Here is a 72,089-nt window from a genome sequence, read left to right as displayed (position 1 = left end):
GCTATTTGTCCCATCGTCTTTGTCCCTCTCTAGCTATCTTTTCTGGACTTCCTGTCGCATACCTTTCAACTTCCCACTCAATTCCATCACATACTTCCTGATTCTATCTCATAATGGTCCTAAGTCGGCTCCTCCTGTCACTATTCCTTCTGGTAACCTCACTGCGCATCCGGTCATTAATTCATGCGGGGTTAATCCCGTGGTTCGGTTTGGGATGGCACGCAACCTCATTAATATTCTCGGTTGGAGTTCAGGCAATGCTTACCCTGTTTCCTGTATTGCCTTGCACAGCGCGGTTTTGAGGGACTGATTCATCTTTCTACCATCCCAGGAATTTAGAGGTGATATGCGATGTAGACTTCATAGAAACATAGAAACAAAGAAACATAGAAAATAGGTGCAGGAGTAGGCCATTCGGCCCGTCGAGTCTGCACCACCATTCAATAAGATCACGGCTGATCAGTACCCCTTTCCTGTTTTCTCTCCTTACCCCTTGATCCCTTTAGCCGCAAGGGCCATATCTAACTCCCTCTTGAATATATCCAATGAACTGGCATCAACAACTCTCTGCGGCAGGGAATTCCACAGGTTAACAACTCTCTGAATGAAGAAGTTTCTCCTCATCTCATTCCTAAATGGCCTACCCCTTATCCTTAGACTATGTCCCCTGATTCTGGACTTCGCCAACATCGGGAACACTCTTCCTGCATCTAACCTGTCCAGTCCCATCAGAATTTTATATGTTTCTATGAGATCTCCTCTCATTCTTCTAAACTCCAATGAATACAGGCCCAGTCGATCCAGTCTCTCCTCATATGTCAGTCCTGCCATCCCGGGAATCAGTCTGGTGAACCTTCGCTGCACTCCCTCAATAGCAAGAATATCCTTCCTCAGATTAGGAGACCAAAACTGAACACAATATTCCAGGTGAGGCATCACTAAGGCCCTGTACAACTGCAGTAAGACCTCGCTGCTCCTATACTCAAATCCCCAAACTATGAAGGGCAACATACCATTTGCCTTATTCACCGCCTGCTGTACCTACATGCCAACTTTCAATGACTGATGTACCATGAAACCCAGGTCTCGTTGCACCTCCCCTTTTCCTAATCTGCCGCCATTCAGATAATATTCTGCCTTCCTGTTTTTGCCACTAAAGTGGATAACCTCATATTTATCCACATTATACTGCACCTGCCATGCGTTTGCCTACTCACCTAACCTGTCCAAGTCACCCTGCAGCCTCTTAGTATTCTCCTCACAGCTCACACCGCCACCCAGCTTAGTGTCTTCTACAAACTTGGAGATATTACACTCAATTCCTTCATCTAAATCATTAATGTACATTGCAAAAAGCTGGGGTCCCAGCACTGAGCCCTGCGGCACTCCACTAGTCACTGCCTGCCATTCTGAAAACGACCCGTTTATCCCGACTCTCTGCTTCCTGTCTGCCAACCAGTTCTCTATCCACGTCAGTACATTACCCCCAATACCATGTGCTTTAATTTTGCACATGAATCTCTCATGTGGTACCTTGTCAAAGCCTTTTGAAAGTCCAAATACACCACATCCATTGGTTCTCCCTTGTTCACTCTACAAGTTACATCCTCAAAAAATTCCAGAAGATTTGTCAAGTATGATTTCCCTTTCATAAATCCATGCTGACTTGGACCGATCCCGTCACTGCTTTCCAAATGCTCTGCTATTCCATCTTTAATAATTGATTCCAACATTTTCCCCACTACTGATGTCAGGCTAACCGGTCTATAATTACCCATTTTCTCTCTTCCACCTTTCTTAAAAAGTGGTGTTACATAAGCTACCCTCCAGTCCATAGGAACTGATCCAGAGTCGATAGACTGTTGGAAAATGATCACCAATGCATCCACTATTTCTAGGGCCACTTCCTTCAGTACTCTGGGATGCAGACTATCAGGCCCCGGGGATTTATCGACCTTCAATGCCATCAATTTCCCTAACACAATTTCCCGCCTAATAAGGATTTCCTTCAATTCCTCCTTCTCACTAGACCCACTGTCCCCTAGTATTTCCAGAAGGTTATTTGTGTCTTCCTTCGTGAAGACAGAACCAAAGTATTTGTTTAACTGGTCCGCCATTTCTTTGTTCCCCATTATAAATTCACCTGAATCTGACTGCAAGGGACCTGCATTTGTCTTCACTAATCTTTTTCTCTTCACATAGCTAGAGAAGCTTTTGCAATCTGTTTTTATGTTCCCAGCAAGCTTCCTCTATTTTCCCCCTCCTAATTAAACCCTTTGTCCTCCTCTGCTGAATTATAAAATTCTTCCAGTCCTCAGGTTTGCTGCTTTTTCTGGCCAATTTATATACCTTTTCCTTGGAATTAACATTATCCTTAATTTCCCTTGTTAGCCATGGTTGAGCCACCTTCCCCGTTTTATTTTTACTCCAGACAGGGATGTACAATTGTTGAAGTTCATCCATGTGACCTTTAAAGGTTTGCCATTGCCTATCCACCGTCAACCCTTTACGTATCACTCGCCAGTTTATCCTCGCCAATTCACGTCTCATACCGTCGATGTTACCTTTCCTTAAGTTCAGGTACCTAGTCTTTGAATTAACCATGTCACTCTCCATCTTAATAAAGAATTCTACCATATTATGGTCACTCTTTCCCAAGGGGCCTCGCACAACAAGATTGCCAATTAGTCCTTTCTCATTACACATCACCCAGTCTAGGATGGCCAGCCCTCCATTTGGTTCCTCGACATATTGGTCTAGAAAACCATCCCTAATACACTCCAGGAAATCCTCCTCCACTGCATTGCTACCAGTTTGGTTAGTCCAATCAATATGTAGATTAAAGTCGCCCATGATAACTGCTGTACCTTTATTGCACGCATCCCTTATTTCTTGTTTGATGCTGTGTTTTGTAATCAATTATTAAGGATGTCATAGCAGTGCATCTGGAAAATGGTGACATGATAGGTCCAAGTCAGCATGGATTTGTGAAAGGGAAATCATGCTTGACAAATCTTCTGGAATTTTTTGAGGATGTTTCCAGTAAAGTGGACAAAGGAGAACCAGTTGATGTGGTATATTTGGACTTTCAGAAGGCTTTCGACAAGGTCCCACACAAGAGATTAATGTGCAAAATTAAAGCACATGGGATTGGGGGTAGTGTGCTGACGTGGATTGAGAACTGGTTGTCAGACAGGAAGCAAAGAGTAGGAGTAAACGGGTACTTTTCAGAATGGCAGGCAGTGACTAGTGGGGTGCCGCAAGGTTCTGTGCTGGGGCCCCAGCTGTTTACATTGTACATTAATGATTTAGACGAGGGGATTAAATGCAGTATCTCCAAATTTGCGGATGATACTAAGTTGGGTGGCAGTGTGAGCTGCGAGGAGGATGCTATTAGGCTGCAGAGTGACTTGGATAGGTTAGGTGAGTGGGCAAATGCATGGCAGATGAAGTATAATGTGGATAAATGTGAGGTTATCCACTTTGGTGGTAAAAACAGAGAGACAGACTATTATCTGAATGGTGACAGATTAGGAAAAGGGAAGGTGCAACGAGACCTGGGTGTCATGGTACATCAGTCATTGAAGGTTGGCATGCAGGTACAGCAGGCGGTTAAGAAAGCAAATGGCATGTTGGCCTTCATAGCGAGGGGATTTGAATACAGGGGCAGGGAGGTGTTGCTACAGTTGTACAGGGCCTTGGTGAGGCCACACCTGGAGTATTGTGTACAGTTTTGGTCTCCTAACTTGAGGAAGGACATTCTTGCTATTGAGGGAGTGCAGCGAAGGTTCACCAGACTGATTCCCGGGATGGCGGGACTGACCTATCAAGAAAGATTGGATCAATTGGGCTTGTATTCACTGGAGTTCAGAAGAATGAGAGGGGACCTCATAGAAACGTTTAAAATTCTGACGGGTTTAGACAGGTTAGATGCAGAAAGAATGTTCCCAATGTTGGGGAAGTCCAGAACCAGGGGTCACAGTCTGAGGATAAGGGGTAAGCCATTTAGGACCGAGATGAGGAGAAACTTCTTCACCCAGAGAGTGGTGAACCTGTGGAATTCTCTACCACAGAAAGTAGTTGAGGCCAATTCACTAAATATATTCAAAAGGGAGTTAGATGAAGTCCTTACTACTCGGGGGATCAAGGGTTATGGCGAGAAAGCAGGAAGGGGGTACTGAAGTTTCATGTTCAGCCATGAACTCATTGAATGGCGGTGCAGGCTAGAAGGGCTGAATGGCCTGCTCCTGCACCTATTTTCTATGTTTCTATGTTTCTATGTTTCTTACTCTACAGCATGAAACCACATGAGGCACATTCTGGGGACAAGGTCACTCTGAGACCTGCTTTCTTTATTTACAGGACTCCAAAAACAATGACCCTGTGAGGGACCTCCCTTTTTATACCTGTGTGACCAGGTAAGGAGTGTCTCCCACAAGTTCACCCCTTGTGGTCAAGGTGTGCATCAAGGTTGAGTGTATACAGTAATACAGTGCTGTTACATACATGACATCACCTTCCCAACCTGCAAAGTCTTATTGGGATCATAGGTTTAGTCTTTCAGGTCTACGCTCCCTCGTGGAGCGCCGCAGTTGGGGCTCTGGTTGTTGGACACTGACGTGAGTGTCTGTCACCTGTGGTGATTCCGGCCTGTCCGGGCTGACCGCAGGGACTGTGCATTCTTCTGATTGCTCTTATTGGTCGTTCACTGGCGGTGTTGTGAAATCCATCTCATGGTCTTCTTCAGGTGTCGGTGTTGAACCTTTTTTTACTTGGTCCAGATGCTTATGGCATATCTGACCATTGTTGAGTTTTACCACGATGACCCTATTCCCCTCTTTGTCAATTACAGTGCCCTCAAGCCATTTGGGCCCCATGGCGTGATTGAGGATGAATACAGGATCATTTATTTCTATACATCTCCCTCTCGAATTACAGTCATGGTACTCGTTTTGTGACTTGCGCTTGCCCTCAACTATGTCGGTCAGGACTGGGTGAATGAGGGACAACCGAGTTTTGAGTGTCCGTTTCATTAGTAGCTCTGCAGGCGGGACCCCCGTGAGCGAGTGCGGGCGGGATCTATAGGCCAGCAGGAGGCGCGACAGGCGGCATTGTAGGGAGGGTCCTTGGATCCTGAGCATCCCTTGCTTAATGATTTGGACCGCATGTTCCGCCTGGCCATTGGAGGCCGGCTTGAACGGCGCAGTCCTGACGTGGTTGATGCCATTGCCTGACATAAACTCTTGGAATTCGTAGCTTGTGAAACATGGGCCGTTATCACTAACCAGGATGTCCGGCAAGCCATGGATTGCAAAGATCGCATGTAGGCTTTCCACGGTGGTGGATGACGTGCATGAATTCAGAATGATGCACTCGATCCATTTCGAGTACGCATCTACCACAATAAGGAACCCATGAACGGGCCTGCGTAGTCAACATGAATGCGTGACCATGGCCTGGTGGGCCAGGGCCACGGGTTGAGCGGAGCCTCCCTTGGGGCATTGCCCAGCTGGGCACAGGTCGTGCACCTGCGAACACCTGTGTTCCAGGTCTGAATCAATCCCAGGCCACCAAACGTGTGACCGGGCAATAGCCTTCATCAGCACAATGCCTAGGTGCTCGCTGTGGAGTTCCCTGATGAATGCCTCCCTGCCCTTCTGGGGCATAACTACCCGGCTGCCCCATAGTAGGCAGTCGGCTTGGATTGAGAGCTCATCCATCCATCTGTGAAACGGTCTGACCTCCTCAGGGCATGCTCCGTGTGCGGGCGCCCAATCCCCAGTCAGGACACATTTCTTAATCAGGGATAGGAGGGGATCTCTGTTTATCCAGATTTTGATCTGGCGGGCTGTGATGGGGGACCCTGCGCTGTCAAAGGCATCGACAGCCATGACCATCTCGGCGCTTTGCTCCGCTGCCCCCTCGGTGGTCGCCAGTGGGAGCCTGCTGACCGCGTCAGCGCAATTTTCAGTGCCGGGCTTGGAGTAGTCATAAGCAGCCAGCGTGAGAGCCCATCACTGTATGCGAGCTGATGCGTTGGCATTGATGGCCTTGCTGTCTGACAACAGGGATGTTAATGGCTTGTGGTCCGTTTCTAATTCAAACTTCCTACAAAAGAGGTACTGATGCTTTTTATTTACACCATAGACACATGCAAGCGCTTCTTTCTCGACCATCCCATATCCCCGTTCTGCTTGAGAGAGCTACCTGGAGGCATAAGCCACAGGTTGTAGTTGACCCTCAGCATTACCCTGCTGCAACACGCACGCAACCCCATAGGACGATGCATCACATGTCAGAACCAACTTTTTACAGGGGTCGTACAGGGTCAACAACTTGTTTGAACAAAGTAGATTTCACGCCTGATTAAAAGCCCGTTCCTGACAGTCCCCCCAAAACCAATCACAACCCTTACACAGGAACACGTGTAGCGGCTCCAACAACGTGCTCAAGTTCGGCAGAAAGTTCCCAAAATAGTTCAACAGTCCCAGGAATGAATGCAATTCCGATGTGTTGCAGGGCCTGGGTGCTCGTCGAATCGCTTCTGTTTTGGATTCGGTGGGCTGAATCCCATCTGCAGCAACCCTCCTGCCTAGAAACTCAACCTCAGGAGCTAAGAACACACATTTAGACTTCTTGAGTCGCAGGCCTACCCGGTCCAGTCGGCGTAGCACCTCCTCCAGGTTGTGGAGATGTTCCTCGGTGTCTCGACCCGTGATGAGGATGTCGTCCTGGAATACGATCGTTCCAAGAATGGATTTAAGCAGGCTTTCCATGTTTCGTTGAAAAATTGCGGCCGCTGATCGAATGCCAAACGGGCACCTGTTATAAATGAACAGTTCCTTGTGCGTGGTGATGGTGGTCAGTAGTTTAGATTCGTCGGCCAGTTCCTGGTTCATATAGGCTGAAGTGAAGACCAATTTGGTAAACAGCTTGCTGCCTGCCAGCGTGGCAAAGAGGTCCTCTGCTCTCGGGAGCGGGTATTGATCTTGTAGGGACACCCGATTGATGGTGGCCTTGTAGTCACCACAAATCCTGACAGAGCCATCGTTTTTTAGGACGGGAACAATGGGGCTCGCCCAGTCGCTGAATTCAACAGGCGAGATGATGCCCTCTCTCAACAGCCGGTCCAATTCGCTCTCGATCTTTTCCCGCATCATATACGGCACTGCTCTGGCTTTGTGGTGCACTGGCCTGGCGTCCGGGGTGATGTGTATCACTACTTTAGCGCCTTTAAAAGTTCCGACACCAGGTTGGAATAGTGAATGGAATTGTTGTTGGACTTGTGAGCACGAACTTCGCTCCACAGATGACATTGCGTGAACATCCCCCCATTTCCAGTTCATCTCGGCTAACCAACTCCTCCCCAACAATGCGGGACCATTGCCCGGGACAATCCAGAGCGGCAGCCATTGTGTGTGATAGCCAACATTGCACTGCCTAGCACCGGAATGATTTCTTTGGTGTAAGTCCGTAATTGTGTCTCGGTACGTGCTAATTTGGGTCTACTGGCTTTAAGTGGCCATAGCTTCTCAAATTGCTGAACTCCCATGAGTGACTGGCTGGCCCCAGTGTCCAGCTCCATGCGTACAGGGATACCGTTTAATAAAACCCTCATCATCATTGGTGGCATTCTGGTAATGAACTGTGAATATTCGTCACATGCTGAACCTCGGCATCCATCGATTTGCCCCAAAAGTCATCCTGTCTCAAAGAATCCTCTTCTGGTCCATCCGCCTCCTATATTAGTCTGGCTGCAGACTTCCTGCACATTCGAGCTAAGTGGCCACTGAGATTGCAGTTCCTGCAGACAAACTGTTGAAATCTGCAAGCTCTAGCTGGGTGTTTTCCCCCACACCTTCAGCATGCGTTAAAGTTTCCATTATTGGGAACAAAGGGACTATGGCCAGGCATTCCGCGCTGACTGACCCTTTCACTGCTCTTAAGTACCCTATTAGTGGGTGTCAATGGCCCCATCCCGGGCCGCATTGTCCACTGTGATAGCGTGAATATCCATTCAGCCTGCCATTGTCTCTGTTGAAGTCCTACTCTGAGGTCTATTGCTGCCTGGGGAATGTCGGACTGTCCCTGCCTGCCTGTGGGGTTCTGAGTCGCATTGATGATGTTGACTCCCTGATCCATCGCCGCGTTAGAGGCAGAATTGCACGCTTATATTATTTTCATCTCTTCCTCCCCTGCCATGAAAGTTTGAGCCATCAACACCGCCGCTTCCAAGGTCAAATTCTTGGTCTCAATTAATTTGCGGAAAATTCCCGATGCCCTCGATAAAAAAGGCCCTTAGCATCTCCCCCCTGCAGGCGTCTGTGAACTTACAGAGGCTGGCCAAACGCCGGAGGTCCGCTACGAAGTCCGGTATGCTCTGTCCTTCATGACGTCGGTGGGTGTAGAATCTGTGTCGGGCCATATGTATGCTACTCGCTGGTTTGAGGTGCTCCCCGATCAATTTGGTAAGTTCTTCAAAGGTTTTGTCTGCCTGCTTTTCGGGTGCCAGTAAGTCCTTCATGAGCGCATAAGTCTTTGGTCCGCAGCTGGTCAAAAGGTGAGCCCTTCGCTTGTCGGCCGCTGCATTCCCCAGCCATTCTTTCGTAACAAAGTTTTGCTGGAGCCTCTCGACAAAATTGTCCCAGTCTTCCCCAACACAGTACCATTCCTCTGTGCTACCGGTGGCCATTCTCGTGGGTCATGAATTCCCGTTTCTCGTCGCCAATGTAAAGTCCTTACTCTACAGCATGAAACTACACAAGGCACATTCTGGGGACAAGGTCACTCTGTGACCTGCTCTCTTTATTTACAGGACTCCAAAAACAATGAACCTGCGAGGGACCTCCCTTTTTATGCCTATGTGACCAGGTAAGGAGTGTCTCCCACAAGTTCACCCCTTGTGGTCAAGGTGTGCATCAAGGTTGAGTGTAAACAGTAATATAGTGGTGTTACATACATGACATCCCCAACCTCACTACTACTGTTTGGTGGTCTGTACACAAATCCCACTGGCATCTTCTGCCCTTTGGTATTCCGTGACTCCACCCATACCAATTCCACATCATTCAAGCTAATGTCCTTCCTTACTATTGCGTTAATTTCCTCTTTAACCAGCAGCGTCATCCCACCTCCTTTTCCTTTCTGTCTATCCTTCCTAAATGTTGAATACCCCTGGATGTTGAGTTCCCAGCCTTGGTCACTCTGGAGCCATGTCTCTGTGATGCCAATTACATCATATCCGTTAACAGCTATCTGCGCAGTTAATTCATCCACCTTATTAAGAATACTCCTCGCATTGAGGCACAGAGCCTTCAGGCTTGTCTTTTTAACACACTTTGCCCCTTTAGAATTTTGCTGTAATGTGGCCCTTTTTGTTTTTTGCCTTGGGTTTTTCTGTCCTCCACTTTTACTTTTCTTCTTTCTATCTTTTGCTTCTGCCCCCATTCTACTTCCCTCTGTCTCCCTGCATGGGTTTCGATCCCCCTGCCATATTAGTTTAACCCCGCCCCAACAGTACTAGCAAACATTCCTCCTGGGACATTGGTTCCGGTCCTGCCCAGGTGCAAACTGTCCGGATTGTACTGGTCCCACCTCCCCTGGGTTCCAATGCTCCAGGAATTTGAATCCCTCCCTGCTGCACCACTCCTCAAGCTATGTATTCATCTGAGCTATCCTGCAATTCCTACTCTGACTAGCACGTGGCACTGGTAGCAATCCTGAGATTACTACTTTTGAGGACCTAATTTTTAATTTAGCTCCTAGCTCCCTAAATTCGTCTTGTAGGACCTCATCCCATGTTTTACCTATATCGTTGGTACCTATATGCACCACGACAACTGGCTGTTCACCCTCCCCCTTCAAACTGTCCAGAAGCCACTCTGATACATCATTGACCCTTGCACCAGGGAGGCAACATACCCTCCTGGAGTCTCGGTTGCAGCCGCAGAAACATCTATCTATTCCCCTTACAATTGAATCCCCCACCACTATAGCTCTCCCACACTTTTTCCTGCCCTCCTGTGCAGCAGGGCCACCCACGGTGCCATGAACTTGGCTGCTCCTCTCCCCTGATGAGTCATCCCCCTCAACAGTACCCAAAGCGGTGTATCGGTTTTGCAGGGGGATGACCACAGGGGACCCCTGCACTACCTTCCTTCCACTGCTCTTCCTGTTGGCCACACATCCCCTATCTGGCATGGTTGATACCGTGATGCAGTTCCATGAGCAGGACGGGGCCAGCACCTTTCCGTCCTTCCTCCATATCAAATCTTTACCTGGTATTCCTCCCTTTCTTTTCCATTCTCTCTTTTCTCTAATATTTACATCTGTATGTAACTTTACTGTGTTTATTTCCTCCTCTGTGGTAAAGCTGCAAACTGGTTCTACTTTGGCAGACGTAGCCGCCTTTCAGGCATCATTGTCTGCAGCTTCATTTCCCCGTTGAACCTCATCCACCACCCGCTGATTGGCCTTTACCTTGATTACGGATGCTTTAACAAGTTTACTAGCAGCTTCCAAGAATTGTTTTATTTGGCTGTTATGTTTGATGGCCTCGCCTCCTGAGGTGACAAATCCTTGTCTTCCCCAGGTGACCATCCCAAAGGCATGTCTACTGTCTGTGTATATGTTCGCTGTTGTTCCTTCAGCTAATAACAGGGCTTCAGTTAATGCGGTTAATTCAGCCACCTGAGCTGAGAGACCTCCATCTAGTGCTCCTTGCATCACTACCTTTAGGTGCTGATCCACCGCTGCCCATCCTGTGTGGGGACGGCCATTTCCATACCATCGAGACCCGTCTACGTGGAGTGTAAGGTCCGAGTCTTTGAAGGCTACTTTGCTCAGATTCCCCGGAGAGTCCTCCCATTCGAGTGTGTCACACTCGTGGGGCTCCCCCCTGACAGAATTCCCTCCATGGGATTCTCCCCAGTGTCCCTAACTATCTTCACTGACTCATCATGTGGTAATAGGACTGCCTGCCATTTTGCCCAGCGGATGTTGGAGACGGCCCAGAGCTTCCCTGTATTTAACATTTCTACCAGTGTGTGTTTTGTGTGCAGTATTATCTCTCCCGTCATAATGACGGGTTCGCTAACCTTGACTGCCCAAGTGGCACAATCCATGCGGCCACGTATCTGGACAGACCGGGAGCCGCTGGTGATTGCTGTGTCGGGTAGTAAGCTACGGGTCTCATCCTATCCCCATGCATTTGTGTCACCACGGCTCCATAGAAGCCTCCCTGGTTCTCACAATATACATGGAACGGGAGATCCATGTGCGGGAGTCCCAGCCCTGGAGCTGACATTAGGGCTTCCTTCAGATTACCGTATGCTGCTGCTTGTTCGGGGCCCCCCTCTATAGTTTGTAAGGATGGTCTTCCCCTTTCACTAGCGGCTGTATTGGGTCTGCGATTGCCGCGAAGTTAGGTACAAAATCCTTGCAATAGTTATGCACCCCTCAGACTTGTTTTGGTCGGGGCATGATCCTAATGGCCTCCTTCCTGTCATTGGACATAGTCCTAGTTCCTTGGGATATTTCGTGTCTCAGATACTGTACTGCGGCTTCTCCGATCTGTGCCTTTTTGGGATTTACTTTGATTCCTGCATCCCGCAGGACTTCCAGGATAAGTGCTTCTGTGTGGCCCCTATCATCGCCGCATTGCAACCAGTGCCACATGCTAGTCAGAGTAGGAATCGCAGGATAGCTCAGACGAATACGTGGCTTGAGGAGTGGTGCAGAAGGGAGGGATTCAAATTCCTGGGACATTGGAACCGGTTCTGCGGGAAGTGGGACCAGTACAAACTGGACAGTCTACACCTGGGCAGACCCGGAACCAATGTCCTAGGGGGAATGTTTGCTGGTGCTGTTGGGGAGGAGTTAAACTAATATGGCAGGGGGATGGGAAACTATGCAGGGAGACAGAGGGAAGTAGAAATGGGGGCAGAAGCAAAAGATAGAAAGAAGAATAGTAAAAGTGGAGGGTAGAGAAACCCAAGGCAAAAAACAAAAAGGCCACATTACAGCAAAATTCTAAAGGGGCAAAGTGTGTTAAAGAAACAAGCCTGAAGGCTCTGTGCCTCAATGCGAGGAGTATTCGGAATAAGGTGGATGAATTAACTGCGCAGATAGCAGTTAATGGATACGATGTGATTGGCATCACGGAGACATGACTCCAGGGTGACCAAGGCTGGGAACTCAACATCCAAGGGTATTCAGCTTTTAGGAAGGATAGACAGAAAGGAAAAGGAGGTGGGGTGGCGTTGCTGGTTAAAGAAGAAATCAATGCAATTGTAAGGAGGGACATTAGCCTGGATGATGTGGAATCGGTATGGGTGGAGCTGCGGAATTCCAAAGGGCAGAAAACGCTAGTGGGAGTTGTGTACAGACCACCAAACGGTAGTAGTGAGGTTGGGGACAGCATCAAACAAGAAATAAGGGATGTGTGCAATAAAGGTACAGCAGTTATCATGGGCGACTTTAATCTACATATTGATTGGACTAACCTAACTGGTAGCAATGCGGTGGAGGAGGATTTCCTGCAGTGTATTAGGGATGGTTTTCTAGACCAATATGTCGAGGAACCAACCAGGGAGCTGGCCATCCTAGACTGGGTGATGTGTAATGAGAAGGGACTAATTAGCAATCTCATTGTGCGAGGCCCCTTGGGGAAGAGTGACCATCACATGGTAGAATTCTTTATTAAGATGGAGAGTGACAAAATTAGTTCGGAATCTAGGGTCCTGAACTTAAGGAAAGGTAACTTCGACGGTATGAGGTGTGAATTGGCTAGAATAGTCTGACAAACGATACTCAAAGGGTTGACGGTGGATAAGCAATGGCAAACATTTAAAGATCACATGGATGAACTTCAGCAATTGTTCATCCCTGTCTGGAGTAAAAATAAAACGGAGAAGGTGGCTCAACCGTGGCTAACAAGGGAAATTAAGGATCGTGTTAAATCCAAGGAACAGGCATATAAATTGGCCAGAAAAAGCAACAAACCTGAGGACTGGGAGAAATTTAAAATTCAACAGAGGAGGACAAAGGGTTTAATTAGGAGGGGGAAATAGAGTATGAGAGGAAGCTTGCAGGAAATATAAAAACTGACTGCAAAAGCTTCTATAGATATGTGAAGAGAAAAAGATTAGTAAAGACAAATGTAGGTCCCTTGCAGTCAGATTCAGGGTGAATTTATAATGGGGAACAAAGAAATGGCAGACCAATACTTTGGTTCTGTCTTCACAAAGGAAGATACAAATAACCTTCCGAAGGTACTAGGGGACAGTGGGTCTAGTGAGAAGAAGGAACTGAAGGATATTCTTATTAGACGGGAAATTGATGGGATTGAAGTCTGATAAATCCCTGGGGCCTGATAGTCTGCATCCCAGAGTACTCAAGGAAGTGGCCCTAGAAATAGTGGATGCATTGGTGATCATTTTCCAACAGTCTATCGACTCTGGATCAGTTCCTATGTACTGGAGGGCAGCTAATGTAACACCACTTTTTTATAAAGGAGGGAGAGAGAAATCGGGTAATTATAGACCGGTTAGCCTGACATCAGTAGTGGGGAAAATGTTGGAATCAATCATTAAGGATGAAATAGCAGCGCATTTGGAAAGCAGTGACAGGATTGGACCAAGTCAGCATGGATTTATGAAAGGGAAATCAAGCTTGACGAATCTTCTGGAATTTTTTGAGGATGTAACTAGCAGAGTGGACAAGGGAGAACCAGTGGATGTGGTGTATTTGGACTTTCAAAAGGCTTTTGACAAGGTCCCACACAAGAGATTGGTGTGCAAAATCAAAGCACATGGTATTGGGGGTAATATACTGACGTGGATAGGGAACTGGTTGGCAGACAGGAAGCAGAGAGTTAGGATAAACTGGTCCTTTTCAGAATGGCAGGCAGTGACTAGTGGAGTGCCGCAGGGCTCAGTGTTGGGACCCCAGCTCTTTACAATGTACATTAACGATTTAGATGAAGGAATAGAGTGTAATATCTCCAAGTTTGCGGATGACACTAAACTGGGTGGCGGTGTGAGCTGTGAGGAGGACGCTAAGAGGCTGCAGGGTGATTTGGACAGGTTAGGTAAGTGGGCAAATACATGGCAGATGCAATATAATGTGGATAAATGTGAGGTTATCCATTTTGGGGGCAAAAACACGAAGGCAGAATATTATCTGAATGGCGGCAGATTAGGAAAAGGGAAGGTGCAACGAGACCTGGGTGTCATGGTTCATCAGTCACTGAAAGTGGGCACGCAGGTACAGCAGGCGGTAAAGAAGGCAAATGGTATGTTGGCCTTCATAGCTAGGGGATTTGAATATAGAAGCAGGGAGGTCTTACTGCAGTTGTACAGGGCCTTGGTGAGGCCTCACCTGGAATATTGTGTTCAGTTTTGGTCTCCTAGTCTGAGGAAGGACGTTCTTGCTATTGAGGGAGTGCAGCGAAGGTTCACCAGACTGATTCCAGGGATGGTTGGGCTGTCATATGAGGAGAGACTGGATCAACTGGGCCTTTATTCACTGGAGTTTTGAAGGATGAGAGGGAATCTCATAGAAACGTATAAGATTCTGACGGGACTGGACAGGATAGATGCGGGAAGAATGTTCCCGATGTTGGGGAAGTCCAGAACCAGGGGACATAGTCTTAGGATAAGGGGTAAGCCATTTAGGACTGAGATGAGGAGAAACTTCTTCACTCAGAGAGTTGTTAACCTGTGGAATTCCATGCCGCAGAGAGTTGTTGATGCCAGTTCACTGGATATATTCAAGAGGAATTAGATATGGCCCTTACGGCTAAGGGGATCAAGGGATATGGAGAGAAAACAGGAAAGGGGTACTGAAGGAATGATCAGTCATGATCTTATTGAATGGCGGTGCAGGCTCGAAGGGCCGAATGACCTACTCCTGCACCTATTTTCTATGTTTCTATGTTTCTATGCTATCAGTAGGTCATCTACTTATTGTAGTATACGGGGTTAAATCCACCTTTTCTATGGCTCGACTCATAATCCGGTGGAATATAGTTGGATTATTGCGGAACCCTTGTGGGACCCATATGCAGGTGTACTGATGGTCGCCAACTGTGAAGGCAAATTTATCTTGCGACGCTTTTGTCAAGGGTATGGACCAGAATCTGTTGGCTATGTCTAATACGGTAAATATCTTGTGTTCTGGTTTTAATCCATTCAATATTGTGGCTGGGCTGGCCACAATAGGATATTAGCGGGGAGTCACCTTATTGAGGGCGGTATAATCAATAGTTACCCGGTATGATCCGTCCAGCTTTCACACGGTCCATACCGGGGAATTCATTGTTCCCTCTACCTCTCGGAGTATATTGCTTTCCAGTAAATCCCCCACTATCTGTCTCACAGCCTATGCGGCTTTTGGTTTTATCGGGTATTGGCGGTGGGAGTATGTTTGGATCCTGGGACCACCACAAGCATGCATTATACCAGCCACCAGTTCTGTTTTGAGGTAGCCCAAACTCCTTTTATACTTTCACAGATAGCTCCCCACTTGTCCAGTGCCCCCCAGTCCCTTTCAAGAAGTTGGGCACTTCTCACGTTAGCATGCCCATCAAAATTACTCCTCTCCCCGAAGGTATGAGTTTTCTGACCATTTGCCTTTTTCTCTGGGGTCTACTAATGCCCCTAGTTGACCCAATAAATCTAACCCTAATATTGTGCCCTCATTGTTGGGCATCACATAAAATTGGGCCAGTAGTAGGATCCCAGCTAATTCTAACAAAATGACCTCATTTAATTTGGCTACTGTGACCGAGACTCCTACGCCCCTCACCGGCATAGTGTGTCGTGTGGTGGGTAGGGGGAGGTCGGTAATACAGACTGATGCCCCTGTGTTAACTAACATATCGCACTGCCGGCCCCCTAATACCGCCGTCACATGGACACGCGGGTCGTCCCTTCCTTGCAGGGGGGCCACTGGATTTCATTTTGCTGCCGGGTCTTTTAAGGCCTGAAGCAGCTGCTCTTTGGTCCTGTCGTTCGCTCTGGTTCTCCCGGTTCCCTTCCCCTCTTGACCCCCGCCCTTTACCCAACACCATTCTTTCGTGTGTCTGGTTTTATGTCAATTCTGACACTGCTGTGTGGCTGACCGACACTCGGACTTTCTATGCCCCTTGTTCCCACATTTGTAGCACTCCAGACCACCTTGTGATGTTCTCATTGCAGCTGCTACTTCAGTCTTAATTTGTTTACCCCCGGTTTAAGTTCCATGATCAATCTCACAGGCCCATCCGACTAGTTCATTCTCGGTATTGGCCGCTATGACCCCCATTTTGAGGATCTTCTGATGTTCGGCAGACAACCCATCCTTAAACATCCTGCAAAAGCGAATATCGTTTCGCTGCGGGTTGGGCTGTCCCGATGATTCCTGATATGCTGTCCACAATATTTCCCCATACTTGCTACTATTCTCACCTTTTCGTTGTTTTACTAACATAATTAATCCCCAATTGGGCTGACTGTCCCCCAAAATGGCCTGGACTGCTGTCTGGAACTGGTCATAGGCTGTTTATCTGATGCCTCAGCCGGCATTTATCTCCGGTAGCCAGCCTCCATCCCTAAAATTAACATGCAGACTGTTCCATTTATCCCGTGGACATTTTTCCCTCACTAGTTGATGCACGTCCCGCTCGTGCATGTCATGTACGTCATACATCTCCTGAAAACACTTCCAAAACTCGACATTTTTATTCCAGGGTTTTAAGGGACCTAAAGAACTCCATAATAGTGAAGCCTTTATACTTATACAAGAGGTTAGTACCCGTTCTAGTTCTGTTTGCTGACACCATCAGCAGGGCTACGGGAACCCCTTCACTGTTGGACCAATCGGTCCAGTCGGGCGCCATGGAGTCTGTCCTCATCCGCTGAGTCTTTTTCTTTATAGCATGCCTTTGTTTCTCCATCATCCTCCGGTCCAAATTGCCCTGTGTTTTTTTTAAACTACTTATTTCTATTTTTAATTTGTGCCATTTCTCCAATTTAGGCCTGGCCTTGGCCTCATACTGTAAACACTGACTAACCACTATCAATCCTTCCTTAGAGTCTTTCTTGTGTTTTTGTTTGTCCCACCATTCTCTTTGCTTAGTGGTCATCTGAAAAATATCTGCTAAAGAAATCTTTCGGTCCGCAGTCCAGCATATCCTTACACACCATACTCAGTTTGGTACGTTGTACCTCTATATCGGTTTCATTGTATCAGATATCACCCGTCCCTCTGCTTGGTTTCTCTTAAACCCAGAATCTACGCCCCCTCCCCTGATATTTTCCTATTGATTTAAACTGTATTCTTAGGTACTGATTGTCCCTCCCTAAAGTCTACTATCCCATCGATACCTTATGATAGTTTCTATCGTGACCTCCCAATTCCCTCAAGTCTTTTGCACCATAACAAACTTTTCACAGATTTAGGTACCCCAGGCAACTGACACGTTTTGCAACAGCTTACCTCGGATTATGAGTTGTAGTTTAAATATACTCACTCGTGATGCTCTGTAAAACGCCCGTCTCTTGTTCCCCGTGGGTACCCTGCTCGGGGCGCCAACTGTTGTGGAGTATTTAAATATAACACGACACAAGTCTGTATATGGAGAAAATAATTGTTTATTTCCACTCGATCGATCAAGGGAGAGATGGCTGGCACCAGTCCCGCACTGGGTACACCCCCACCGCTCTCGCCGAACAAATCGTCGGGTTACTGTCTTTATACAGTCAAAATACATACAAAATCATGAAGTTCTGCAAGGAAGCTTTCCATTTGTTGTTTCCCTGCCGCATCACAAAGTTTCACCTAACTACTATGATTACATTGGTTAATACAATTATACTGACAGCAAGTTTCGTTACCTCCCCTGTGCACCCTTTATCTGATTAGTTACGTGCTACATCATTTTCATGTCTGTGAACTCTTCCACTCCTGGCTGATCTGCCCTCAACCAGCTGCGGGTTCTCAATCATCCAATGATTCCTGTAATCTCTTACCACCCCATGTGACCTAGCCCTGGAGTGTATTTTTCCCAACTATCTGTTTTTATCTGTGATTAAGTGATCTATCTTCCTGAGAGTTCTGGTTTAGCATTTTCCCTGTGTTCCATAGCATGTATCTTTCTTTTTTTTCTTTCAGTCTTGCTTATGGTTTTTAACTTTACTTAATTAGGTTCCCTTTGATTAATTAGCAACCCTCTACTTAATTTTTTTCTCTGCTATGGTGTTCCAGGTTGGGACTATAATGGGGAGGGTTATGATGGTCAGTGTTTGGACTCTATGTGGAGGATGGAGGTCAGTGTTCGGACTGTAATTGGAAGGATGGGGGTCGTTGTTGGGACTGTATTGTAAAGGATTGAGGTAAGGTTTTAGATTGTAATGAGGACAAAGTAGGTCAGTGTTGAGACTTCAATGGGGAGGATGGATGGCACCCTTGGGACAATAATGGAGAGGATGGAGTTCAATGTTGGGACTGTAATTGGCAGGGTGGAGGTCAATGTTGAACTATAGTAACAAGGATGGAGATCACTGTTGGGATTGTAATGGGGAGGATGAAGTTCAGTGTTGGAACATTAATGGAGAGCTTGGAAGTCTGTTGTGCGACTGAAATGGGGAGGGTGCAGGTCAGTAATTGGGAGGATGGTGCTCAGAGTTGGGACTGTTATAGCAAGGCTGGAGGTCTGCGTTGGGACTGTAATGGGGACAATTGAGGTCAGTGTTGGGACTGTAATGGCGAGGATGTAGGTCAATGTTGGGACTGTAATGGGGAGGATGGAAGTCAGTGTTGGTGCTGTAATGTGTGGAATGGAGGTCAATTTGGGGACTGTAATGGGGAAGGTGTTGGTCAGTTGTGGGACTGTAATGGTTAAGGTTAAGGTCAGTGTTAGGAACGTAATTGGGAAGGTGAAGGTTAGTGTTGGAACTGTAATGCAGGGTAGGTGTCGGTGTTGGGACTGTAATGGAGAGGGAGGATTCCGTGTTTGGACTGTAAGTGGGATGTAGTGGTCAGTGTTGGGACTATAATGCAGAGGGAGGAAGTCAGTGTTGGGATGTAATGTGGAAGGTGGAGCGAATGTTGGGACTATAATGGGGAGGAAGGGGGTGGAGTTCTCTGTGGGGACTATAATGAGGAGGATAAAGATCAGTAACAAAGAGGATGGAAGTCAGTGTTGGGTCAGTAATGGGGAGGATGGATATACGTAATTGGGGTCAGTGTTGGGAATATATTGTAGAGGATGGAGGTCATTGTTGTGAATGTAATGAGGAGGATGAAAGGCTGTGTTGTGACTGAAATGGGGAGGAAGGAGGTCAGTGTCGGCACTGTAATGGGAAGGAAGGAGGTCAGTGTCAGCACTGTAATGGGGAGGAAGGATGTCATTGTTCGGACTGTAATGGGGAGGAAGGAGGTCAGTGTTCGGACTGTTATGGAGAGAATGGAGATCATTGTTTGGACTGTAATTAAGAAGATAGGGTTCAGTATGGGGACTGTAATAAAGATGATGGAAGGCAGTGTTGGGATTGTAATGGGGAGGAAGAAATTTAGTGTTGGGACTCAAGGGGAGAATGGAGGTCGGTGTCAGGAATGTATGGGGAGGGTGGAGGGCACTGTTAGGACTGTAATGGGGAGGAAAGAATTTAGCGTTGGGACTCAAGGGGAGGGTGGAAGTCAGTGTGGGGACTGTAATGGGGAGGAAGGAGGTCAGTGTTGCAACTGTAATGGGGAGGATGGAGTTCGTTGTTGGGATTGCATTGGGGATCATGCAGGTCAGTGTTGGGACTGTAATGGTGAGAATGGTGGTCGGTGTAGGAATGTAATGGAGAGGATGGAGGCCAATGTTGGGATGTAACGGAGAGTGTAAAGTCCTGTCCCCGCAGTACAGATTCACATGAGGCACATACTGAAGTCAAGGTCACTCAGGACCTGCACCTTTATTGCACAGCTCTCGAATGCCACACTTGCCTGAGACCTGTCCTTATATACCTGTTTGGGACAGATATCCAGTGTCTCCTGCAAGTGCACCCCTGGTGGCAAGGTAAGCTTGTGGTTACAGATCATCTCTGGTTATAGTCATGTATAGCAAGGTAAGATACGGTTATGTACAGTAGTGTGAGATACATGACATCACCCTCCCCCAAGGTCTTATTGTCTTTATAGGTTCAGTCTCTCAGGTGGTCTACGCTCTCGCGTGGAGCATCTTAGTTGTGGTTCAGTTGTTTGCCTTGGTGCCTGTTTTTTTTCGGGGTGATTGCTGGTATCTCGCCTGGGCTGTCTGTTTCGTTCAGTGTGATTGTTGGTGTCTCGCCTGGGCTGTCTGTTGGGATTGCCCTTTCCTCAGGTTCTTCCCTCTATCTGTCCACCAGGTATGGTGTGAGTTCCACATTGTAGTCTGCCTCTGGTTCCGCAGTGTTGTTGGTAAATCTACTTTTGACTTGGTGTCCATGCTTCCGGCAGGTTTGGCCATTGTCCATTTGTACCACCAGTAGCCTGTTTCCTTCCTTGCCTGTTACTGTCCCTGCAAGCCATTTGGGACCCCGGCCATAGTTTAACACAAACACTTTGTCCCCGATCTCATTCCATCTCCCCCTCGAATTTCGGTCATGGTACTCGGTTAGATTACGGCACTTTGCCTCAACGATTTCATGCATGTCTGGGAGGATTAATGAGAGCCTTGTCTTTAAGGCCCGTTTCATTAATAGTTGAGCGGGGGAACTCCAGTCAATGAATGCGGACGAGATCTGTATGCCAGCAGCAGTCGCGACAGGCGACCCTGCAGTGTGGGACCTTGGATTTTGAGCATGCCTTGTTTAATGATCTGCACTGCTCGCTCTGCCTGGCTGTTGGAGGCTGGCTTGAAAGGTGCCGTCTTAACGTGATTTATGCCGTGGTCACTTATAAAATCTTGGAATTCTGCGCTGGTGAAGCATGGACCATTATCACTGATCAATATGTCAGGAATGCCGTGCATTGCAAACATGATTCCAAGGCTCTCCACAGTGGTGGAGGTAGTGCTCAAGTTTAAAATGGTGCATTCGATCCACTTTGAAAATGCATCTACAACTACGAGGAACATTTTGCCCATGAATGGGCCCGCATAGTCTACGTGCACCCGCGACCACGATTTGGTGGGCAAGGGCCAGGGGCTCAGGGGGGCCTCCCTGGGGGCATTACTGAGTTGGGCACAAATGGTGCACCGTTGGACGCAGAGCTCAAAGTCCGCGTCAATACCAGGCCACCAGACGTGGTATCTCGCCTGGGCTGTCTGTTTCGTTCAGTGTGATTGTTGGTGTCTCGCCTGGGCTGTCTGTTGGGATTGCCCTTTCCTCAGGTTCTTCCCTCTATCTGTCCACCAGGTATGGTGTGAGTTCCACATTGTAGTCTGCCTCTGGTTCCGCAGTGTTGTTGGTAAATCTACTTTTGACTTGGTGTCCATGCTTCCGGCAGGTTTGGCCATTGTCCATTTGTACCACCAGTAGCCTGTTTCCTTCCTTGCCTGTTACTGTCCCTGCAAGCCATTTGGGACCCCGGCCATAGTTTAACACAAACACTTTGTCCCCGATCTCATTCCATCTCCCCCTCGAATTTCGGTCATGGTACTCTGTTAGATTACGGCACTTTGCCTCAACGATTTCATACATGTCTGGGAGGATTAATGAGAGCCTTGTCTTTAAGGCCCGTTTCATTAATAGCTGAGCGGGGGAACTCCAGTCAATGAATGCGGACGAGATCTGTATGCCAGCAGCAGTCGCGACAGGCGACCCTGCAGTGTGGGACCTTGGATTTTGAGCATGCCTTGTTTAATGATCTGCACTGCTCGCTCTGCCTGGCTGTTGGAGGCTGGCTTGAAAGGTGCCGTCTTAACGTGATTTATGCCGTGGTCACTTATAAAATCTTGGAATTCTGCGCTGGTGAAGCATGGACCATTATCACTGATCAATATGTCAGGAATGCCGTGCATTGCAAACATGATTCCAAGGCTCTCCACAGTGGTGGAGGTAGTGCTCGAGTTTAAAATGGTGCATTCGATCCACTTTGAAAATGCATCTACAACTACGAGGAACATTTTGCCCATGAATGGGCCCGCATAGTCTACGTGCACCCGCGACCACGATTTGGTGGGCCAGGGCCAGGGGCTCAGGGGGGCCTCCCTGGGGGCATTACTGAGTTGGGCACAAATGGTGCACCGTTGGACGCAGAGCTCAAAGTCCGCGTCAATACCAGGCCACCAGACGTGGGATCTGGCTATGACCTTCATGAGAACGATCCCCGGGTGCTCGCGGTGGAGCTCTCAGACAAATGCCTCTCTGCCTCGCAGAGGCATGACTACTCGGCTGCCCCACATCAGGCAGTCTGCTTGCAGTGATAGCTCATGCATGCGCCTATGGAAAGGTTTGATCTCCTCGGGGCAGGCATCGCGAGCCTCTGCCTAGTCTCCAGTTAGGCCACATCTTTTTACTAGGGATAACGTGGAGTCGCTGGTCGTCCAGGCTCTGATTTGGCGAGCCGTCATAGGCAAACCTGTGGACTCAAAGACATTGATTGCCATGACTATCTCACAGTCCTGTTCGTCAGACCCTTCCATGGCCAGGGATAGCCTGCTAAGCGCGTCGGCACAGTTGTCTGTGCCTGGTCTGTGCCTTATGGTGTAATCGTAAGACGCCAGCATGAGTGCCCACCGTTGAATGCGTGCCGAGGCGTTGCCGTTTATTGCCTTGCTCTCGGATAGGAGGGACGTGAGAGGCTTGTGGTCGGTTTCTAACGCGAACTTGGCCCCGAATAGGTATTGGTGCATCTTTTTGACACCCGTACACGCATGCGAGCGCCTCCTTCTCCACCATTCCGTACCCGCGCTCCGCCTGTGAAAGTGACCTGGAGGCATAAGCTATGGGTTGTAATTTGCTCGCACTATTGACATGTTGCAAAACGCACCCGACCCCATACACTGACGCATCGCATGTGAGAACTAGCTTTTTACTTGGGTCAAAGAAAGTCAAAACACTGTTGGAACACAGAAGGTTGCGTGCCTTATTGAAGGCGCGTTCCTGGGCGTCCCCCCAAAACCAATCGCACCCCTTCCTGAGTAGCACGTGGAGAGGCTCCAGCAGCGTGCTTAAGTTCTGCATAAAGTTCCCAAAGTAATTGAGTAGCCCGAGAAAGGCGCGCAGTTCTGAGACATTCCGGGACCTGGGTGCCAGGTGAATTGCTTCTGTTTTGGACTCTGTTGGGCGGATTCCATCAGCGGCAATCCTTCTGCCCAAAAATTCAACCTCGGGTGCGAGAAACAGGCACTTGGATTTCTTCACTCTTAGGCCTACCCGATCCAACCGCTTTAGTACTTCCTCCAAATTACGGAGATGGGAGTCGGTGTCCCTGCCCGTGATAAGTATGTCGTCTTGAAATACAACCGTCCCCGTGATGGACTTGAGCAGACTCTCCATGTTGCGCTGGAATATGGCAGCTGCCGACCTGATGCCGAATGGGCATCGATTGTACATGAAAAGGCCTCGATGTGTGTTGATGGTGATGAGTAGCTTGGGCTCATCGGTCAATTCTTGCGTCATATACGCAGATGTGAGATCTAGTTTTGAGAAAAGTTTTCCTCCAGCCAATGTGGCAAATAAATCCTCCGCTCTGGGCAGCGGGTACTGGTCCTGTAGGGAGACTCTGTTTATGGTAGATTTGTAGTCCCCACAGATTCGTACGGATCCATCAGGCTTCATGACTGGGACGATGGGACTTGCCCAGTCGCTAAATTCCACAGGTGATATAATGCCCTCCTGTCTAGTTCGTGTTCAATCTTTTCCCTCATCACATAGGGTACAGCTCTGGCCTTGTGATGGACCGGTCTAGCATCCTGTGTGATGTAGATTTTGACTTCAGCCCCTTTGAAAGTGCCCACACCTGGTTGAAAGAGATGTTCAAATCGCTTTATAGCTGTTGAGCAGGAGGTCCATTCCTCTGACGACATGGCGTGAACATCATCCCATTTCCAGTTTAGTTTTGCCAGTCAGCTTCTCCCCAGCAGTGCTGGGAAATCTTCGGGGACAATCCACAGGGGAAGTCGGTTCACTGTCCCTTTGTGTGTGACGGAGAGCATGGTGCTGCCGAGGACTGGGACGATTTCTTTGGTATAGGTCCTTAGTTTGGTGTCGACTGTTGTGAGTTTTGGTCTGTCTCTTTTGTGCGGCCACAGCTGTTCAAATTGTTGAGCGCTCATGAGAAATTGACTCGCTCCCGTATCCAGCTCCATGTTGACGGGTATCCCATTGAGTAGGACCCTCATCATTATTGGAGGCGTCTTGTTGTAGGAGCAGTGGCCATTGATCGTGTTGACCCGCTGTACATCGGCGACCCTGGTACTGTCCCCACCATCTTCTGGTCCGCTTTCCGACCTTTTCGATTCGTATACCAGCCGGGCTGCCGTTTTTCTGCACATGCGGGCCAGATGCCCTGTATATTCACAGTTCCTGCAAACAGCATGCTGAAATCGACACCCCCTTGATGAGTGCCTTCCCCCACATCTCCAGCACAGACCGCTTCCATTGTTTCCAAAGAATGAGCTGCGTCTGGCTGATCTCTCTTGAGCTTCTCTCAGTTTGTCGTTGATTGCTCGAGGTTGATGTTCGGACTGTAATGAAGATGATGGAAGGCAGTGTTGGGATTGTAATTGGGACAAAAGAAATTAGTGTTGGTACTCAAGGGGAGAATGGAGGTCAGTGTTGGCACAGTAATGGAGAGGATGGAGGTCGGTTTTGTGACTGGATTAGGTATAATGCAGGTGGGTGTTGGGACTGTAATTGTGAGGGTGAAGGTCAGTGTTGAACTGTAGCAAGGAGGATGGAGTGCTCTGGTTGGACTGTAACAAAGCAGATGGAGGTCACTATTGCAATTGTAATGGGGAGAGTGGAATTCAGTGTTGGGACAGTAATGGGGAACTTGGGGGTCCATTGTGTGACTGAAATGGGAAGGGTAGAGGTCAGTGTTGGGACAGTAATTGGGAGGATGCTGCTCATTGTTGGGACTGCAATGAGGATGGAGGTCGGCGGTGGGATTGTAATGGAGAGGGTGGAGACCAGTGTTGGATTGTAACGGGGAGGATGGAAGTCAGTGTTGGTGCTGTAATGTGTGGGATGGAAGTCAGTTTGGGGACTGTAGTGGAGAATGTGTTGGTGAGTTATGGAACTGTAATGCTTACGGTGAAGCTCAGTGATTGGAATGTAATTGGGAGGGTTGAGGTTAGTGTTGGGACTGTAATGTGGAAGGTGGAGCTAATGTTGGGACCGTAATGGGGAGGAAGTAGGTCTGTGCTGGGGCTGTAATGGAGAGAATGGAGATCAGTGTTGGGACTGTAATGAAGAGGATGCTGGGCAGTGTTGGGTCTGTAATGGGGATGATGGATATACATGTTGGGATTGTAATGGAGAGGATGGGGGTCAGTGCTGGGACACTAATGAGGAGTTTGGAGGTCTATCTTGTGACTGAAATGGGGAGCGTGCAGGACAGTAATTGGGAGAATGGTTCTCAGTGTTGGGACTTCAATGAGGATGATGGAGAATGGTGTTGGAACTGTAATGGGGAGGATTGAGCTCAGTCTTAGGAGAGTTATGGGGGGAAGGTGGTCAGTGTTGGTACTGTAATGGAGAGGACGGAGTTCAATGTTGGGACTGTAATTGGCCGGGTGGAGGTCAGTGTTGAACTGTAACAAGGGAGATGGAGGTCTCTAGCAGGACTGTAACAAAGTGGATAGCGTTCAGTGTTGGGACAGTAATGGGGAGGTTGGAGGTCCAATCTGTGACTGAAATGGGGAGGATGCAGGTCAGTGTTGGGACAATAATCGGGATGTTTGAGGTCAGTGTTGGGACTGTAATGGCAAGGCTGGAGGTCAGTGTTGGGACTGTAATGGGGACGATTGAGGTCAGTGTGGAACTATAATGGCGAGGGTGTAGGTCAATGTTGGGACTGCAATGGGGAGGTTGGAAGTTAGTGTAGTAATTAAGAGGATGGAGGTGCATTTTGGGACTGCAATGAAGAGGATGGAGGTCAGTGTTGAATCTGTAATCGGGAGGATGAATATAGATGTTGGGACTGTAATGGATAGAATGGGGGTCAGCGTTGGACTGTAATGTGGAGTGTTGACATCATTGTTGTGACTGTAATGGGGAGGCTGTATGTCAGTGTTGAGTCTGTAATGGGGAGGTTAAGGCTCAGTGTTAGGAATGTAATGAGGAGGAAGGAGCTCAGTGATGGGACTGTAATGGAGAGTGTTGGGACTTTAATGTGAAGGCTGGAGGATGGTCTGGGAACAGTAACAAAGATGATGGAGGTTGGTGTTGGACTTGTATTGGGGAGGAAGGAGCTCGGTTTTGGGACTGTAATGGGGAGGATGGACGTTGATGTGTCGACTGTAATGGAGATGGTGGAGCTCAGTGTTGGGACTGTAATGGGGAGGATTGATGTCAGTCTTGGGCGGGGAGGAGTTCAGTGTTTGTATTGTAATGGAGAGGATGGAGTTCAATGTTGGGACTGCAATTGGGAGGGTTGAGGTCAGTGTTGAACTGTAATGAGGAGGATGGAGGGCTCTGGTAGGATTGTAACAATGCGAATGGACATCACTGTTGCGATTGTAATGGGGAGGATGGAGATCAGTGTTGCTGCTGTAATGGAAAGGATGGATGTCAGAGTCGCGACTGTAATGCGATGGGTAGATGTCGGTGTTGGGTCTGTAATGGAGAGGGAGCAAGTCAGTGTTGGGATGTAATGTGGCAGGTGGATCACCTGTGAACTCATTGAACTCATCCCTTTTTGGCGTGGAAGCAAGTCATCCTCATTCGTAATAAGGTGAATGAATTAACTACGCAGATAGCTGTTAATGGATATGATGTAATTGGGATTACGGAGACGTGGCTCCAGGGTAACCAAGGCTGGGAACTCAACATCCAGGGGTTTTCAATATTCAGGAAGGATAGACAGAAGGGAAAAGGAGGTGGGGTAGCATTACTGGTTAAAGAGGAGATTAACGCAATAGTAAGGAAGGACATTAGCGTGGATGATGTGGAATCTATATGGGTAGAGCTGCGAAACAGCAAAGGGCAGAAAATGTTAGTGGGAGTTGTGTACAGACCACCAAACAGTAGTAGTGAGGTTGGGGATGGCATCAAACAGGAAATTAGGGATGCGTGCGATAAAGGTACAGCAGTTACCATGGGTGACTTTAATATGCATATAGATTGGGCTAACCAAACTGGTAGCACTACTTTGGAGGAGGATTTCCTGGAGTGTACAAGGGATGGTTTTCTAGACCAATATGTCGAGGAACCAACTAGAGATCAGGCCATCCTAGACTGGGTCTTGTGTAATGAGAGAGGATTAATTAGCAATCTTGTCATGCGATGCCCTTGGGGAACTGTGACCATAATATGGTAGAATTCTTCATTAAGATGGAGAGTGACACAGTTAATTCAGAGATTAGGGTCCTGAACTTAAAGAAAGGTAACTTCGATGGTATGAGACGTGAATTGGCTAGGATAGACTGGTGAATGATACTCATAGGGTTCACGGTAGATAGGCAATGGCAGACATTTAAAGATCACATGGATGAACTACAGCAATTGTACATCCCTGTCTGGCATAAAAATAAAATGAGGAAGGTGACTCAACCGTGGCTAACAAGGGAAATTAGGGATAGTGTTAAATCCAAGGAAGAGGCATATAAATTGGCCAGAAAAAGCAGCAAACCTGAGGACTGGGAGAAACCTAGTATTCAGCAGAGGAGGACGAAGGGTTTAATTAGGAGGGGGAAAATAGAGTATGAGAGTAAGCTTGCAGGGAACATAAAAACTGACTGCAAAAGCTTCTATAGATATGTGAAGAGAAAAAGATTAGTGAAGACTAATGTAGATCCCTTGCAGTCAGAATCAGGTAAATTCATAATGGGGAACAAGGAAATGGCAGACCAATTGAACAAATACTTTGGTTCTGTTTTCACTAAGGAAGACACAAATAACCTCCCGAAAATACTAGGGGACCGAGGGTCTAGTGAGAAGGAGGAACTGAGGGAACTGAGGGAAATCCTTATTAGTCAGGAAATGCTGTTAGGGAAATTGATGGGATTGAAGGCCGATAAATCCCCAGGGCCTGATAGTCTGCATCCTAGAGTACTTAAGGAAGTGGCCCTAGAAATAGTAGATGCATTGGTGATCATTTTCCAACATTCCATGGACTCTGGATCAGTTCCTATGGATTGGAGGGTAGCTAATGTAACCCCACTTTTTAAAAAAGGGAGAGAGAAAACAGGGAATTATAGACTGGTTAGCCTGACATCGATAGTGGGGAAAATGCTGGAATCAATTATTATTGAATCACCATGAATTTATGAAAGAGAAATGATGCTTGAAAAATCTTCTAAAATTTTTTTGAGGAGGTAACTAGTAGAGTGGATAAAGGAGAACCAGTGGATGTGGTGTATTTGGACTTTCAAAAGGCTTTTGACGAGATCCCACACAAGAGATTAGTGTGCAAAATTAAGGCACATGGTATTGGAGGTAATGTATTGACATGGATAGAGAACTGGTTGGCAGACAGGAAGCAAAGAGTTTAAATAAAGGGGTCCTTTTCAGAATGGCAGGCAGTGACCAGTGGGGTACCGCAAGGTTCAGTGCTGGGACCCCAGCTATTTACAATATATATTAATGACTTATACGAAGGAATTGAATGTAATATCTCCAAGTTTGCAGATGACACTAAGCTGGGTGGCAGTGTGAGCATGTGAGGAGGATGCTAAGAGGCTGCAGGGTGACTTGGACAGGTTAGGTGAGTGGGCAAATGCATAACAGATACAGTATAATGTGGATAAATGTAAGGTTATACATTTTGGTGACAAAAACAGGAAGGCAGAATGGTGACAGATTAATAAAAGGGGAGGTGCAACGAGACCTGGGTGTCATGGGATATCAGTCATTGAAAGTAGGCATGCAGGTACAGCAGGTAGTACAGAAAGCAAATGGCATGTTGGCCTTCATAGCGAGAGGATTTGAGTATTGGAACAGGGAGGTCTTACTGCAGTTGTACAGGGCCTTGGTGAGACCTCACCTGGAATATGGTGTTCAGTTTTGGTCTCCTAATGTGAAGAAGGACATTCTTGCTATTGAGGGAGTGCAACGAAGGTTCACCAGACTGATTCCCGGGATGGCAGAACTGACATATGAAGAAAGACTGGATCGACTAGGCTTATGTTCACTGGAATTTAAAAGAATGAGAGGGGATCTCATAGAAACATATAAAATTCTGACGAGATTGGACAGGTTAGATGCAGGAAGAATGTTCCCGATGTTGGGGAAGTCCAGAACCAGGGATCATAGTCTAAGGATACGGGGTAAGCCATCTAGGACAGAGATGAGGAGAAACTTTTTCACTCAGAGAATTGTGAACCTGTGGAATTCACTACCACAGAAAGTTGTTGAGTGCAGTTTGTTGGATATATTCAAAAGGGAGTTAGATGTGGCCCTTACGGTTAAAGGGATCAGGGGTTATGGAGAGAAGGCAGGAGTGGGTTACTGAAGTTGCATGTTCAGCCATGATCATATTGAATGGTGGTTCAGGCTCAAATGGCCTGATCTTGCATGTATTTTCTATGTAATATGAGGGGGAAAAGAAGAAAGAAGGAAGAATGAAGAAGGAGGAGGAAGGAGGAAGGAGGAAGGAGGAAGAAGGAAGAAGGAGAAGAAAAAAAATGAGGAGATTAATGGTCAGTGTTGGGCCTGTAACAAAGAGGATGGAGGTCAGTTTTGGGACTGTAAAAGGGAGGGTGGAGGTTAAATGTTGGGCCAGTAATCGGGAGGATGGATACACATGTTGGGACTGTAATGGAGACAATGGGGGTCAGTGTTGCGAATGTAATGGAGAGGATGGAGGTCAGTGTTGAGAACGTAATGAGTAGGATGAAAGTCAGTGTTGCGACTGTAATGGGGAGGGTGGATGTCAGTGTTGGGTCTGTAATGAGGAGGAATTAGGCGAGTGTAGGGATTGCAATAGAGAGGACAGAGGTCAGTGATGGGACTGTAATGGGGGGGATGGAGGTCACTATTGGGACTGTACTGGGGAGTGTGAACATAAGAACATACGAAATAGGAGCAGGAGTCAGCCATTTGACCCCTCGAGCCTGCTCCACCATTCAATAAGATTATGGCTGATCCGATCATGGACTCAGCTCCACTTCCCTGCCCACTCCCCATGACCCCTTATCCCCTTATCACTCAAAAATTTGTCTATCTCTGCCTTTAATATATTCAATGACCAGCGTCCACAGCTCTCTGGGGCAGATAATTCCATAGATTTACAACCCTCTGAGAGGAGAAATTTCTCCTCATCTCAGTTTTAAATGGGCGGCCCCTTGGAGAACATTAAACTGCAGGGACCTAGAGCTGGAAAATGGGATTAGGCTGGATAGCCACTTGTTGGCCGGCATGGACACGATGGGCCGGAATGGTCCCCTTCCGTACTATAAACTTCTATGATTCTGTGATTCTATGAATTGGGAGGGTGGAGGTCAGTATTGGACTGTAATATAGAGTGTGGAGCTCGGCATTGGGAAGGATAGAGGTCAATGTTGGGGCTTTAATGGGGAAGATGGAGGTCAGTAATGAGATTGTAATAGGGAGGATGAAGGTCAGTATTGCGACTGCAATGGGGAGGGTGGAGGTCAGTGGTCGGACTGTAAGGGGAAGGTTAGTGTTGGGACAGATATGGAGAGGGTGGAGTCAGTGTGGGGACTGTAATGGGGAGGAAGGAGGTCAGTGTTGGGAATATAATAGGGAGGATGGAGGTCAGTTTTGGGACTGCAATGGGGAGGATGGAGATCTATGTTGAGACTGTAATCAAATGGATGAAGGTCAATTTTGGGACTGTAACAAAGCGGATGGAGATCAGTGTTGAGACTGTAATGGGGATGGTGGAGGTCAGTTTTGGGACTGTAATGTGGAGGAAGGAGCGCAGTGTTGGGTCTGAAATTGTAATGATGGGCGTCAGTCTTGGAATTGTAATGGGGTGTGTGAAGGTCAGTGTTGGGTCTGTAATTGGGAGGGTGGAGGTCAGTGTTGAGACTGTAAGGTGGAGGATGGAGGTCAGTGTTGGGTCTGTAATTAAGAGGATGGATGTCAGTTTTGGGACTGTAACGGGAGGAAGGAGTTCAGTGTTTGATCTGTAATAGGAAGGGTGGAGGTCACTGTTGGGACTGTAAGGTGGAGGATGGAGAACTATGTTGGGACTGTAATGGTAATGATGGAGGTCAACATTGTGACTGTAATGGGGATGGAAGTCATTGTTGGGACTATAATGTGGAGGATGGAGGACTCTGTTGTGACTGCAATGGAGCGAATGGAAGTAAGTGTTGGGACTGTAATGTGGATGATGGTCAGTGTTAGGAGTGTAACGGGGAGGGTGGAGGTTAAGTTTTGGGACTGTAATGAGGAGGATGGAGGTTAATGTTGGGACTGTAATTGAAAGAATGGAGGTCAGCATTATGACTCGAATTGGGAGGATGGAGGTCCATGTTGGGACTGTAATGACGAGGGTGGAGTGCATTGTTCAGACTATCATTGCGATAGTGGAGGCCAGTCTTGGACTGTAAATGGGAGGATGGATGTCAGTGTGGTGACTGTAATGGGGAGCGTGGAGGTCCGTGTTGGGACAGTAATGGGGAGGATGGAGGTCAGTGTTGGAACTGTAATGAGGAGGATGAAGGTCAACATTGGGACTGAAATGGAGAGAATGGAGGTCAGCATTGGGAATGTAATGGGGAGAGTGGAGTTCAGTTTTGGAACTGTAATGAGGGGTGTTGTGCAGTAATGCAACTGAGTACTATAGACAATGAGTAAGTGTGACCTTAGCTCCTTTATTCAAACTCCAAAGTATTGGTACAGCATGGGAGGCCTGATTATATACAGTGCTCCCAAGGGATGCTGGGATCCTTTGGAACTCCAACAGGTAGGCCCTCTGGTGGCAGTATGATACAGGTTCCCTTGGTTGCATACATAACATCACTCCCTCCCAAAGTCAATGTTACTTATTTACAGGGTGAGACGATCTGGGGCTTTTCGCTCCCTTGTCGATCGTCTCGGTACAAATGCAGTTGTGGGTGAGTTGGTTGGTTCTTCGCTGGGCTGTTGGGCAGCTGACCTTGCCGTGCTGCTGGGGATGATGAGTTCAGCTTCATGGTCAACCATGATGTTGGTTGCCACTTGTGTGTGCGTTGGAGGATCGAAGTTGGTGGTGTCCTGTTCGGGTTGGCCGCAGCTGTTTATGAATCGCAGTTTGGTTTGGTCGAAATGCTTTCTGCAAGTTAGTCCATTGGCAAGTTTGACCTGAAACACCCTACCCACTTCTTTAGCTATGACAGTGCTAGCAAGCCATTTGGGACCACGTCCATAGTTGAGTACAAATACAGGGTCATTGACTTCAATATCGCGTGACAACTTTGCGTGATCATGGTACATGCTTTGTTCATGCCGCCTGCCCTCGACGTGATCATGCAGATCAGGGTGGATGAGAGAGCGTCTTGTTTTGAGCGCCCTTTTCATGAGCAGCTCGGCTGGGGGAACCCCGGTGAGCAAGTGGGGTCTGGTGCAGTAGCTGAGCAGGACTCGGGACAGGCAGGTCTGCAGGGAGCCTTCCGACACACGTTTCAAGCTTTGCTTGATGGTCTGAACTGCCCGTTCTGCCTAGCCTTTGGATGCGGGCTTGAACTGGGCAGATGTGACGTGCTTGATCCCATTGCTGGTCATGAATTCCTTGAATTCAACACTGGTGAAGCACGGCTCATTGTTGCTGACAAGGACATTACGCAGGCCATGCGTGGCGAACATGGCTCGTAGGCTTTCGACGGTGGCAGTGGACGTGCTTACAGACATTATTACACATTCAATTCATTTTGAATAAGCATCCACAACAACCAAAAACATTTTGCCTAGAAACAGGCCAGCAAAGTCAACATGGATTCTAGACCACGGTTTGGAGGGCCATGACCACAAACTTAGCGGTGCCTCTCTGGGTGCATTGCTCAGTTGAGAGCAAGTGTTGCACTGGCTCACGCATGACTCCAAATCTGAGTCAATGCCGGGCCACCACACATGGGATCTGGTTATAGCTTTCATAATTACAATGCCTGGGTGGGTACTGTGTAGGTCACTTATGAACGTTTCCCCTTTCTTAGGCAAAACCACGCGATTGCCCCACAAAAGACAGTCCACCTGTATGGACATTTCGTCTTTGCGCCGCTGGAACGGCTTGATCTCTTCATGCATCCCCGCTGGGATGTTGGACCAGTTCCCATGGAGGACACAGTTCTTTTATAAGGGACAGTAAAGGATCCTGGCTGGTCCATGTCCTGATCTGGCAGGCCGTAACGGGTGACTTTTCATTTTTGAATGCATCCGTCACCAAGAGCAAGTCTGCAGGCTGTGCCATTTCCACCCCGGTGATGGGCAATAGTAACCGACTGAGAGCATCAGCGCAGTTCTCTGTGCCTGGTCTGTGGCGGATTACACAATTGTATGCAGACAGTGTTAGTGCCCATCTTTGGATGCAGGCAGAGGCATTGGAATTAATCCCTTTGCTCCCTGAGAATAGCGATATGAGTTACTTATGGTCAGTTTCTAACTCAAACTTGAGACCAAACAGATACAAGTGCATTTTTTTCACCCCGTAAACACATGCCAGAGCTTCTTTTTCAATCATGCGGTAGGCCCTTTCGGCCTTGGACAAGCTCCTGGACGCATAGGTGACCGGTTGCAACGTTCCCAATTCGTTAGCGTCGTATGAAGCTAGCACTAAACATTTACATGGATTATACAGAACAAGCAGTTTGTTGGAACATAACAGATTTATGGCTTTCTCAAAAGCAGTCTCTTATGATTTCCCCCATACCCAGTCATCTCCCTTGCGTAGCATCACATGTAGGGGTTCTTAACCTGGGTAGGAAATTACCAAAATAGTTGAGGAGCCCCAGGAACGACCACAGCTCCAACACGTTCTGTGGTCTCGGCGCGTTCTTGATCGCCTCCGTCTTGGCGTCGGTGGGTCTGATGCCGTCTGCCGCGATTCTTCTCCCAAAGAACTCGACCTCTGATGCCAAGAAAACACAATTCGAGTGTTTCAACCCGAGTCCCACACAATCTAGCCGACTTAGAACCTCTTCCAGATTCAAGTGTTCGATGGTGTCCTGACCTGTGACCAGTATGTCATCCTGGAAAACCACGGTGCGCAGAACTGACTTTAGCAGGCTCTCCATGTTCCTTTGGAAAATTGCCGCAGTTGATCGAATCCCAAATGGGCATCTATTGTAGATGAACAGACCCTTGTGTGTGTTGATGCAGGTGAGGCCTTTTGAAGATTCCTCCAGCTCCTGCGTCATGTAGGCCGAGGTCAGATCCAGCTTGATGAATGTCTTTCCTCCAGCAAATAGGTCGTCTGTCTTGGGTAGCGGGTACTGGTCCTGTAGCGAAAATGGTTAATCGTTACTTTATAGTCCCCACAAATTCTGACAGTGCCGTCGCCTTTGAGAACCGGAACAATCGGACTGGCCCACTTGTTGAACTGCACCGGCGCGACGATGCCTTCTCGCTGCAGCCTGTCCAGCTCAATTTCCACTTTCGCATCATCTTTGGCACCGCCTGTGCCTTGTGGTGGATGGGTCGTGTACCGGGAACCAAGTGCATCTGCACCTTCGCCCCGAGAAACTTCCAATGTCTGGCTCAAACAACGGCGGGAACTTGCTCAGAACCTGGGCACGAGGCATCATCGATGGACGAAAGCGCTCAGATGTCGTCCCAGTTCCAGCGGATTTTTCCCAGCCAGCTTCTGCCGAACAGTATGGGCCCATCTCCTGGTATTATCCATAGTGGTAGTTCATGCACCGCTCCATCATAGGAGACTTTTACTACTGCGCTGCGAATAACAGGGATCATCTTTTTAGTGCAAGTTCTTAGCTTGGTATGAATGGGGCTAAGCTTGGGCCTGTGCGCCTTGTTGCACCACAGCCTGTTGAAGGCCTTTTTGCTCATAATAGACTGACTCGCACCCGTGTCCAGTTCCATGGATACTGGAATTCCGTCCAGTTCGACTTTTAGCATGATCGGTGGACATTTCGTGGTGAAGTGTGTACCCTGTACCCTTCTGCCTCCTCGGTTCGAGTCTCTAGTTCAGCCTGATCCGCCATGGATCGGTCTTCCTCTGCAACGTGGTGGTTTGCAGGGTTTGCAGCTCATCTGCACATTCGCTGGAGGTGTCCCATTGTTCCACACATAGTGTTTGAAGCGGCATTGATGGGCTCGATGATCACCTCCGCAGCACTAACAAGGTGTTAACTGCCTCGCATTAATGATTGATGGCAGACTCTGGGTCATCTGAGGTCGTGCAGCTGCAGGCGTGTACGTTCTGCCATGTACATTCCTGCCTGAAAATGACGTTACTTTGTGTACATTACTTGCCAAAACCTCTTTATGCTGCAAAATTTGTTTGATGTTATCGTTGGTGGACATAAATGCCTGGGCTATCTTTGTGGCTTTGCTCAGTTTGCAACAGTCAATAGTTTGCGAAGGATAACTTCATGGCCAATGCCAAGCACAAAAAAGTCTCTTAGCATTTGCTCAAGGAATCCATCGAATTCGCAATGTCCTGCAAGGCGCCTTAGTTCAGCAACATAGCTCGCCACTTCCTGGCCTTCCGACCGTTGATATGTGTAGAACCGATACTTCGCCATCAAAACGCTTTCCTTCGGATTTAGGTGCTCCCGGACCAGCATACACAGTTCTTCATAAGATTTGGTTGTTGGTTTCACCGGAGCTAGCAGATTCTTCATGAGGCCAAAGGTTGTTGCCCCACAGACGGTAAGGAGGATCGCCCTTAGTTTGGCAGCATTCTCGTCCCCTTCCAGCTTGTTGGCCACAAAGTATTGGTCAAGTTTCTCCACGAAGGCCTCCCAATCATCCCCTTCTGAGAATTTCTCCAGGATACCTACAGTTCTCTATATTTTCGAGTGGTTGTTCATTATCTCATCGCCAGTTGTTATGCTCATAATTAAATAATGCAACGGAGTACTATAGATAATGAGTAAGTGTGACCTTAGCTCCTTTATTCAAACTCCAGAGTGTTGGTACAGCGTGTGAGGCCTGATTATATACAATGCACCCAAGGGATGCTGGGATCCCTTGGGACTCCCAACAGGTAAGCCCTCTGGTGGCAGTATGATACAGGTTGCCTAGGGTTGCATACAGAACAAGGGGGATGAAGGTCAGTGTTGTGTCTGTAATGGGGAGGGAGGAGCACATTGTTAGGAATATAATCCGATCACTGGAACCCAGTGTTGGACTATAATGGGGTGGATGGTTTTCGGTGTTGGACTGTAATGGCGAGAGTGTAGGTCAGTTTTGACACTTTATTGAGGAGGGTGCAGGCAGCTTGGGGACTATAAGGTGTGAAGGTCGGTGTTGGGACTGTAATGGGGAGGATGGAGGACTGTGTTGGGACTGCAATGGAGAGAATGGAAGTAAGTGTTGAGACTGTAATGTGGGAGGATGAAGGTCAGTGTTCAGATTGGAATTGGAGTGGTGGAAGTCAGTGTTAGGAGTGTAATGGGGAGACTGGGGTTCTGTGTTGGGTATGTAACGAGGAGCATGGATGTAAGTGTTGAGAATATAATGGGGAGCGTGGAGATCAGTGTTGGAACTGTAATTGGAAGGATGGAGGTTAGTGTTAGGACTGTAATGAGGAGGATGAAGGAAAGTGTTGTAACTGTAATAAAGAGAATGGTGGTCAGTATTGGGACTGCAATGGATAGGGAGCAGATCAATTTTGGGCATGTAATGGGGGAAGGAATTCAGTGTTGGGACTGCAATCAAGAGGATGGAGGGCAGTGTTGGGATTGTAATGGGGAGAATGCATATATATTTTGGGCATGTAATGGAAACAATAGGGTCAGTGTTGAATGGTAATTGGGGAGAGTGCGTTCATTGTTGTGACATTAATGGGGATGCTGGAGTCTAGTGTTGTACTGTAATGAGGAGGATGTATGTCAGTGTTGGGACTGTAATGGAGGGGATGGAGGTCAGTGTTGGAAATGTAATGAGGAGGATGAAAGTTACTGTTCGGACTGTAATAAAGAGGATGGAACTCAATGTTGGAACTGTAATGGTGAGGATGGAGGTCAGTCTTGTGACTGTAATAGGGAGCATGGAATTCTGTGTAAGGACTGTAATGGGGAGGATGGATGTCAGTTTTGGGAATGTAATGGACAGGATGGAGGTCAGTTCTACGATATTAATGGGGAGGGTGGAGCACCTTGTTTGGACAATAATTGGAATGGGGAGGCCAGTGTTGGACTGTAATGGGGAGGGTGGAGGTCAGTGTTGGGTTTGTAACAAAGGAGATGGAAGTCAGTGTTGGGACTGTAATAGGGAGCATCGAGGTTAGTGTTAAAACTTTAATGTGGAGGATGGTGGATGGTTTGGGAAAAGTAACAAAGATGGTGGATTTTAGTGTTGGGACTGTAATGGGGATGGTTGAGGTCATTGTTGTGACAATAATAGGCATGGTGGAGGCTAGTGGAAGATTGTAATGGGTAATCCTACCAGTTTGGGGACTGTAATGGAGAAGATGGAGGTCAGTGTTGGGTCTGTAACAAAGAGGATGGAGGTCCGTGTTGGAACTTTAATGAGGAGGATGAAGGTAAGTTTTGGGTCTGTAATGGGAAGGATGGAAGGCAGTGTTGGGACTGTAATGGAGAGAATGAAGGTCCATGTTTGGACTGAAATGGAGAGAATGGAGGTCAGTGTTTGGACTATAATGGTGAGGATTGAGGTCAGTGTTGGGAATGTAATGAGGAGGACGAAAGTCAGTGTTGGGACCATAATGCAGAGGGTGGAGGTCGATTTTTGGACTGTAATGGGGTGGATGAAGGTCAGTATTGGGCTGTATTTGAGAGGGTGATGTTCAGTGTTTGGTCTGTGATGGGGAGGATGGACGTCAGTGTTGGGACTGTGATGAAGACGATGGAGCCAGTGTTGGGATTGTAATCGGGAGGGTGGAGGTCACTGTTGGGACTGTAATGGGGAGGGTGGCCATCAGTGTTGAGGTTGTAATAGGAAGTGTGGAGGCTAGTGCTGGAACTGTAACAAAGAGGATGAAGCTCCGTGTTGGGTCTGTAATGGGGAGGATTGAGGTCAGTGTTGGGGTTGTAATAGGGAGGATGGAGGTCAGTATTGGGACTATAATTGGGATGGTGGAGGCCAGTGTTGTACTGTAATGGGGAAAATGGCTGTTATTGTTGGGACTGTAATGGTGAGGTTTGAGGTCAGTGTTGGGAATGTAACAAAGAGGATGGAGCTCAGTATTGGGACTAAAATGGCGAGGAAGGAGGCCGGTGTTGGGATTGCAATGGGAAGGATAGAGGCCAGTTTTGGAATTTTAATGGAAAGGATAATACGTGTTGTGATTCTAATGGAGAAGATGGGGGTCAGTGCTGGCACTGTAACAAAGTGGATGGAGCTCAGTTTTGAGATTGTAATGGAGAGGTTAGAGTTCTGTGTTGGGACTTTAATGTGGAGGATGGAGAACAGTTTGAGAATGGTAACAAAGATGCTGGAGGTCAGTGTTGGGAATGTAATGGTGAGGATGTGGGTCAGTGTTGGGACTGTAATGGCAAGGTGGAGGTCAGTAGTTGGACTGTAATGGGGTGGATGAAGGTCTATTAAGGCTGTCTTTGGGAGGGTGATGTTTAGTGTTGGGTCTGTAATGGGGAGCATTGAGGTCAGTGTTGGGACTGTAATGCGGAGGATCCAGGCCAGTGTTGGGATTGCAATTGGGAGGATGGAGGTCAGCGTTGGGACTGTAATGCGGAGGATAGGATTCATGTTAGGACTGTAATGGACAGGATGGAGGTCAGTTTTGGTATAGCAATGTCGAAGGTGGAGCTCATTGTTGGGACTATACTTGGGGACGGTGGATGCCAGTGGTGGACTGTGATGGGGAGGAGGCGATCAGTGTTGGGATTGTAATATGGAGCGTGGAGGTCAGTTTTGGGACCGATCCGAGAATTCAGGAGGCGAGAGAGGTCCGAGCATTCAAGAGGTCCGAGGAGCAGGAGGCCCGAAGGCAGTGAGGAGTTCAATTCTGATGAGCATCTCATAGCCCACGTCCGGGCGGGTAAGTGGTTGGCTGTTTGATTGGCAAGTATCTCTCTTCTTCTTTTTAATTAGATTTTAATGAGATAAGTCCAATTAGAGGGATGGCAGGGGAGCTCAGCCCTGTGGCGTGCACATCCTGCGGCATGTGGTAAGTCCTGGACGGTTCGCGTGGCCGAGACAACCATGTGTGCAGGAGGTGTCAACTACTCGAGCTCCGCCGTGCATCGCCGTAAGGCTGAGAGCTATGTGGATAGCACGTTTCAGGGGGTGGTCACCCGCAGCTTAAAAGTGTGCAGGCAGAGGGGAAGTGGGTGACCACCAGACGAAGTAAGAATGCTAGGCAGGTAGTGCAGGATTCCCCCAGTGAGTCCATCTCGCTTTCAAACAGATATTCACTTGAGTACTGGTGAGGGCGATGGTGCCTCTGGGAAGTGCAGCCGGAGCCAAGTCCATGGCACCACGGGTGGCTCAGCTGCACAGGGGGAGGGACGAAGAACAAAGGAGCTCTAGTGATAGGGGATTCTATAGTTAGGAGAACAGAGAGGCGTTTCAGTGGCCGCAGACATGACTCCAGAATGGTATGGTGCCTCCTTGGTGCCAGGGTCAAGGATGTCACAGAGCGGACACAGGGCATTCTAAAAGGAGAGGGTAAACAGCCAGAGGTCGTGATCCACATCGGGACCAATGACATAAGTAGAAAGACGGATGAGGTCCTACAGGCATAATTTAGGGAACTAGGAAGAAAATTAAAGGGTAGGACCTCAAAGGTAGTAATCGCCGGGTTACTCCCGGTGCCACGTGCTAATGAGTACAAGAATAGGAGAGAGAGGATGAATGTGTGGCTGGAAAATTGGTGCACGAGGGAGGGCTTTAAATTCTTGAGGCATTGGGACCGCTTCTGGGGGAGACAGGACGTACAAATCGGATGGGTTGCACCTCAACAGCGCCGGGACCAATATCCTCGCGGGGAGCTTTGCTAGTGCTGTTGGGGAGAGTTTAAACTAGCTTGGCAAGGGGATGGGAACCCGAGAACACATTCAATAGGGAAGGAAGTAAAGCAGAAATTGGATAGCAAGAATTTAGAAAGCGAATCTGTAAGACAGAGAAAACAAGGGTTAGTAAGTAGTAATCAATGAGGTCTTCCTGTGCTAAATGGTATATACTTTAATGCAAGGAGTATAACATAGAAACATAGAAAAATAGGTGCAGGAGTAGGCCATTCGGCCCTTTGAGCCTGCACCGCCATTCAATAAGATCATGGCTGATCATTCCTTCAGTATCCCTTTCCTGCTTTCTCTCCATACCCCTTGATCCCCTTAATCGTAAGAGTCATATCTAACTCCCTCTTGAATATACCCAATGAACTGGCATCAACAACTCTCTGCGGCAGGGAATTCCACAGGTTAACAACTCTCTGCGTGAAGAAGTTTCTCCTCATCTCAGTCCTAAATGGCCTACCCCTTATCCTAAGACTATGTCCCCTGGTTCTGGACTTCCCCAACATCGGGAACATTCTTCCCGCATCTAACCTGTCCTGTCCCGTCAGAATCTTATATGTTTCTATGAGATACCCTCTTATCCTTCTAAACTCCAGTGAATAAAGGCCCAGTTGATCCAGTCTCTCCTCATATGACAACCCAGCCATCCCTGGAATCAGTCTGGTGAACCTTCGCTGCACTCCCTCAATAGCAAGAACATCCTTCCTCAGATTAGGAGACCAAAACTCAACACAATATTCCAGGTGAGGCCTCACCAAGGCCCTGTACAACTGCAGCAAGACCACCCTGCTTCAATATTCAAATCCCCTAGCTATGAAGGCCAACATACCATTTGCCTTCTTCACCGTCTGCTGTACCTGCGAGCCCACTTTCAGTGACGATGAACCATGACACCCAGGTCTCGTTGCACCTCCCCTTTTCCTAGTCTGCCGCCATTCAGATAATATTCTGCCTTCATGTTTTTGCCCCCAAAATGGATAACCTCACATTTATCCACATTATATTGCACTGCCATGCATTTGCCCACTCACTGAGCCTATCCAAGTCACCCTGCAGCCTCTTAGCATCCTCCTCACAGCTCACACCGCCACCCAGTTTAGTGTCATCTGCAAACTTGGAGATATTACACTCTATTCCTTCATCTAAATCATTAATGTATATTGTAAAGAGCTGTGGTCCCAGCACTGAGCCCTGCGGCACTCCACTAGTCACTGCCTGCCATTCTGAAAAGGACCCGTTTATCCCGACTCTCTGCCAACCAGTTCTCTATCCAAGTCAGTACATTACCCCCAATACCATGTGCTTTGATTTTGCACAACAATCTCTTGTGCGGTACCTTGTCAAAAGCCTTCTGAAAGTCCAAATACACCACATCTACTGGTTTCCCCCTTGTCCACTCTGCTAGTTACATCCTCAAAAAATTCCATAGCAAATAATGCCGATGAGCTGAGAGCCCAGGTAGACACTTGGGAGTATGACATTATAGCCATTACAGAGATATGGCTGCAGGTTTGGCAGCTCAATATTCCTGGTTACAGGATTTTCAGACAAGACAGAGAGGGGGGTAAAAATGGGGGCGGTCACTGTATTGATTAAATAAACTATTACAGCGGTAAGGAGGGATGATATGTTAGAAGGATCATCATATGGGTCAAATTGAAAATAAAAAAGGGGCGATCACACAGCTGGGCGTGTATTATAGACCCCCAAACAGTGGGAGGGAGATCGAGGAGCAAATATGTAGGCAAATTGCTGTGAAGTCCAAAAACCATAGGGTAGTAATAGTAGGGGATTTTAACTATCCAAATATTGACTGGGACAAATATAGTGTGAAGGGTATGAGGGTGCAGAATTCTTAAACTGCATCCAAGAGAACTTTTTTAGTCAGAATGTAACAAGCCCAACACGAGAGGGGATTGTTTTGGATTTAGTTTTGGGGAATGAAGCTGGGCAGGTGGAAGGGGTATTAGTGGGAGAGCACTTGGGTGCCAGTGACCATAATTCAGTCAGATTTAAGTTGGTTATGGATAAGGATAGGCCTGGAATAAAAGTCCAAAATTGGGCAAAGCTAACTTTGCAAAGTTGAGGAGTGATTTGGCCACAGCGGACTGGAAACAGCTACTTGAAGATAAATCAGTGTCGGAACATTGGGGGGCATTCAAGGAGGAGATCCGGAAGGCGCAGGCCAAACATGTGTGCTTAAAGAAAAAGGGTGAGAATAACAATTCTAGAGCCCCCTGGATGTCCAGGGACTTACAGGGGTGGATAAAGAAAAAAAGTGAAGCTTGTGTCATATACCGACGGCTAAATACCATATAATCTTTGGAGGAATATAGAATGTTCAGAGGTAAAATTAAAAAGAATATTAGGAATGCTAAGAGAGCATGAAAAATTCTTAGCTATTAAAATTAAAGAAAACCCAAAGATATTCCATAAATATATTAACAGCAAGGGGATAACTAAAGAAAGAGTAGGGCCGATTAGAGACCATGAGAGTCATCATCATCATCATCATAGGCAGTCCCTCGGAATCGAGGAAGACTTGTTTCCACTCTAAAAATGAGTTCTTAGGTGACTGTGCAGTCCAATACGAGAACCACAGTCCCCGTTACAGGGGGGGGATAGACAGCTGTTGAGGGAAAGGGTGGGTGGGACTGGTTTGCCGCACGTTCTTTCCAGATTGTATGGAGGCAGAAGATGTTGGTATGGTTCTTCATCAATACTTTGCGTCTGTTTTCACAAAGGAAAAGGGCAATGCAGATACTGCTATCAAGGGGGAATGTGTTATTCTGGATGAAATAACCTTAGTGAGAGAGGAGGTATTAAGGGATAAGTCCCCAGGCCCGGATGAAATGCATCCCAGGCTGTTTGAACGAAGTAAAAGAGGAAATAGCAGAGGCCTTGAACATCATTTTCCAGTCCTCTGAATTTGGGCATGGTGCCAGAGAACTGCTAATGTGGTACCCTTGTTTAAGAAGGGAGAAAGGGATAGGCCGAGTAATTACAGGCCTGTCAGCCTAAACTCAGTGGTGGGAAAATTATTGGGGAAAATCCTGAAAGACAGGATAAATCTGCATTTGGATAGGCAAGCACTCCAAGGTCCCTTTGTTCATCTACACTATTAAGTGGCTAAATGTGTATACCCTTTCCTTATTAGCCCTCCCAAAGTGCATTACCTCACACTTCTCCGAATTAAATTCCATTTGCCATTGCTCTGCCCACCTGACCAGTAGATTGATATCCTCCTGCAGCCCCTGACTTTCCTCTTCATTATCAACCACACAGTCAATTTTAGTGTCATCTGCAAACTTCTTAATCATACTCCCTATATTCAAATCTAAATCATTGATATTTACCACAAAAAGCAAGGGACCCAGTACTGAGCCCTGCAGAACCCCACTGGAAACATCCTTCCAGTCACAAAAACATCCACTGACCATTACTCTTTGCTTCCTACCTCTAAGCCTATTTTGGATCCAACTAGCCATTTTGCCCTAGATCCCATGGGCTTTAACCTTCGTGATCAGTCTAGCTTTTCTAAAGTCCATATATACTACATCGTACTACTAGGGGGATCAAGGGGTATGGCGAGAAAGCAGGAATGGGGTACTGAAGTTGAATGTTCAGCCATGAACTCATTGAATGGCGGTGCAGGCTAGAAGGGCCGAATGGCCTACTCCTGCACCTATTTTCTATGTTTCTATGTTTCTATGTATGCACTACCCCTCATCGACCCTCTTGGTTATCTCCTCAAAAAATTCAATCAGGTTAGTCAAACACGATCTTCCCTTAACAAATCCATGCTGACTGTCCCTAATTAATCCATGCTTTTCCAAATGTAGATTTATCCTGTCTTTCAGGAATTTTTCCAATAATTTTCCCACCACTGAGGTTAGGCTGGCAGGCCTGTAATTACTCGGCCTATCCCTTTTTCCCTTCTTAAACAAGAGTACGACATTAGCAGTCCTCCAATCCTCTGGCACCATGCCCATATCCAAAGAGGACTGGAAAATGATGGTCAAGGCCTCTGCTATTTCCTCTTTTACTTCATTCAGCAACCTGGGATGCATTTCATGAGCCTGGGGACTTATCTACTTTCAAAGCTGCTAAACCCCTGAATACTTCCTCTCTAACTATATTTATTTCATCCAGAATATCACACTCCTCCTCGATAGCAGTATCTGCATTACCTCTCCTTTGTGAAAACAGATGCAAAGTATTCGTTAAGAACCATACCAACATCTATCGCCTCCACATAAAAGATTACCCTCATGGTCTCGACTAGGCCCTACCCTTTCCTTAGTTACCCTCTTACTCTTAATATATTTATAGAACAGCTTAGGGTTTTCCTTAATTTTACTGGCCAGTTTACGACTGTAATGGAGATGATGGACGTCACTGTTGCGATTTTAATGGGGAGGATGGAGTTCAGTGTTGGGACTGTAATGAGGAGCTTGGAGGTCTGTTGTGTGACTGAAATGGGGAGGGTGGAGGTCAGTAATTGGGAGGATGATGCTCAGTGTTGGGACTGCAATGAGGATGATGGAGGTCAGTGTTGGGACTGTAATGAGGAGGACTGAGGTCACTCTTGGGACTGAAATTGGAAGGGTGGAGGTCATTGTTGAGACTCTATTGCAAAGGATTCAGGTAAATTTTTGGATTGAAATGGAGATGAAGGATGTTGGTGTTGGGCTTGTAATGGGGAGGAAGGAGTTCAGTTTTGGGACTGAAATGGGAGGATGGATGTCGGTGTGTCGACTTTAATGGAGATGGTGGAGGTCAGTGTTGGGTCTGTAATGGGGAGGATTGAGGTCAGTCTTGGGACAGTAATGGGAAGGTGGAGGTCAGTGATCAACTGTAATGAGGAGGATCTGGTAGGACTGTAACAAAGAGGATGGAGTTCAGTGTTGGGACAGTAATGGGGGGCTTGGAGGTCTAATGTGTGACTGAAATGGGGAGGATGCAGGTCAGTGTTGGGAAAGTAATTGGGATGTAATGGCGAGGCTGGAGGACAATGTTGGGACTGCATTGGAGAGGTTGGAAGTCAATGTCGGTGCTTTAATTAAGAGGATGGAGGTACATTTTGGGACTGCAATGAAGAGGATGGAGGTCAGTGTTGTGTCTGTAATTGGAAGGATGGATATACATGTTGGGACTGTAATGGATAGGATGGGGGTCAGTGTTGGACTATAATGTGGAGGATTGAGGTCATTGCTGAGTGTAATGGGGAGGGTGTATGTCAGTGTTGGGACTGTAATGGGGAGGTTAGGGTTCAGTATTGGGAATGTAATGAGGAGGATGAAAAGCAATGTTGGGACTGTAACAAAGAAGTTGGAGCTCAGTGTTGGGACTGTAATGGAGAGTGTGGAGATCTGTGTTGGGACTTTAATGTGAAGGATGGAGGACGGTCTGAGAACGGTAACAAGGATGATGGGCGTCAGTGATGGGTCTGTAATGGTGAGGAAGGAAATCAGGTTTGGGACAGTAATGGGGAGGATGGAACTCAGTGTTGCGACTGTAACGTGGGAGGATGGAGCTTTTGTGTCGGGACTGTAATGGGGAGGGTAGAGGTCAATGTTGGGACTGAAATTGGAAGGCTGGAGGTCATTATTGAAACTGTATTGCAAAGGATTGAGGTAAGTTTTTGGATTGTAACGGAGATGAAGGAGGTCGGTGTTGGGTTTGCAATGGGAAGGATGGACATCGGTGCGTCGACTGTAATGGAGATGGTGGAGGTCAGTGTTGGGACTGTAATGGGAAGGAGTGAGGTCAATGTTGAGACTGTAACTGGGAGGGTGGAGGTCAGTGTTGAACTGTAACGAGGGGAATGGAGGGCTCTGGTAGGACTGTAACAAAGCAGATGGAGGTCACTGTTGCGATTGTAATGGGGAGGATGGAGTTCAGAGTTGGGATAGTAATGGGGAGCTTGGAGGTCTGTTGTCTGACTGAAATGGTGAGGGTGCAGGCCAGTAATTGGGAGGATGGTGCTCAGTGCTGGGACTGCAATGAGGATGATGGAGATCGGTGTTGGGACTATAACGGCGAGGATGGAGGTCAGTGTTGCTGCTGTAATGTGTGGGATGTAGGTCAGTTTGGTGACTGTAATAGGGAAAGTGTTGGTCAGTTATGGGACTGTAATACTTAGGGTGAAGGTCAGTGTTGGGACTGTAATGGAGAGGATGGACATCAGTGTTGCGACTATAATGCGGAGTGTAGATGTCGGTGTTGGGACAGTAATGGAGAGGGAGGATTCAGTATTGGTACTGTAATTGGGATTGTAGTGGTCAGTGTTGGGACTGTAATGGAGAGGGAAGAAGTCAGTGTTGGGATGTAGAAACATAGAAATTAGGTGCAGGAGCAGGCTATTCGGCCCTTCGAGCCTGCACCGTCATTCAATAAGATCATGGTTGATCATTCAATAAGATCATGGCTGATCATTCGACCTCAGTACCCCTTTCCTGCTTTCCCTCCATACCCCTTGATCCCTTTGGCCGCAAGGGCCATATCTAACTCCCTTTTTAATATATCAAACGAACTGGCCTCAACAACTCTCTGCGGTAGAGAATTCCACAGGTTAACCACTCTCTGGGTGAAGAAGTTTCTCCTCATCTCGGTCCTAAATGGCTTACCCCTTACTCTTCAACTGTGACCCCTGGTTCTGGAACTCCCCAGCAATGGGAACATTCTTCCTGCCTCTAACCTGTCCAATCCCATCAGAATTTTATATGTTTCTATGAGATCCCCTCTCATTCTTCTAAATTCCAGTGGATACAAGTCCAGTTGATCCAGTCTCTCCTCATATGTCAATCCTGCCATCCCAGGAATCAATCTGGTGAACCTTCGCTGCACTCCCTCAATAGCAAGAATGTCCTTCCTCAGAGAATTGTGTGCAGTTTTGGTCTCACCAACGCCCTGTACAACTGCAGCAAGACCTCCCTGCTCCTATACTTAAATCCTCTCGCTATGAAGGCCAACATGCCATTTGCTTTCTTTCCTGCCTGCTGTACCTGCATGCCTACTTTCAATGACTGTTGTATCATGACACCCAGGTCTCATTGCACCTCCCCTTTTACTAATCTGTCACCATTCAGAATCTGCTTTCCTGTTTTTGCCACAAAAGTGGATAACCTCACACTTATCCACATTATAATGCATCTGCCATTCATTTGCCCACTCACCTAACCTGTCCAAGTCACCCTGCAGCCTCTTGGCATCCTCCTCACAGCTCACACTGCCACCCAGCTTAGTGTCATCTGCAAACGTGGAGATATTACATTCAATTCCTTCATCTAAATCATTAATATATATTGTAAATAGCTGGGGTCCCAGCACTGAACCTTGCGGTACCCCACTAGTCACTGCCTGCCATTCTGAAACGGACCAGTTTATTCCCACTCTTTGCTTCCTGTCTGCCAACCAGTTCTCTATCCACATCAATACATTACCCCCAATACCTTAATTTTGGACACTAATCTCTTGCGTGGGACCTTGTCAAAAGCCTTTTGAAAGTCTAAATACACCACATCCACTGGTTCTCCCTTGTCCACTCTACTAGTTACATCCTCAAATTCTAGAAGATTTGTCAAGCATGATTTCCCTTTCATAAATCCATGCTGACTTGGACCGATCCTGTCACTGCTTTCCAAATGCAGTGCTGTTACATCTTTAATAATTGATTCCAACATTTACCCCACTACCGATGTCAGGCTAACCGGTCTTTAATTCTCTGTTTTCTCTCTCCCTCCCTTCTTTTTAATAAAAAAAGTGGGGTTACATTAGCTACCCTCCAATCCATAGGAACTGATCCAGAGTCCATAGAATTACCTTCCTTAAATACGGAGACCAAAACTGTACACAGTACTCCAGGTGTGGCCTCATCAATACCCTACACAGTTGTTGCAGGACTTCTCTACTTTTATACTCTATCCCCCTTGCAATAAAGGGCCTTCCTGATTATTTGCTGTACCTGAATACTAACTTTTTGTGTTTCATGCACAAGGACCCCCACTGCAGGCACTTTGCAATTTTTCTCCATTTAAAATTATAATTTGCTTTTCTATTTTTTCTGCCAAAGTGATTAACCTCACATTTTCCCACATTATACTCCATCTGCCAAATTTTTGCCCACTCACTTAGCCTGTCTATACCCTGTTGCAGATTTTGTGTGTCCTTCGCACAATTTGCTTTCCCACCCATCTTTGAATCATCAGGTGGAGGTCGGTGTTGTGACTGTAAAGGGAAGGGTGTATGTCAGTGTTAGGACTGTAATGGGAAGCGTGGGGATTGTAATTGGGACTGTAATGGGGAGGATGGAGGCAAGTGTCGTTGACTGTAATTGAGAGGATGGAGATCAGTATTGGGTCTGTAATGGAGAGGATTAAGGGCAGTGTTGGGATTGTTATGGGGAGGTTGGAGGTCTGTGTTTTAACTGCATTGGTGAAGGTGGAACTCAGTGTTCAGTCTGTAATGGGAAGGACGAAAGTCGGTGTTGGGACTGTAATGTGGAGTATGCAGGCCAGTCTTGGGACTGTGATTGAGAGGATGGAGGTCACTGTTGTGACTATAATGGATGGAGGTTGGTGTTGTTACTGTAATGAGGAGGATGGAGGTCTGTGTTCGGACTGTGATGGGAGGCGTGGATGTCGCAGTTACGACTGTAATGGGGAGGATGGAGGTTGGTGTTGGGACTGTAATGAAGATCACTATTGGGACAGTAATGGGGAGCTTGGAGGTCTGTTGTGGAACTGAAATAGGGAGGGTGGAGGTGATTGTGATTCGGAAAAACAAAAATTGATTGAGAAAAGAAACAGTAACTGATTGATCAACTATGGTTGGTTCGTGTCAATATATCTCACACACCCAGACTGAGCCCGAATTAAGAGCCTTTTTAGGCCACGTAATGGCCAGGAGAAGTGGGCGTAGAGAACTCGTTGACTGAAAGGATTGAGAGATCAGAAACTGTGAAAAATATTAATCATCCAGAATGGGTGCCGGGGCAAGTAAAACACCACCAAAGGGCACACCAGCCTATTTTATGCTCCAGAATTGTGGTCAGTCTTCAATTGACCACCTAATAAAAAAATGGGTAAAGTGGACTAAAGATGAAAACATGCCATTTCCACTCTAAATTAAATTAAATGGTTCATTTAATTTAGAGAGAATAACATGTCCAGAGGAGTGTCTTATAGACAGACACCCAGTTAGAACAAGGTTAAAAAAAAGTCATTAAAAAAAAGTCATAAAAAAAAAAGAGGCCTGGGTTCCAATTCTTTGAGCCCATGTAAAATTAACAGAGGAAGTAAATCAATATGTAAGAAAAGAAAAAAAAAAAGAAGAAAACCTGATAGTGACGTATGGATCCAAAAATAGAGCTGGCCAAACAATAAGCTTTGTTGAATGAAGAGAGACTTTTGTGAATGTCTGTCTTTGAGAGTGCTTGTGTGATTTTGACTGCGGAATTTTTCATGTGTCTGAAAGCCTGTTTGGGAAAGTGGTGGAACTGACTGCTGTTTTAGCTCCACCCATTTTTTCAAACAGAGTGGAGGTTTTTTTAAACCCTTCGTAGTGTTGTCCTGTATGTGGGAAGTTTAAGAAAGTGTGAACCTTATTGAATTACATTTTAAGTTAGAAACGCAGGTGTAGATTTATTCGGATGAGAAGTTATGGAGCTAGGAAATGTATAAGGGATAGGTTTGTTGAGCAAAAGATAAAAATACATGGTCCCGGTGGTTAAAAAAAAAAGAGAGAATTTATTTGACACATTCACTTACTTGTCAAAAGAAAACAAGCAATCATTGATTACATTGGGTTGAAAGACATAAATTGAGCCTAGGAATGAGATAAAGAACGGGGATGGGAAGTTGTAATGCCTTTTCTTTTTAAAAAGCCTGCATGGGTCTCTCGAGGCTACAGGCTGGGGGAGTACGCTCCCACTTTCTTTTGTGTAAAACCTTGACGCGAAAGCTTCTAGCTCAGCAAGAAGATTTTTTAAATAAAAGATTGACAGTACAATATTTGAATTGGGATTTTGAGATATTTCAGGTGATTCTCCTTGATAAACATTTTGGGTGTATTGGAAAAATCTTGGGTTTGGAAGCCTTTTTTTAAATAAAATTACACAACTACTGCGTCAGAAGCTGTAGCTTAAAAGGTTGTAATTTTTAAGACACTATCATAAATTCGAAGTTACAGAGCAAAAGATTGGAGTTTTTGATGTTCAGCTTCTGAAACAGAAGTTGGGCACACAATTATAAAACAAGTACTTTGCATCCTGTGATCTGTGAATCACTATAAGCATAAATGAGAAGTCCAATTAAAAAAAAAAACAACAGTATTACCATATTTGACATTTTGTAATCCAACAATAAATACAAATAATACAAAAAGGGGATGCAGGTGTCATTGTTTCCGCTAAGGGAAAATAATTGCTCACATCCATCACCCACTATTAATGATGTGCGGGCCTTTCAGTCACAAGCCAGTACGGAGGTGTTGTTGACCTGGACGAAGGATCAATGTTATAAAAATCCAGAAGGAATATGGGTTTACCATGACGGCCGCGTGGTGGCGCCCAAATCCTTACTTCCATGGATTGCCCGATGTGTTCATACATTCACATGCGAGAAAAGGGGGGACGGCAGATTATATTCTGGCAACTTGGTATGCACCAGGTATTTCGGCAGTTGCAAAACAAATCTGTGAAAATTGCGTTACCTGTCAGACAATGAATCCAGGTAAAACGGAAAAAGTAGAATCTGCCTCCCACCCAAATCCAATGGTGCCTTTTGTAAATTTACAAATGGATTCTATTGAATTACCTATGTGTATGGGATTTAAGCATGTATGAGTTATTGTAGATGTGTTCTCTAGATGGATTGAAGCCTTTCCATGTAAAAAGGCCGATGCCACTACTGTCGCTAAATTTTTGTTAAAAGAAATCGTACCGCGCTTTGGAATTCCAGCTAAGCTTTCTAGTGATAATGGGCCACATTTCACAGGAACTATTATAAAAGAAATGTGTAAAGCATTACAGATCAACCAACGTTTTCATTGCAGTTATCATCCACAATCAGCCGGACTTGTTGAAAGATATAATGGAATGCTTAAAAATAAGCTGACAAAATTATGCAATGACACTGCATAAACATACTAACCTTGACTGATAGCCAACTAATTTAGAAAAGCAGGAGCCATCTGTGTGAGCGAGGGAACCTTGAATTTACCCTCTCTAACAAAGAATGTCCTGTTAGAATTATACTCCCTAATAATAACTGTTGCTATGCTAAACCTTAGCAGTACTAGATAAAGGTTGTGTAGATATAGAATAAAACAAGGATGTGGTGTTAATTAAGTGATTGAAGAACTCCTTATCTGTATTTGCTGACCGCAAGGGCAGAACTGATACACGTGATGGAACCATAATTTCTTTGTTTGTTCTTCTGTATAAAGATAATGTGATTTTGTACCACTGTAGAAGTCTTCGCTGAGCCTTTGACTTAGTGAGACTTTTCCTTGCAGCAAGTAAAACTATTAAAGGGACATCTACCTGAGCTGTTTGTGTCAGAGATTCATATTTTTAGTTAAATTGAGAGTCGAGATTTCAACACAGGCTATCTTAGATCTGGTCCTGTGTAATGAGACAGGATTAATAAACAATCTCTTAGTAAAGGATCCCCTTGGAGTGAGTGATCATAGCATGATTGAATTTCAAATTCAGATGGAGGGCGAGAAACTTGGATCTCAAACCAGCGTACTAAGCTTAAATAAAGGAGACTATAAAAGTATTTGAGGGCAGAGTTGGCTAAATGGACTGGGAAAATAGATTAAAGTGTAGGACGGTTGATGAACAGTGGTGTACATTTAAGGAGATATTTCATAACTCTGAAGAAAAATATATTCCAGTGAGGAGGAAAGGGTGTAAAAGAAAAGATAGCCATCCGTGGCTAACTAAAGAAATAAAGAACGGTATCCAATTAAAAATAAGGGCATGCAAAGTGGCCAAAACTAGTGGAAGGACAGAAGACTGGGAAGCTTTTAAAAGCCAGCAAAAAAATGACTTTAAAAATTAAGAAAGGGAAGATAAGACTATGAAAGTAAACTAGCATGAAATATAAAAACAGATAGCAAGAGTTTCTATAGGTATATAAAAAGGAAAAGAGTGGCTAAAGTAAATGTTGCTCCCTTAGAGGACGAGACCGGGGAATTAATGGGGAACATGGAGATGGCAGAATATTTTGTATCAGTCTTTCCGGTAAAGGACACTAAAATTATCCCAACAGTGGATAGACAAGGGGCAATTGGGGGGGGGGGGGGGGATGGGAGGAACTTAACACAGTCACAATCACCAAGGAGGTGGTACTCAGTAAGATAATGGGACTAAAGGCGGATAAATCCCCTGGACCTGATGGCTTGCATCTTAGGGTCAAGAGAAGTAGCAGTAGGGATAGTGGATGCATTGGTTGTAATTTACCAAAATTCCCTGGATTCTGGAGAGGTCCCAGCAGATTGGAAAACTGCAAATGTAACGCCCCTATTTAAAAAAGGAGGCAGACAAAAAGTTGGAAACTATACACCAGTTAGCCTAACATCTGTCGTTGGGAAAATGTTGAAGTCCATTATTAGCAGGACATTTGGAAAAGCATAATTCGGTCAGGCAGAGTCAGCATGGATTTATGAAGGGGAAGTCATGTTTGACAAATTTGCTGGAATCCTTTGAGGATGTAACGAACAGGGTGGATAAAGGGGAACCAGTGGATGTGGTGTATTTGGACTTCCAGAAGGCATTTGACAAGGTGCCACATAAAAGGTTACTGCACAAGATAAAAGTTCACGGGGTTGGGGGTAATATATTAGCATGGATAGAGGATTGGCTAACTGACAGAAAACAGAGAGTTGGGATAAATGCTTCATTCTCAGGTTGGCAATCAGTAACTAGTGGGGTACCACAGGGATCAGTGCTGGGACCCCAACTATTTACAATCTATATTAACAACTTGGATGAAGGGACCAAGTGTAAAGTAGCCAAGTTTGCTGAGGATACAAAGATGGGAAGAAAAGCAATGTGTGAGGACACAAAAAACCTGCAAAAGGGCATATGCTAAGTGAGTGGGCAAAAATTTGGCAGGTGGAGTATAATGTCAGAAAGTGTGAGGTCATGCACTTTGGCAGAAAAATCAAACAGCAAGTTATTATTTAAATGGAGAAAGATTGCAAAGTGCTGCAGTACAGCGGGGCCTGGGGGTTCTGGTGCATGCAACACAAAAGGTTAGTATGCAGGTACAGCAAGTGATCAGGAAGGCCAATGGAATCTTGGCCTTTATTGCAAAGGGGATGGAGTATAAAAGCAGGGAAGTCTTGCTACAATTATACAGGGTATTGGTGAAGCCACACCTGGAATACTATGTGCAGTTTTGGTTTCCATATTTAAGAAAGGATATACTTGCTTTAGAGGCAGTTCAGAGGTTTACTAGATTGATTCTGGAGATGAGGGGGTTGACTTATGAGCAAAGGTTGACTAGGTTGGGCCTCTACTCATTGGAATTCAGAAGAACGAGGGGTGATCTTATCGCAACGTACGAGATTATAAGGGGGCTTGACAAGGTGGATGCAGAGAGGATGTTTCCACTGATAGGGGAGACTAGAACTAGGGGGCATAATCTTAGTCTAAGGGGCCGCCATTTAAAACTGGGATGAGGAGGAATTTCTTCTGAGGGTTGTTAATCTGTGGAATTCGCTGCCTCAGAGAGCTGTGGAAGCTGGGTCATTGAATAAATTTAAGACAGAGATAGACAGTATCTTAACTGATAAGGGGTTATGGGGAGCAGGCAGGGAAGTGGATCTGAGTCCATGATCGGATCAGCCATGATTGTATTAAATGGCGGAGCAGGCTCGAGGGGCCCTATAGTCTACTCCTCCTCCTATTTAAAAAAAATAAATTTTAAAAAATGGGAAGGGGTGTATGTCAGTGTTAGGACTGTAATGGGAAGCGTTGAGGTTAGTGTTAGGACTGTAATGGGGAGGATGGAAGTCACTATTGGGACTGTACTGGGAAGGATGGAGCTCACTGTTGTAATTGAGAGGATGGAGATCAGTCTGTAATGGGAAGGACGGAAGTCAGTGTTGGGACTGTAGTGTGGAGTATGTAGGTCGGTCTTGTGACTATGATTGAGAGGATGGAGGTCTCTATTTTGACTATTATTCAGAGGGTGGAAGTTGATGATGTGACTGTGATGAGCAGGATGGAGGTCTGTGTTAGGATTGTAATGGAGAGGATGGAGATCACTGTTGGGACTGTAATGGGGAGCTTGGAGGTCTGTTGTGGCACTGAAATAGGGAGGGTGGAGGTCAGTGTTGGGACAGAAATGGGGGGGGTGGTGGTCAGTTTTTGAACTGTAATGATGAGGGTGGTTGGCTGTGTTGGGACTTTAATGGGGAGGATGAAGGTTGGTTTTTTGACTGTGTTGGTACGGTGGTGGTAGATGTTGGGACTGTAATGGGAAGGGAGGAGATCAGTGTTGGGACTGTAATGGAAGGTGGGGTTGGGGAGGTCAGTGTTGGGACTGTAATGGGGAGGATGGACTTGTATGTTGGGACTGTAATGTGGAGAGTGGAGGTCAGTATTGGGACCTTTGTATCATTAGCAAACTTGGCTACATTACACTCGGTCCCTTCATCCAAGTCATTAATATAGATTGTAAATAGTTGAGGCCCCAGCATTGATCCCTGCGGCACTCTACTAGTTACAGTTTGCCAGCCTAAAAATGACCCATTTATCCCGACTCTCTGTTTTCTGTTAGTTAGCCAATCCTCTATCCACGACAATATATTGGGGGGGGAAATTGTGGTCAGAGGCTTATTTCGTACGAACGCCTCCAATCCGAAAAAAATCTATGAAAGTACCTGGTGGTCCTGGAGGAACGTAGGATCCCGGTCGGAGGCCTAGATTCACTGCGCAGCACATGGGGAGATGCCTTTTAGGTACATATGGACATACATACGTACATGCTGGAGTCACTTGGGCCTGGACCACCAATCACTATGCAGTATTCTCATTGGTAAAAATGGGAGCGGTTTGTACGGACTCCCATTGCTATCATTGAGAAAAAACCCTAAAACACCAAAAACACAACATAAGTAAATAAATAAAACTCATTTTAAATTAATTGAAATTAAATGTAATTAAATGTTTCAGAATAAAATATATTTTGGGGAATTTTTTTAATGTAAAAATAAACTTACCTTAATGGACAGGGTTTTTAATATAAAAATGAGTGTTTAAATTAAATGTGTATGTTTTAAAACTCTTATGCTAGTAAAAGTTTGAAGGACATTCGCTGGGCACGAGTTGGGCAAATAGCCCGATCTCTCCCGTGCGGATGTCCTTATCCCGGGGATGCGGAGGATCTGTCAAGAATTGACAGATCAGAAAAGCCAGATTTCGGCGAATGCGCATTGCACCCTGAAAACTGGCGCTTGCGAGACCTCGCTGGGTCCGTGCGTACTCCGTACACACCCGCAAGGCTGGAATTTTTGGTCCATTACCCCCAACCCCGTGAGCTCTTATCTTGTGCAATAACCTTTTATGTGGCATCTTATCGAATGCCTTCTAAAAATCAAAATACACCACATCCACTGGTTCCCCTTTATCCACCCTGCTGGTTACAAATTTGTCAAACCCTTTCATAAAACCATGCTTCCTCTGCTTCGTTGTATGATGATTTTTTTTATGTGTCCTGCTACTACTTCCTTAATAATGGACTCCAGCATTTTCCCAATGACAGATGTTAGGCTAACTGGTCTATAGTTTTATGCTTTCTGTCAACTTTCTGTATCGATGTCGGGACTGTAATGGGGAGGGTGGAGGTCAGTGTTGGGACAGTAATGGGGAGGGTGGATTTATATATTGGGACTGTTGTAATGAAAGTAGCGGAGGTCGGTCGTGGTACTGTAATGTGGAGGATGGAGGTCGGTGTTGGAACTTTAAAACGAAGGATTTAGGTCGATGTAGGGACTGTAATGGGCAGGTTAGACATCAGGGTAGAGGAAGGAATGGTGTCCCATGCGGCTTAAGGTACTGTTGACACCAAATTGTTATGGATGTGCAGGAATTCAACAGGATCTCAGGTGCTCATTCTGCAGGCAGAGAAGTGGCAGCTCCAGTTTAATAAAGGAAACATTTTGCGATCAGGCAGATGGGATGATAGTGTTGGCTCTGCTGCAGTCACAGGGATAATCAACAAGTTCTTATTAGCAAACAGGATTATTCAATTTACAAATGCAGAACTGCGGACGGAGGGGGCGGGGGTGGGGGGGGGGCGGTTGAGGGAGAGAAATGCTGCACACGTGGGCAGAGGGGGGTACAGGCAGCACATGTGGGCAGAGGAGTACAGGCAGCATCATCAACAGGAAGAAGGGGCACAGATGGTGTGAGTGGTACAAACACCACACATGGGCACAGGGGTGTTACGGACAGCACAAGTAGGCAGACAGGGTGCAGGCGACTGGTTTGTACAGGGCATGTGTGGGTAGATGTCATCAAGGCAGTACCCTGCAACAGAGGTGGCCATATAGAGGGGGAACGATACAGATGGCACACATGGGCAGTACAGGTGTCATATGTGGGCAGATGTGTACAGGCAGCATTCTCAGGCAGAGGGGCATTTCAGTCAGCACTCGTGGGCAGTAGGGTTACAGATGGCAGGGCGGTACAGTCACATGTGGGCAGAGAGCTGGCACACCAGCCATAGACGGAGAGGGTACATGTAGTGGGTACAGGCAGCATACGCAGGCACAGGGATGTGCAGGCAAAAGAAGCAACTCACATGGGCAGAGGGGTGAACAGGCAGCATACGCAGGCAGATGGCAGGGCTATACAGGCGGCGCCCACGGGCACGGGGAGAACAGGCATCAGGGACACTACAGGCGGCACATGGGGATGCAACCGCTTTCCTTTTTTACATCGCGTGTTGATGACACAAAACTAAATAGAGGCGCACACAATTATATTGGGGTTTAACAGAGTATATGGGAGAAACGGTTTCCACTGACAAGGAGATCTGGAATGCACGAGTGGAAGCAGATTCAGTAATAACTTTCAAAAGGGAATTGGGTAAATACTTGCAAAAGGAGAAAGTTGCAGGGTGTGGGGAACGGGAGTAGGGTTAATTTCATAGCACGACGGGCCAAACGGCCACCTTGTGTGCTGGATCATTCAACGATTCGACAAAAGTGACTTCCAAATTTAGCGCAGAAAGCTGCTGCAACGCGAGCGGGAATGAGGAGACAAGGGCCGGGAAATTCAGCTCGGGCAGCGGCGCAAAATGAGATCGGCGGCGGCGGCTGCGATCCTGCCCGCGCCGTGCGCGCACCGCCGCACACAGAGCCCGTCCCCGGATTGCACGCGGACACCGTCACCGTGGTTTCACATCATTTATTGTTACATCATCGGCTTATTATAATCACAGCTTTACACACACACACACACACACATCACAGGCCCCGCCCCCCCCCATCACAGGCCCCGCCCCCCCCATCACAGGCCCCGCCCCCACCCCCGGCCGGAGCGTGGGCTGGCAGTGTTCGCCCTTCGGGGAGTGGGGGGGGGGGGGGGGGGGGGGTTTGTCTCCCCGCCTCGGTCCTAGTCACAGCCGGCCACCGGGAGGCGCCGCGCCCCCAGTCCGGGCCAGTGAGGTAGATGGTCGGAGCCCGCAACCCACCGGGCGGTGCGGCGCGGCTCGGCCCCCCCCCGGGCCCTGGTCTGTCCGTGCCTCTCTCTCCCCTCCCCCCCCCCCCCGGGATGTCCCGGACCCGCCCCCCGGCCCCGCTCACCGGGCCCCCGCCCCCGGGCCGTACTTGGCCTTGGTGAGCAGGTAGAGGACGATGTCCTGGTGGCCGCCGAACGCGGCGATGTGCAGCGCGCTCCAGCCGTCGCGGTTGGCCAGGCGGATGTCGGCGCCGAACTTGACGAGCAGTTTGACGAGCTCCAGGTTGCCGGCGATCACCGACTGGTGCAGCGCCGTCTGGCCCTCGGGCCCGAACGAGTTGACGTTGAAGTGACAGTCCGTCATGTTCTGCAGCAGCGACTGCAGCTCCCGGGTGTTGCCGCGGCTCACCGCCTCCTGGAACATGCGCTGCGGGGCGGCGGCCGGCGTCACGTCGGCCTGGCTCATGGTTGGGGCCCCCGGCCCGCCGCCCCGGCCCCGGCCCGCTCCCGGTCTGCCCGCCCGCCGGCCGGCCAGCGCGCCCCGTCCCCCGGGGCCAGCCCGCGCCTGTCCCCGGGGCCTCGCCGCCTGGATCCCGCTACTCGGACAATTCGAGGTCCCGCTGCCCGGTCAGTCACTGGCCCGCTCTCGGGTGCCCCGGTGCCGCTCTCGGGTGCCGCTGGGCCGCTGCTACGGGTGCTCCTTGGCCCGGGCCGCTCTCTCCGCTCCCCTTGGCTGCTGTGAGCGCGCCCCCGCCGCCGCCGCTTTTGACCGCCGAGTGGGGATATTACCATGACAATGGAACGCTGGCCATCTCGGTATTCCACGGAGCCGGCCAATGGTGACGCGGCACCCATCCCCCCGGCACGTTGATTGGCTGCGGCCCCACGTGGCGCAGGGGCGGTGCTCAGCTCAGTGACAGGTGGGGCGGGGCTAGCGCTAATTCATTAAAATACTAGAGCGTGGGAACCGGGAGAGCAGATCTTCCCAGAGAGAAATACAGAGATATTCAGATATACAGAGAGATTCATATACACACGGAGAGATTCGTATACACACGGAGAGATTCGTATAGACAAAGAGAGATTCAGATACACACAGAGATTCAAACACACACAGATTCAGATATATACACACAGATTCAGATATATACATAGAGATTCAGATATATACATAGAGATTCAGCGAGGGGAGTGCTTGCTGGTGCTGTTGGGGAGGGGTTAAACTAATATGGCAGGGGGATGGGGACCTATGCAGGGAGACAGAGGGAAGTAAAATGAGGGCAGAAGCAAAAGATAGAAAGGAGAAAAGTAAAAGTGGAGGGCAGAGAAACTCAAGTCAAAAATCAAAAAGGGCCACGTTACAGCAAAAGTCGAAAGGGACAAAGTGTGTTAAAAAGACAAGCCTGAGGTTCTGTGCCTCAATGCGAGGAGTATTCGTAATAAGGTGGACAAATTAACTGCGGAGGCAGCTATTAACGAATATAATTGGGATTACGGAGACATGGCTCCAGGATGATCAAGGCTGGGAACTTAACATCCCCCAGGGGTAATCAACATTCAGGAAAGATAGACAGAAAGGAAAATTGGGTGAGGTGGCGTTACTGGTTAAAGAGGAGATTAACGCAATAGTAAGGAAGGACATTAGCTTGGATGATGTGGGATCTGTATGGGTAGAGCTGCGGAATACCAAAGGGCAGAAAACGCTAGTGGGAGTTGTGTACACACCACCAAACAGTAGTAGTGAGGTTGGGGACAGCATTAAACAGGAAATTAGGGATGCGTGGAATAAGGGTACAGCAGTTATCATGGATGACTTTAATCTACATATAGATTGGGCTAACCAAACTGGTAGCAGTACGGTGGAGGAGGATTTCCTGGAGTGTATTAGGGATGGCCTTCTCGACCAATATGTCGAGGAACCAACTAGACGGCTGGCCATCCTAGACTGGGTGATGTGTAACGAGAAAGGATGAATTAGTAATCTTGTTGTGCAAGGCCCATTGGGGAAGAGTGGCCATAATATGATAGAATTCTTTATTAAGATGGAGAGTGACACAGTTAATTCAGAGACTAGGGTCCTGAACTTAAGGAAAGGTAACTTCGATGGTATGAGACGTGAATTGGCTAGAATAGACTGGTGAGTGATACATAAAGGGTTGACGGTGGATAGGCAATGGCAAACATTTAAGGATCACATGGGTGAACTTCAACAATTGTACATCCCTGTCTGGAGTAAAAATAAAACGGGGAAAGTGGCTCAACCGTGGCTAACAAGGGAAATTAGGGACAATGTTAAATCCAAGGAAGAGGCATATAAATTGGCCAGAAAAAGCAGCAAACCTGAGGACTGGGAGAATTTTATAAATCAGCAGAGGAGAACAAAGGGTTTAATTAGGAGGGGGAAAATAGAGTATGAGAGGAAGCTTGCTGGGAACATAAAAACTGACTGCAAAAGCTACAATAGATATGTGAAGAGAAAAAGATTAGTGAAGACAAACATAGGTCCCTTGCAGTCAGAATCAGGTGAATTTATAATGGGGAACAAAGAAATGGCAGACCAATTGAACAAATACTTTGGTTCTGTCTTCACGGAAGATGCAAATAACCTTCCGGAAATACTCGGGGTCCGAGGGTCTAGTGAGAAGGAGGAACTGAAGGAAATCCTTATTAGGCAGGAAATTGTGTTAGGGAAATTGAGGGGATTGAAGGCCGATAAATCCCTGGGGCCTGATAGTCTGCATCCCAGAGTACTTAAGGAAGTGGCCCTAGAAATAGTGGATGCATTGGTGATCATTTTCCAACATTCTATCGACTCTGGATCAGTTCCTATGGACTGGAGGGTAGCTAATGTAACACTACTTTTTAAAAAAGGAGGGAGAGAAAACAGGTAATTATAGACCAGTTAGCCTGTCATCAGTAGTGGGGAAAATGTTGGAGTTAATTATTAAAGATGAAAATAGCAGCGCATTTGGAAAGCAGTGACAGGATCGGTCCAAGTCAGCATGGATTTATGAAAGGGAAATCATGCTTGACAAATCCATAATTTTTTGAGGATGTAACTAGTAGAGTGGACAAGGGGGAACCAGTGGATGTGGTGTGTTTGGACTTTCAAAAGGCCCCACAGAAGAGATTGGTGTGCAAAATTAAGGCACATGGTATTGGGGGTATTGCAGTTGACGTGGATAGAGAACTGGTTGGCAGACAGGAAGCAGAGAGTCAGGATAAACGGGTCCTTTTCAGAATGGCAGGCAGTGACTAGTGGAGTGCCGCAGGGCTCAGTGCTGGGACCCCAGCTATTTACAATATACATCAATGATTTAGATGAAGGAATTGAGTGTAATATCTCCAAGTTTGCAGATGACACTAAGCTGGGTGGCGGTGTGAGCTGTGAGGAGGATGCCAAGAGGCTGCAGGGTGACTTGGACAGGTTAGGTGAGTGGGCAAATGCATGGCAGATGCATTATAATGTGGATAAGTGTGAGGTTATCCACTTTGGTGGCAAAAACACGAAGGCAGAATATTATCTGAATGGCGGCAAATTAGGGAAAGGGGAGGTGCAATGAGACCTGGGTGTCATGGTACATCAGTCATTGAAGGTTGGTATGCAGGTACAGCAGGCAGTGAAGAAGCCAAATGGCATGTTGGCCTTCATAGCTAGGGGATTTGAGTGTAGGAGCAGGGAGGTCTTACTGCAGTTGTACAGGGCCTTGGTGAGGCCTCACCTGGAATATTGTGTTAAGTTTTGGTCTAATCTGAGGAAGGACGTTCTTGCCATTGAGGGAGTGCAGTGAAGGTTCAGCAGACTGATTCCCGGGATGGCAGGACTGACATATGAGGGGAGACTGGATCGACTGGGCCTGTATTCACTGGAGTTTGGAAGAATGAGAAGGGATCTCATAGAAACATATAAAATTCTGACAGGACTGGACAGGTTAGATGCAGGAAGAATGTTCCCGATGTTGGGGGAATCCAGAACCAGGGGACACAGTATAAGGATAAGGGGTAAGCCATTTAGGACTGAGATGAGGAGAAACTTCTTCACTCAGAGAGTTGTTAATCTGTGGAATTCTCCACCGCAGAGAGTTGTTGATGTCAGTTCGTTAGATATATTCAAGAGGGAGTTAGATATGGCCCTTACGGCTAAAGGGATCAAGGGGTATGGAGAGGATGCAGGAAAGGGGTACTGAGATGAATGATCATCCATGATCTGATTGATCAGATGGCCTATTCCTGCACCTATTTTCTATGTTTCTATGTTTTTATACACACAGAGATTCAGGTACACACGGAGATTCAGATATACACGGAGAGATTCAGGTACACACAGAGAGATTCAGGTACACACGGAGAGATTCAAATACACACGGAGAGATTCAGGTACACACGGAGAGATTCAGATACACACAGATTCAGATACACACGGAGAGATTCAGATACACATGGAGAGTTTCAGATACACACAGATAAGAACATAAGAAATAGGAGCAGGAGTAGGCCATACGGCCCCTCAAGTCTGCTCCGCCATTTAATACGATCATGGCTGATCCAATCATGGACTCAGCTCCACTTCCCTGCCCGCTCCCCATAATCCCTTATCCCCTTATCGGTTAACAAACTGTCTATTTCTGTCTTAAATGACTTCAATGTCCCAGCTTCCACAGCTCCCTGAGGCAGCGAATTTCACAGATTTACAACCCTCTGAGAAGAAATTCCTCCTCATCTCAGTTTTAAATGGGCTGCCCCTTATTCTAAGGTTATGCCCCCTAGTTCTAGTCTCCCCCATCAGTGGAAACATCCTCTCTGCATCCACCTTGTCAAGCCCCCTCATAATCTTATACGTTTCGATAAGATCACCTCTCATTCTTCTGAATTCCAATGATTAGAGGCCCAACCTACTCAACCTTTCCTCATAAGTCAACCCCCTCATCCCCGGAATCAACCTTGTGAACCTTCTCTGAACTGCCTCCAAAGCAAGTATATTCTTTCGTAAATATGGAAATCAAAACTGCACGTAGTATTCCAGGTGTGGCCTCACCAATACCCTGTATGACTGTAGCTTTTATACTCCATCCCCTTTGCAATAAAAGCCAAGATTCCATCACTTGCTATACCTGCATACCAATCTTTTGTGTTTCATGCACAAGTACCCCCAGGTCCTGCTGTACTGCAGCATTTTGCAATTTTTCTCTATTTAAATAATAACTTACTCTTTGATTTTTTTCCTGCCAAAGTGCATGACCTCACACTTTCCAACATTATACTTGCCCACTCACTTAGCCTGTCTATGTCCTTTTGCAGATTTTTTGTATCCTCCTCACACATTACTTTTCCTCCCAACTTTGTATCATCAGCAAATTTGGCTACGTTACACTCTGTCCTTGCTTCCAAGTCGTTAATATAGATTGTAAATAGTTGAGGTCCCAGCACTGATCCCTGCGGCACCCCACTAGTTACTGATTGCCAACCCGAGAATGAACCATTTATCCCAACTCTCTGTTTTCTGTTTGTTAGCCAATCCTCTATCCATGCTAATATATTACCCCCAACCCCGTGAACTTTTAATCTTTTACCTTTTGTGTGGCATCTTGTCAAATGCCTTCTGGAAGTCCAAATACACCACATCCACTGGTTCCCCTTTATCCACCCTGTTCGTTACATCCTCAAAGAACTCCAGCAAATATGTCAAACATGACTTCCCCGTCATAAATCCATGCTGACTCTGCTTGACGGAATTATGCTTTTCTAAATGTCCTGCTACTGCTTCTTTAATAATGGACTCCAGCATTTTCCCAACCACAGATGTTAGACTAACTGGTCTATAATTTCCTGCTTTTTGTCTGCCTCCTTTTTTAAATATGGGCGTTACATTTGCAGTTTTCCAATCTGCTGGGACCTCCCCAGAATCCAGGGAATTTTGGTAAATTACAACCAATGCATCCACAATCCCTGCCGCTAGTTTTCTTAAGACCCTAGGATGCAAACCATCAGGTCCGGGGGGATTTATCTGCCTTTAGTCCCATTATCTTACTGAGTACCACCTCCTTAGTGATTGTGATTGTTAAGTTCCTCCCTTCCTATAACCCTTGACTATCCATTGTTGGGATATTATTATGGAAAAGCAATGTGTGAGGAGGACACACAAAATCTGCAAAAGGACACAGACAGGCTAAGTGAGTGGGCAAAAATTTGGCAGATGGAGTTGGAAAGTGTGAGGTCATGAACTTTGGCAGAAAAAAATCAAAGAGCAAGTTATTATTTAAATGGAGAAAGATTGTAAAGTGCTGCAGTACAGCGGGACCTGGGGGTATTTGTGCATGAAACACAAAAGAATAGTATGCAGGTACAGCAAGTGATCAGAAAGGCCAATGGTATATTGGCCTTTATTGCAAAGGGGATGGAGTATAAAAGCAGGGAAGTCTTGCTACAGCTATATAAGATATTGGTGAGGCCACACCTGGAATACTGCGTGCAGTTTTGGTTTTCATATTTACGAAAGGATATACTTGCTTTGGAGGCAGTTCAGAGAAGGTTCACTAGGTTGATTCCGGGGATGAGGGGGTTGACTTATGAGGAAAGGTTGAGTAGGTTGTGCCTGTACTCATTGGAATTCAGAAGAATGAGAGGCGATCTTATCGAAACGTATAAGATTATGAGGAGTCTTGACAAGATGGATGCAAAGAGGATGTTACTGATGGGGGAGACTTGAACTAGAGGGCATGATTTTAGAATAAGGGGCTGCTCATTTAAAACTGAGATGTGGAGAAATTTCTTCTCTGAGGGTTGTAAGTCTGTGGAATTTGCTGCCTCAGAGAGCTGTGGAAGCTGGGAATTTGAATAAATTTAAGACAGAAATAGACGGTTTCTTAAATGATAAGGGGTTATGGGGAGCAGGCAGGGAAGTGGAGCTGAGTCCATGATCAGATCAGCCATGATCTTATTGAATGGCGGAGCAGGCTCGAGGGGCCGTATGGCCTACTCCTCTTCCTATTTCTTATGTTAGTATCTTCTACCGTAAAGACTGACAAAATATTTATTCAGAGTTTCTGCCATCTCCATGTTCCCGATTACTAATTCCCTGGTCTCGTCCTCTAAGGGACCAACATTTACTTTAGCCATCCTTTTCCTTTTTATATACCTATAGAAACTCTTGCTATCTGTTTTTATATTTCGGGCTAGTTTACTGTCATAGTCTATCTTCCCTTATTCATTTTTTTAGTCCTTCTTTGCTGGCTTTTAAATGCTTCCCAATCTTTTGTCCTCCCACTAGTTTTGGCCAATTTGTATGCCCTTGTTTTTAATTGGATACTGTCCTTTATTTCTTTAGTTAGCCACGGATGACTATCTTTTCTCTTACACCCTTTCCTCCTCACTGGAATATATTTTTCTTGAGTTGTGAAATATCTCCTTAAATGTACACCACTGTTCATCAACCGTCCTACACTTTAATCTATTTTCCCAGTCCACTTTAGCCAACCCTACCTTCATACCTTCATAGTCTCCTTTATTTAAGCTTAGTGCGTTGGTTAGAGATCCAACTTTCTCACGCTCCATGTGAATTTGAAATTCAATCATGCTATGATCACTCATTCCGAGGGGATCCTTTACTAGGAGATTGTTTATTAATCCTGTCTCATTACACAGGACCAGATCTAAAATAGCCTGCCCCCTGGTTGGTTCCATTACATACTACTCAAGGAACCCGTTCCTTATGCACTCTGTGAACTCTTCGTCAAGACTACCCTGACTAATTTGATTTGTTTAATCAATATGGAGGTTAAAATCACCCATGATTATTGCTGTTCCCTTTTTACAAGCCCCCACTATTTCCTGGTTTATACTCCGACCAACAGAGTTGCTATTATTAGGGGGCCTATAGACTACGCCCACCAGTGACTTTTTCCCCTTATTATTTCTTATCTCTGTTATGTCTATAATGTACTTTTGAATGACTCCACAAGGCAATGTGTTGTACTTAAACTGTAGTGACCTTGGTCCTTTATTCCAAACTCCAGTGCTGTGCAAGCATGGTGTGCAGCCTTTTATACAGGGCCCTGCCATAGGGCAAGAAACCCCCGGTCTCCAACAGTTGCACCCTCTAGTGGTGCCAGCATGTATGTACACGGTGTGAACCTTATTGATAATACATCAGGTAAACAAGTCTCCATCTTGTGCAATCTCACAGTGACTACACATAGAGTACATCCATAGTCTGCATATACAACATCACTCTCCCCCATGTCCTTTGTGCCAATTACCTTTGCACTATGTGCTCTGGCTAAGCTGTCCCCAGACTTAAATGCCAATTGCCCGTGTACCTTGGCTGTGCTTTGACTTGGCCCTCTCCCTGTTAACCTCCAAGTTCTTTTGCCACAACGTTGGGTAGAGCTTATCAGATTGGATGGTTCGATGATGCGGTGGAGGTTCCAGTGGGTTCTGGGTGTGATCCCTGTGTGTGTCCGTGGCTACATACATCCATTTCCCCTCCCCACAGCGAGATCATGCAGCTGGCCCGTTACATTAACATACAGGATCAGACACAGTGCAAGTACAAAGAAAGGAAGAAAAACAATTTTTTTTTCAGTTTGTATCGTGGCACCTAGGTTCCGTGACTTACATTCGTTACATTTTACGGTCGTGCGCCAGGATTGGGTAGATTGCATTCATGGTTCAGTCATGGTCAGTACTGAGGTAGCAGTACAGGTATGCGAGGATGTTAGTTCCAGAGCAACCGGCCGGGGTCCTAGGTATCTGATGGCGGCGCTGCACTCCCTGCTAACGGGGAGGGCTTGGTTCGCTCATCGTGCCAGGACTCAGGGCCTTTGCCGTTGTCTAGTGGTGGGCAGAGCCACAGAGGTGTGTGGCCTCCCTGTCCTCCTTTGAGAGCTGCAGAGTCTTCTGCCTGTTCTCTAACGGTGTTGGGAACCTGGCTGTTCCAGGTCCCGTTTGGGGAACTCGTTGGTTCTGACCTTTCACTCCCAGACACGGCCGAGGTAGCGACTGGGTCTGGGGGCTGCGCCGTCTCCACCCGGGTGGTGGGCAACGGTGGCCCACTGCGCGTATTGCGCCATTTTCGTTTCCAGGTCCGTGGCGAATGGTGCCATCAGGTGCCTGCAGCGTGAGATAGTCCTGGGGCAGGGTATCAGGCTCCGTGCTTTTACCCTCCCGAATTCGCTCACTTGCTGCTCTGGGACACTCTATTCCCGTAATCTCGCAACAACATTTGGTTCTTTGCATTAGGACTGGTACCGACATCTCGCAACAACATTCTGTTCACAATCCTAATCGGTTTGTTACATTGATCGCCATGCATACAATGTCTCTAAGTTCAGTTGGTTGCAGGTCTCCTTTAAGAGAATCCTGCTGGCTTTACCCCAATCAAATCCTTTGTTAGACAGCACATGTTGGTCCCTCAGTGTTGCACCTCGTGGTCTGGCCGCGGTCATCTTTTTTTTCCACCACGCTGCCCCTCGCTGCAGCAGGGACGCCACCTTGCCTCGGTCCTCGAGGTCGACTGCCTTGATCCTTCTCTCCCGCGATTCTGCCACAAATGCTGGAAGGGTACCTGTGGGTTCAATCTTCCTCCCTAGGAGTCCTGCCACTGGAGCTGGGAAAGTATTTTTAGATCGTTCCGTTCGGATCATTGCCACGCAGTCGTGATAGACGGTCTGTGCCTCAGGTGCTGCGTTGGTCTGTTCTCTGGTGCCTGGCCCAAGCGAAGATGAGGTTTTGCTCTGCCTCTGAGCACGGGGGACATCGATTGCTGGAGTGAAGAGGTCTTCTTATTTTCACTGGATCTTCCCCATCCACCTTCTTCCGAGTTACGTTGGGCCATCACCTGCAACAATCCACAGAGGTAACTTGTGCACCATGCCATTATGGATTACACTTACATCCGCACCACCAAGGACTGGGATCAGCTCCTTGGTGTAGGTGCGCAACTTTTCCTGTACTGGAACCAGCTCGGGTCATTTTTCGTTCCACAGCCTCTCGAAGGCATCCTGGCTCATCACTGACTGGCTCGCTCCCGTGTCCACTTCCATGAAGACTGGAACGCCGTTTATCTCGACTTCCATCTTCACTGGAGGACAATCGATGGTGCAGGTATACACTTCATACACTTCTTCTTGGGGCTGAGCTGCCTCTCTGGCCAAATCATCATACTCCCCCGCTGGATTCAAAGTAATCTACCGACTCCTCTGCTAGACAGTGAGTTGTATTTCTTTTACACATACACTGGAGGTGGCCCTTCATGTTACAGGCTTTGCATACGTACTCAGCAAACCGACACTGGTGAGCCCTATGGTTTCCTCCGCAACGCCAGCATGGTGCTACTCGATTAGCACCCTTCGGTGGACTCTGAGCTCTGGAACCCTGGGGTCTGTGCTCTCTGCCCTGGGCAGTGCCACGTTCTACAGTCCTGCCTGTGAAAGGCACCATTCTGTGTACATTACTTGCCGGGTTTGAGTCCACAGGATGAATGATTTGTTTGGTGCTGCAGGTCGAGGTCATGAACGCCTGACTGATGCTGATGGCCTTCTGCAGGTTGGCTGTGGTGTCGGCAGATAGTAGCTGGTGAAGGAGGCCCTTGTGGCCAATTCCTATAACGAAGATGTCTCGCACTGCTTTGTTGAGGTATGTGCCAAAATCACATGGTGCCCTAAGTCTCCTGAGATCGGCAGCATATTTTGCAATCTCCTGGCCCTCAGGTCTGTGGTGCGTGTAGAATCTGTGCCTGGCCGTGAGGATGCTCTCCTTTGGTTTAAGTTGGTCGTGAATTATTTCAGTCAGCTCATCGTATGTCTTATCTGATATGTCCTTACTACACAGTATAAATGCACATGAGGCCCATGCTTGAGAGAAGGTCAGTCTGTGACCTGTCCTTTATTCCTTAGCACTTAAGTGATGAAGGTGGGTGGAGCTTCCCCTTTTATACCTGAAGGTCCAGGTTAGGAGTGTCTCCCACCTAGTGGTCATTGTTCTCACAGTGTAAACTTAGGTCAGATTATACATGGGTTACAATGCTGGTTGAATACATAACATCACCACCCCCCCCCCCCCAAAGTCTTATTGGGATCACAGGTTGAGTCTCTCTGGTGGTTTACGCTCTCTTGTAGAGCACCTGAGTCGGGGCTCCGGTTGTTGGGCACTGGCCTGAGTGTCTGTTGTTTGCGGTGTCTCTGGCCTGTCCGGACTGCCCACACTGACTGGGCTCTGCTCCCTTTGGTTCCGGTGTTTGGTCACTTGTGGTGGAGTGAACTCTACATCGTGTTCTTCCTCTGCTTCTTCTATGGGGTTGCTGAACCTCCTTTTTGTTTGATCCATGTGTTTGCGGCAGATTTGTCCATTGGTAAGTTTAACTACCAGAATCCTATTCCCCTCTTTAGCAATCACAGTGCCTGCGAGCCATTTGGGCCCTGCAGCGTAGTCGAGGACAAAAACAGGATCATTTACATCAATACATCGCGCTCTCGCATTCCTGTCATGGTAGTCACATTGTGACTGACGCCTGCTCTCGACAATTTTTTTCATGGTGGGGTGTATAAGGGATAGCCGGGTTTTGAGCGTCCTTTTCATTAGCAGCTCTGCGGGTGGAACCCCTGTGAGCGAGTGTGGTCGGGATCTACTGGCCAACAGGAGGCGTGATAAGCGGCTTTGTAGGGAACCCCTTTGGATTTTGAGCATCCCCTGTTTGATTATCTGCACTACTCGTTCTGCCTGGCCGTTTGAGGCCGGCTTGAACGGTGCCATTCTGACATGGTTAATTCCATTGCCTACCATGAAGTCCTGGAATTCAGTGCTTGTGAAGCACGGGCCATTGTCGCTGACCAAGATGTCCGGTAGACCGTGGGCGGAGAACATTGCCCGTAGACTTTCTACCGTGGCAGAGGCTGTGCTTGAATTTAAAATGACACTACTACACATTTTTCTGATGAAAGGACCTGCATAGTCAACATGGATGCGTGACCAAGGTTTGGCAGGCCATGGCCAGGGGCTAAGGGGGGCTTTCCTGGGCGCATTGCCCAGCTGGGCATGCGTGTTGCACCTGCGAACACAAAGTTCCAGATCTGCGTTATCCCTGGCCACCAAACGTGTGACCTGGCAATTGCCTTCATCATGGCAATGCCCGGGTGCTCATTGTGGAGTTCTCTGATGAACACCTCTCTGCCCATCTGGGGCATGACTACGCGGTTTCCCCACAGTAGGCAATCGGCCTGAATTGAGAGTTCATCCTTGCGCCTGTGAAATGGTTTAAATTCCTCAGGGCATGCCCTGTACGTGGCTGTCCAGTCCCCATTCAGAACACATTTCTTGACTGGAGACAATAGCGGGTCTCTATTTGTCCAGACTTTAATCTGACGGGCTGTCACGGGTGAGCCTTCGCTTCCGAAAGCTTCAACAGCCATGATCATCTCAGCACCATGCTCGGTAGCCCCCTCAGTGGTGGCTAGTGGGAGCCTGCTGAGTGCATCGGCGCAGTTTTCGGTGCCCGGTCTGTGCCGAATTGTGTAGTCATCGGCGGCTAACATGAGTGCCCACCTCTGTATGCGGGCCGACGCGTTTGAATTTATGGCCTTGTTGTCGGCCAAAAGGGACGTTAGGGGTTTGTGATCTGTTTCCAGCTCAAATTTCCTGCCAAACAGGTACTGGTGCATTTTCTTTACCACATATACACATACGAGCGCCTCCTTTTCTACCATCCCGTAACCCCTTTCTGCCTGGGACAGACTCCTGGAGGCATAAGCTACCGGCTGTAACTGACCCTTGACATTGACATGCTGCAACACACACCCGACACCATAGGATGACGCATCTCACGTTAACACAAGTTCCTTACGTGGGTCATATAGCGTTAACAGATTGTTGGAACCATAACAAATTGCGTGCTCTATTAAAAGTCCTTTCCTGGCTGTCCCCCCAGACCCATTCGCGACCTTTGCGTAGGAGCACGTGTAGCGGCTCTAGCAGCGTGCTCAATTTGGGAAGAAAGTTACCAAAATAGTTCAGGAGCCCCAGGAACGAACGCAGCTCCGTCGTGTTACTCCATCTTGGACGCAGTAGGGCTGATCCCGTCTGCTGCTACCCTCATCCTCAGGAATTCTACCTCTGGAGCTAGGAAGACGCACTTCGCCTTTTTCAGTCGCAGCCCTACCCGGTCCAGTGTGCATAGCACCTCCTCCAGGTTGTGGTGGTGTTCTTCAGTATCGTAACCCGTAATGAGGATGTCGTTCTGAAAAACCACCGTCCCTGGAATCGACTTAAGGAGGCTTTCCATATTTTGTTGGAAGATCGCGGCGGCCGAGCGAATCCCGAACGGACATCTGTTGTACTCAAACAACCCCTTGTGTGTCGTGATGGTGGTCAGCTTCTTCGACTCACTTGCCAGCTCCTGGGTCATGTAAGCTGAGGTCAGGTCCAATTTTGAAAAAGGTTTGCCACCGGATAGCGTTGCAAAGAGGTCCTCCGCTCTCGGTAGCGGGTACTGGTCTTGGAGTGATACCCGATTGATGGTGGCCTTGTAATCACCACATATCCTGACCGACCCATCCGCCTTGAGCACCGGCACAATCGGGCTCGCCCAGTCACTGAATTCGACTGGCGAGATGATGCCTTCCCTCAGCAGTCGGTCCTATTCGCCTTCTATCTTTTCCTGCATCACGTACGGCACCGCTCTGGCCTTGTGATGTACTGGCCTGGCGTCCGGGTTTTTGTGAATCACTACCTTGGCCCCCATGAAAGTGCCGATGCCGGGTTGAAATAATGAGTCAAATTTGTCCAGGATCTGTGAGCATGATACTCGCTCCACAGAGGAAATTGCATTGACATAGCCCCATTTCCAGTTCATGACAGCAAGCCAACTCCTCCCCAGTAGTGCGGGACCGTCCCCTGGGACAATCCAGAGTGGCAACCTGTTCTCCGAATCTTTGTGGGTCACGACTACCATGGCGCTGCCTAGCATCGGAATGATCTGCTTTGTGTAAGTTCGTAGCTGTGCGTCAATCGGCGATAATTTTGGCCTCCTGGCCTTGGACGCCCACAACTTTTCAAACTGTTTGATACCCATCATGGACTGGCTGGCCCCCGTGTCTAGCTCCATTGATACTGGGATGCCATTGAGGAGCAGTTTCATCATTATCGGTGGTGTCCTGGTGTATGAACTGTATATGTGCTCCATATGAACTCGCTGAACTTCAGCTTCCAGCGATT

The 72,089-nt window shown here is 47.3% G+C and overlaps 1 protein-coding gene across 2 annotated transcripts; it reads right to left on the bottom strand.

Annotated features, from left to right (window-relative positions):
• Nucleotides 1–17,519: 17,519 nt before the first annotated feature.
• On the bottom strand, nucleotides 17,520–58,731 carry nrarpa (NOTCH regulated ankyrin repeat protein a). 2 transcript variants are annotated; one of them, XM_070873511.1, is made up of 2 exons: nucleotides 58,010–58,731; nucleotides 17,520–17,610 (listed from the first exon to the last, which is right to left on the bottom strand). In XM_070873511.1, exons 1-2 carry the CDS (start codon nucleotides 58,348–58,350, stop codon nucleotides 17,589–17,591), a joined length of 363 nt encoding a protein of 120 aa, XP_070729612.1. In that variant the 5' UTR covers nucleotides 58,351–58,731; the 3' UTR covers nucleotides 17,520–17,588. The 2 variants fall into 2 exon arrangements, with proteins under 2 accessions (XP_070729612.1, XP_070729614.1); XM_070873513.1 differs by lacking the exon at nucleotides 17,520–17,610 and adding an exon at nucleotides 31,887–40,277.
• Nucleotides 58,732–72,089: the final 13,358 nt, after the last annotated feature.

Source organism: Pristiophorus japonicus, unplaced genomic scaffold, assembly GCF_044704955.1.
Source record: "Pristiophorus japonicus isolate sPriJap1 unplaced genomic scaffold, sPriJap1.hap1 HAP1_SCAFFOLD_498, whole genome shotgun sequence".
Taxonomy (NCBI): domain Eukaryota; kingdom Metazoa; phylum Chordata; class Chondrichthyes; family Pristiophoridae; genus Pristiophorus; species Pristiophorus japonicus.
Note: the sequence above shows the minus strand (reverse complement) of the source record. Positions and strands in the feature narration are given on the sequence as shown.

Excerpts from the sequence above, each read along its gene's own strand:
- nrarpa (XM_070873511.1), bottom strand. The coding sequence starts at position 58,350 with ATGAGCCAGGCCGACGTGACGCCGGCCGCCGCCCCGCAGCGCATGTTC. Across the intron at positions 17,611-58,009 it reads GGCCCGGGGGCGGGGGCCCG|ACTTGTGTCGTGTTATATTT; the intron begins GTGAGCGGGGCC and ends CTCCATATACAG.